General features: G+C 28.4%; 6 protein-coding genes and 1 pseudogene across 10 annotated transcripts; 4 read left to right on the top strand and 3 right to left on the bottom strand.

Moving 5' to 3' along the window:
• The first annotated feature begins 2,699 nt into the window (after positions 1-2,699).
• Positions 2,700-16,708, top strand: LOC112591036 (AP-3 complex subunit beta-2). 3 transcript variants are annotated; one of them, XM_025334677.1, is made up of 20 exons: positions 2,700-2,926; positions 3,049-3,188; positions 4,259-4,334; positions 4,403-4,573; positions 4,651-4,811; positions 4,929-5,031; positions 5,151-5,297; positions 5,357-5,518; positions 6,328-6,480; positions 6,537-6,730; positions 11,709-11,782; positions 11,897-12,117; positions 12,207-12,465; positions 13,275-13,576; positions 13,660-13,816; positions 14,373-14,491; positions 14,618-14,809; positions 15,618-15,849; positions 16,016-16,145; positions 16,342-16,708. In XM_025334677.1, exons 1-20 carry the CDS (start codon positions 2,912-2,914, stop codon positions 16,487-16,489), a joined length of 3,156 nt encoding a protein of 1,051 aa, XP_025190462.1. In that variant the 5' UTR covers positions 2,700-2,911; the 3' UTR covers positions 16,490-16,708. The 3 variants fall into 3 exon arrangements, with proteins under 3 accessions (XP_025190462.1, XP_025190460.1, XP_025190461.1); XM_025334675.1 differs by having other exon boundaries at positions 3,021-3,188; positions 16,342-16,489; XM_025334676.1 differs by lacking the exon at positions 2,700-2,926 and having other exon boundaries at positions 3,028-3,188.
• A 2,050-nt stretch (positions 16,709-18,758) lies between these two features.
• On the top strand, positions 18,759-30,494 carry LOC112591062 (annotated as a pseudogene).
• A 4,680-nt stretch (positions 30,495-35,174) lies between these two features.
• LOC112591065 (ATP-dependent RNA helicase vasa-like) lies at positions 35,175-39,925 on the bottom strand. Of its 2 annotated transcripts, XM_025334717.1 has the most exons (11): positions 39,831-39,925; positions 39,601-39,759; positions 39,410-39,488; positions 37,811-38,672; positions 37,529-37,753; positions 37,264-37,440; positions 36,612-36,810; positions 36,287-36,487; positions 36,033-36,205; positions 35,847-35,936; positions 35,175-35,693 (listed from the first exon to the last, which is right to left on the bottom strand). In XM_025334717.1, exons 4-11 carry the CDS (start codon positions 38,660-38,662, stop codon positions 35,643-35,645), a joined length of 1,968 nt encoding a protein of 655 aa, XP_025190502.1. In that variant the 5' UTR covers positions 38,663-38,672; positions 39,410-39,488; positions 39,601-39,759; positions 39,831-39,925; the 3' UTR covers positions 35,175-35,642. The 2 variants fall into 2 exon arrangements, with proteins under 2 accessions (XP_025190502.1, XP_025190504.1); XM_025334719.1 differs by lacking the exon at positions 39,831-39,925 and having other exon boundaries at positions 39,410-39,485; positions 39,601-39,824.
• A 1,644-nt stretch (positions 39,926-41,569) lies between these two features.
• Positions 41,570-43,146, top strand: LOC112591041 (protein lin-7 homolog C). The gene is made up of 5 exons (XM_025334690.1): positions 41,570-41,819; positions 41,910-41,951; positions 42,019-42,140; positions 42,211-42,447; positions 42,517-43,146. Exons 1-5 carry the CDS (start codon positions 41,783-41,785, stop codon positions 42,673-42,675), a joined length of 597 nt encoding a protein of 198 aa, XP_025190475.1. The 5' UTR covers positions 41,570-41,782; the 3' UTR covers positions 42,676-43,146.
• Positions 43,147-46,676: 3,530 nt separating this feature from the next.
• On the top strand, positions 46,677-47,629 carry LOC112591060 (protein FAM210A). Its single transcript, XM_025334712.1, has one exon. The coding sequence runs from the start codon at positions 46,920-46,922 to the stop codon at positions 47,532-47,534; it is 615 nt and encodes a 204-aa protein (XP_025190497.1). The 5' UTR covers positions 46,677-46,919; the 3' UTR covers positions 47,535-47,629.
• Positions 47,630-48,413: 784 nt separating this feature from the next.
• On the bottom strand, positions 48,414-49,980 carry LOC112591059 (GPALPP motifs-containing protein 1). The gene is made up of 3 exons (XM_025334711.1): positions 49,305-49,980; positions 48,872-49,207; positions 48,414-48,632 (listed from the first exon to the last, which is right to left on the bottom strand). Exons 1-3 carry the CDS (start codon positions 49,800-49,802, stop codon positions 48,477-48,479), a joined length of 990 nt encoding a protein of 329 aa, XP_025190496.1. The 5' UTR covers positions 49,803-49,980; the 3' UTR covers positions 48,414-48,476.
• Positions 49,981-52,092: 2,112 nt separating this feature from the next.
• LOC112591032 (E3 ubiquitin-protein ligase TRIM37-like) lies at positions 52,093-58,602 on the bottom strand. Of its 2 annotated transcripts, XM_025334668.1 has the most exons (17): positions 58,108-58,601; positions 57,236-57,498; positions 56,944-57,157; positions 56,118-56,428; positions 55,853-56,062; positions 55,547-55,729; positions 55,361-55,475; positions 55,149-55,261; positions 54,722-54,905; positions 54,557-54,638; positions 54,415-54,480; positions 54,259-54,316; positions 54,107-54,153; positions 53,188-53,309; positions 53,077-53,129; positions 52,936-53,012; positions 52,093-52,258 (listed from the first exon to the last, which is right to left on the bottom strand). In XM_025334668.1, exons 1-17 carry the CDS (start codon positions 58,138-58,140, stop codon positions 52,164-52,166), a joined length of 2,226 nt encoding a protein of 741 aa, XP_025190453.1. In that variant the 5' UTR covers positions 58,141-58,601; the 3' UTR covers positions 52,093-52,163. The 2 variants fall into 2 exon arrangements, with proteins under 2 accessions (XP_025190453.1, XP_025190454.1); XM_025334669.1 differs by lacking the exons at positions 52,093-52,258; positions 52,936-53,012; positions 53,077-53,129; positions 54,107-54,153 and having other exon boundaries at positions 53,216-53,309; positions 58,108-58,602.
• Between the last annotated feature and the right edge of the window lie 2,346 nt (positions 58,603-60,948).

Raw genomic sequence — 60,948 nt, 5'->3', positions numbered from 1 at the left:
TAAGGAAAAACAGAAATATTTTACGCAAAATCCATAAAACCATAACTATAGGTATGTATATATTTGACAAAATCCATTTTTTTTTTCTACACTTAAATCAAAAACAAATAATTCTTAATAGTAAAATTTTTCATTAGATAAATATTAAAATTATAATGATCTATACATTTTTTGCTCTTTTTGAGTTATTTATTGATATTTTCAATTCTTAATTTTTTTTTTTTTTTAGTGTTTTCTATATAAATATCGATAAAAATGAATCACTAACTAAAAATGTTTAAATACCTATTTAATGTAAGATATTTAAAAACTTTTTTATTTGTAAATTACAAACTTTAAGTACACATAATCACAAATTTATTTAATAAGCGTTTGTAATTAAAATTTTAAGAAAATCGTGAACATTTCAAAGTACCTGTTTTGTAATGAAAAATTTAAGCTTTATTATAAGGTAAATGTTTAAAGTACTATTGACTAAACGCTAAACGAATACCACCCATGTGTATCAGTGTAGGTACCTGAAAAATTATGTAAAATATTTATAAGTAATTTTGCTGTGTTGGACTTATTTCTTTAATGATAATACAAAAAAAAAAATGTCAATCGGTAAATAAGCATAAACTGTCAGGTATTAAAAATAACTTTACTTAACTAGTTTCTTACAGAGATATTGATAATTGACAGCCGGCGGGTATCGCGACTGTTTTAGATGTTTTTATTCACATACAATTTATAAGTTATAAAATTACATAGTGTTATAGTTAAACTACCAAACTTGGACAAAATTAATAAGGACTATGATAAAAAGATTAAAAGAAATTTATAACAGATTTGTAAGTGAAAAAGTAAATATTTCAGTTTTTTTGAATATATTATAATAAGTAACAATATCAGGAAACGGTATAATAATTAACTATTTATTGTTAAATTATTATATTATTTTTATTTTTTTATTTACATGTTCACCAATTGAAATATTTCGTATATTTGTAGTTTTTCTTAAACAGAGTAATAATTTCATTTTTTCAGTTTTTGCATAATGTAGGTATATAAGATTATATAAACCTACTTAATTCGGTATTGGGAAAAATGAAAATAATTATTCGAAATTAGGACAAATGCTGTGTAATCAGACAAAAAATTATTTGAATGATTTATTTACGAAAATCGAATTTTTTCACTCATAATTTTTGAATGAAAAACAATTTAAATAATTTTCTTAGTCTAACATAATTCTTGTGCTCATGTAGCGACGTCGTACATTCGCGGATTTTCTCAAACACGCAAAAACGTTCAAGAAGTATTTGGGAACGCTATTACGAGTATATTTCTTTATACGGGATGGGCTGTTTAATATAGTACGCACTTTAAATAATTTATTTTAAAATATACTTATGTAACCTTTTTTCCATTTCAGTTAAGTTTAAAATAAAATATAGATTTGTGAGCGAGGTTGGGGTGAAAAGCTTCCTAAAGTCACTATTACATAAATTATGTGTTTATATTTGTGCAGTTGAAAAAAAGCTCTTACAATAAAACTTGGAGAAATTCATGAACTATTTTCTGTCTATATCTTAAAATTTAAAAATTTAATGCAATACGTAATTCCTCATAAATTTACTGGAGAGTCACATAATTTTTTTTTTGTGTCTATTTGAAATTTAGAGTTTTATGACATTGGATATTCACCTTAATATTTATATTATATAACTATTTTACTTTTATTTCATAATCAATACTGTAATACTAAAATAAAATAGGTAGTAAATAAATTACTTTTATAGTAATATCATACGACTTTATTAAATATACGTCTTAGTGATGTAGTAATGTAGGCTGATAGACTGTCTCCGCTCAGAAACATTTTTTATGTACATTGTACAATTATATATCATTGAATTGATATAGCGGTAGGTACTCACTTGTCCAACTTTTTATAAAATTAATTCTTGTTACATTCTGTTGGAGATCCTTTTTTATTTTTATTATTTAAAGTTCAGAATTTACATATTTTTATCATTTATTTCAGATTCTTTAATTCATTAAAATATTTTTGTTTTTGATACTGAAATACTGAATCATAAAGACCATTCAATCTGAATTAATTCTTCTTTAATATTAGATAGTTATTCTATAAATTTCACAACAATTGATAAAAATTATACTTCATTATATTTCCACAACGAAAAACATTTTTTGTACCTACATAATATTAGTATATATTTTTCATGATTATTTCCATCAAACATTAATAGGTACTTTGTACTTTTGCCTTTTGGGTCAAAAAATGTTGATGCCTTCAATAAAATTCTTATGTCTTAAAAATCTGTTTTGAATTATCATAAATAATTTTAAAAATATATTGTATGGAAGACTTGAATTTTATTTATTTTTTAAGTATTGAAATTAATAACTTCATAATTTAATAATTCATCTTGAAACGTTCAAGAGGACTTAGCGACTAGCGACTAGCGAGTAGTGACTACCGAAGTACCGGAGTATCGATTTAGACAAACCACCGCCTACCAATGATCTATCAAACATTCTAACATTTCAAACCTATCCATTGTGTATAAATTAAATAATAATATATATGTAATATTATCATTATTATCTCTATTGACTATCATTGCAATTAGTCAGTTTCTTATCAAATACTACGTATTCACGTCACGGTCTCCACCGACAGCGGTGATAACAACTACTAACAAGCACAGTTTTAAAGTTCAGTGTTCACCCGACATCAAAACCTACCTGTTAAATAACATTAATTTTAGGTTTCACTATTGCTATACAGTATACGTTTGAATGTAATCCACTATAGCAGTTTAGACCATAAAGCTTATAACAGATTTATTTTAAAATAATTGAATTAACTACTTATTGATTCCAATTGGATCTCATTATCTACATGAATCCCACAACTGTAAGTAAACAATTGTCATTATTTATATAGGATCAGTGCATCATTAAAGTTTTCATTCAATATAAATCATTATAATGATCTATGTACTACCAAGCTCTTCAATGCTTTCAATTTCATCACAGAATTATAGTAACATGTCGAGTAGCACCAATGGATCATATGACAAGAACGGCTTGTCATCGTCTACAACTGGGGATGGTGATTATGCAAGTGATCCAGCTTCAGGAGGATTGTCATCATTTTTTGTGTCTGATTATAAAAAGTAAATTTCTATTAATTATGAACATTGGAAAATAAAGAATAAGTATAAAGTTATTTAAAATTTATCTTTAATCAATAATAACTCTATATTAAAAATATTTTCTTATTAATCATTACACAATTTTTTCCTATATTTAGTTATATTTAAGTTTGAATGTTGTAGGTATTTAACAATTATGTATTATTGTTTAATGTACACTAAATTATTGCAAGTAACAATAAAAGCATGCCCCAAATATCTTAACTAGATCTTAACATTATTCTAATAATTAAAATAAACTATAATACTAAATCATATCAAATTTAAAAATATACTTGTGCAGGGGTAGATTTAAGACACTGCGAAATATGTAGCCGCATAAGGCGGCAAATTTATGGAGGGTGGCTTTTTATACGCAGTAAAATTGTATTTAAGATTTATTTTATTCTTGTACCTACCTATAGAAAAATACTTAATTTTTTTCTTAAATTTTTCAATTTAAAAATAAATAATTAACATTAAAACTACTTATATAACCAAATAATTATTTAATTCTATATTTGAATCAAAACGTTTTTTATTGAACTTTAGTTAAATGAAAAAAATAATTGCATAATACATAGAAAATGTTATCATGTAAGGACATTTTGTTGTACAGAGGTGATTTTTTTTTAAATAAAAAGGTAAATTTTTTTTTGGAATAAGGGCGGCAAATTGTTAAGTCCGCCCTTGCACTTGTGACACTAGAATAGTTGAATACTTGTAGAATTTCTACTCACTACAAGTCTATGATATATAGTTTCTTAATTGTTTCATATTGATAAATTCTAAATTAAAAGATAAAACTAATTTAATCTATTCTCACAGATGAAAGATATTACTTAGTATAAAATTAAATATTAAATTTTCAAAATTTGTAAATTTTTCAAATGGTTTTTAGTGGCTTCATACCAAATTTTAAATACATTTACTAGAACTATTACAAACAAATTGAATTTTAGTTGTTATATTAATTATCTTTATATGTTTAGTAAATTAAACATGTATCAAATATATTATGTTCACATTTAAGTAATAATAATTTTTACCAGGCATGACGATTTGAAACAAATGTTAGATTCTGCAAAAGATGGACCAAAGTTGGAAGCTATGAAGCGAATTATTGGCGTAATTAACATTATTAAAATAATAAAATTATTGATGAAATTATTCATTGAAAATATTTATTATTTTAGATGATTGCCAAAGGAAGAGATGCGTCAGAACTGTTTCCAGCTGTTGTTAAAAATGTAGTCTCTAAAAATATTGAAGTGAAAAAACTAGTTTATGTATACTTAGTTCGTTATGCTGAACAACAACAAGATTTAGCTCTTTTATCTATATCTACATTCCAAAGAGCATTAAAGGTACAAATTTTAAATGAAATAATATAAGTTTAAATTTAAAACAATAAGTGAATGTATGTATATATTTATAATTTTAGGACCCAAATCAATTAATACGAGCATCTGCTTTGAGAGTATTATCGAGTATAAGAGTTGTAATGATTGTTCCAATTGTCATGTTAGCCATTAAAGATTCAGCTGCTGATATGTCACCATATGTTCGTAAGACTGCTGCACACGCTATTCCCAAATTATACAGGTAATTAATGACATTCTATAATTTTAGAAATTACAAACCCAGAAGTATTGTTATTTTACTTTTATTATCAATTAAAATAAAAAAATTATTTTAAAGATTTTTGTAACTATGTTTTAGTTTGGACCCTGATCAGAAAGAAGAACTTATTACAGTAATAGAAAAATTATTAGCCGATAAATCAACACTTGTGGTGGGATCAACAGTTATGGCATTTGAAGAGGTATTTTACTAAGATTTTGTACAATATATTATTTTTATTTTTAAATAGCAATTATTTATTTTACCAATAATTAAATTAAATTATATTAAATATAAATATCATTATAAATGATTGTCTAGGTTTGTCCCGAAAGAATTGATCTTATACACAAAATATACAGAAAACTTTGCAACTTGTTGGTCGATATCGATGAATGGGGACAAGTAATTATTGTAAACATGTTAACTAGATATGGCCGTACTCAATTTGTCAATCCTAATAAAAATGTAAGAATAATAGATATTTTTTTATTGAACTAAATAAATTATTCAGTATATATTTACAGGATACAAACGATTGTCCAAAAATTCAAAATTTAAACTTGGATAGCTCTGACTTATCAAGCTGTGAGGAGGCTGGTATAGATGATAAATCAACTGTTTTGGATCAAGACCATCGTCTTTTGCTTAGAAATGCTAAGCCTTTGTTTCAAAGCAGAAACGCTGCTGTAAATTATTATTAAATGTTTAATTTAATTGTAAATTTTAAGAAGGGTCCACATATTTTTCAATATTTAAATTAACAACACTCTTAGATTAATTTTTAAAATGATTTATCTTAGAAATCTCAATCCAATTTCAATTCAACAACATTATTTTTTATGGATATGACGCTTCATAATTATATGTAATTTTAGAAAACAAATTACTAAAATAGGTCAAATGTCTTAACAGAAAATTTGTTTTTATTTCCTAAACAATTTAATATTCTGATATAAGCCATTTTTATGATTCAATATTCAGTAGTTTATATTAATGTATCTTAAACTGTGGTTGATAAGAATTGAAAAGCTTATGTTTTTAAATTATAAAAATGCTATAAACTATATAAATCTCTAAAATTACCTGGAAATTATCATACCATATAATTCCTATTATTGAGTTTTTTTGGACAATGAATATTGTTAGTACTTCATTATAAAATTATGACCAATTTTCGATTAACCTGACACTACATCCAACTGTGACACAATAAAAATAAATATTGATTATTGGTCTTTTTTGAAACCATTTTTATCTCTTGTAAACCTCTGAGTCAAGATAGATTTACTGCAGAAAATTTGGGTTGTGATGCTGCTGAAAAATTTAAATTCATTAATATATATTACACTAATTTTTTCAATTATATAATTTATTTTAGATATTCATATTAAATAGTTAATAAGTATTTAATTTACTTAATCACTTTTTGCTAGATAGTAATGATATTTATAAAAAAAATTAAATCTGACTCTTTTTAATTTGTATTTATTATTAGGTGGTGATGAGTGTCGCACAGTTATATCATCATTTAGCTCCAAAATCAGAAGTTAATGTGATTTCTAAAGCATTAATCCGCTTATTAAGAAGTCATAGAGAAGTTCAGTCAGTTGTACTGAATTCCATTGCATCTATTTCAATAGCTAGAAAGGTATTTTTTTAATAAATTTAATAATTAATTAGTTATTTATTACTTAATATTTTCAGAGTATGTTTGAACCATACTTAAAAAGTTTTTTTGTCAGATCTAATGATCCTACACATATAAAATTATTAAAACTTGACATCATGACAAATTTGGCAAATGAAACAAGTATATCTACAATACTTAGAGAAGTTCAAACATACATTTCTAGTACAGATAAGCAGTTTGTTGCTGCTGCTATCCAAGCTATTGGAAGGTAAGTTATATTTAATTATTATTTATTTGATGCACTAAATCAGCGGTTCTCAAACTGTGGTACGCGTACCACTAGTGGTACGCGAAAGACTACATGATGATACGCGGAACTGCGGAAGGCCGCATGGTGGTAGGATTTTTAATCATTAGTGGTACGCGACTGATTGATAATATACTTAAGTGGTACGCGAAATAAAAAGTTTGAGAACCGCTGCACTAAATGTAACTTTGTAATAAACTATTATCCAACTACTTTTGTATGTAATTTGAGTACAGTGCCACAGCATATTATATAAAATTTGAATAATTTGTAGTTATTGTAATTTAATAACTATTAAGAATAACCAATACATTTTGGGTAACAATCTATATTATAATTTATAACACATTTTGATATAAGATCTGCTGAATTTCAAATTTTTATCTGCTTTGAGTATTTTAGTTATTATAAATAATTATAGTCTTTAAACCATGTCTAAATATATTTTTAATAATACTTAAAATATGTAGGCAACATTAAAATAAATTACTTCAATGTAGTTCTTAATATTGATAAAAAAATATCCCTAATTTTTAATTTTTTTTTTTTTTTAAGTATAGGGTATTTTAACATTTAATCTCAAAGTACTAATTAAGTCTAATTTGATACTAGAGAACACCTTTTGAGTAAAAGTTAAAGCATTTTTCTCCTAAAAAAACATGTACATACACAAACAAACAAAAAAGGCAAACAAGTTGATAGTGCTCTGCTGTATCTACATTAGATGTCGAGTGGGTCACTGTTATATAGGCGTGTTAAATTTGAATTCAATGATATATCATTGTACATAAAAAACAATATTAAGCGGTCTGTTTGTCTGTATCATTAAGTATATTTCATGAAATTTTTTTTGATATAGCTAATAAATGGTTGTTTGTTTTACTTTTAATATTATGGTAACTTCAAGCTTGATATATTCGTAATTTTTTCCAAAAATATGCATTTATTATAATGTATAATACATTATTATTATTTATTAGTATTTAATTGTTATAATAATATAGATTTATATTATTTTAATATTATATGTTACCGTTATTAATTTAAAAGTTAATAAAATCTTTTTTGTAAATACATATTTTAAAACAATGAAATTGATTCATATATTATAAATAAACAATAACTTAAAATAAATCAATATATTTTGAAAATGTTATTGCCTATAGTGTAATAATAATATAGTAGTAATAGTAATAATAATATAATTATTATAATATACGTAAGTTTTATGTCACCCTGAAAAATGTTTTTGATTATAACAAAATATTTAACAATGGTTAAAATACACAATTTCACTAAATTTAAATTTTTTCAAATGTCTAAAAGAATACTTTGAAAATGATTCTATACATAGTAAATGATTAAATAAACCTTAATAAAAATTTCAAGTTTCTACAATTATTCATTTTTGAACTAAAACAAAGTAAAAAAAAAACACTTTTATAAAAAAACTGAATTAACGTAAAAATCACTATTTTTTCTTGATACCTATTACCCTGATTATTTAGAAAAGTACTGTGAATTTTTAATTTGACCCCCCTAAGCATTTTTACTATTTCTAAGATGACGACAGATAGAAAAAACATCATTGTAAAATCACTACATTGCTCTGCTCAGAATCTAAGTTGAATGAATAAATAACTTTTATTATTATAAAATCATTATATTCATTTTTCTACTTAGAAAATAAAATATATTTTTACAATCAGAACTATATATGTATTTGAAAATTTGACTGTTAAGTATTAAATAATATGTCCAATGTAAGGATATCTAATATCTATCACCTGATACCTATTAATAAGAATATTTTGTGCTTCATAAATAGATCTTTTAGGTAATCATCAAAAACTGATTACAAAAATCAATTTAATTGATTATGTTTATAATTTTACATTTGAACATTACATGACAAAAAGGAAATAATAAGTTGATTGATAAAAAATATGGAGACAATGTCATTGTTTCCAGTTGATTTCATAAGGGTAAAAATAATAATAACAAAAACAGGTCAAGGAAAAATAATGATTGGCATAAAAAAAAATCAAACAATAGTAGAAACATGGAGTAGAGTGAGGGGACGCTAACCTTTAAAGGCTTTTAAGTCACTTATGAAATGGATAATAATTGATTTTTGAAACTTAGACTACATGCTATTTAGGATATAGTGATTAATATACTTATGTTTAATTATTGAATTATTATATATCTAATTAAGTTTTAAAACATTGAAAAAATTAATTTTTGCTTTACGTATGGACATAGTGGGATCATATAAAAATAATAATGAAATTTAATAAATAATTATGCAATCTATTAAAATGTATTAATTTGACAGCATACATTTTATATAAAAAAATTAACAAATTAAAAATCACTTTTATTTTATAAAAATTAATAATAAAGTCGCAGATTAAAATTTTCTTTCTATATTTTTCCTCAAATTCAGCTCGAAGACACTGTCAGTGGTCTTACTTACTGGGTCTTACTATATACATAATCCACTTCTTAATTTCACTTTGTACCGAACACGAATGCACCCAGTTACCCCTACCAGTATACTTAACCTGTAGCCAAAAGTTATATACTCGCACTTTTATTTTATACACTTATTTAAATTTTAAAATATTTAGTAGGACTTGGGCATAACAATGTTAAAAACCGTTTTATTTCATAAATTCATAATGTATGAAAAAATAAATATATTTCAAATTATCACCTAGGTATGTCAATTTATAAATAAAATCATTCGACTAATTTTTGTTTTAAGTTAATAAAGTAATCATTATTATTATTATTATTATTATTATTATTTATTTAAGTATGATTGTGTATGATAAACAGAAATATATCCAATTTTTATCAGATAATAACTATGCAGGATAGTAAATAAAGTGATATTATTCCTACGAAGTCCAATATCCCACTCTGTCCCACGTTCCCAATAACAATTTAATAACAATTTTATTAAACTGTAGAAAAAATTTATTGACATTTTCTTACGTTTTCTTACGTTTTCGACGAAGACATCATTCAATAAGTTACTTTATATCAACAACACTTTCTCGTGTTCTACCCATAATTCGTAAATAACCGTTATTCAATTATGTATAGTTGAAACTCCAATTACAATAAACCGAGACTCGTGACTGAAAATTCTACTTGGTGTTAATTATTAAAATAATTTACATTTTCGCACTGTATATATATTTGCTTAAATTATCTTTTGTTATGGAAATACCGTCAAATAACGATCTTTAAGTAGTTTTTTTCTATATACCTAATGTAAAAAACAGTTATTATTCAGACTTGGTATGTTACATAATTGAGTATGGTTAAAGTATTAAAATAATATAATAGATTTTATAATTAAAACAAATAAACTTTTATGACTTATGAGTTTATGACCTTTCTATAAAAATGGTGTTTTTGATAAGAAACACAGTATAAGGTTTGTTGTAAGTTTATATCGTAATATTTATCATATGTATGTACTTAGTTTTATTTATAATTATTTTTTTTACTGTCGATTAAATTGACTAAAATTATATGAATAATGAAAATTCTAAATAATTACAGTAGATTGAATGTAATATTTCAGTTTGTAAATTCAACCAATTTTATAACTTTCCCTATAATATAGACATTTCATAGAATTACGATAATCCCATTATTTTTATAGTGGAATTGACTATTTTGTTTTTCCGCATATAACACCCACTCGTTAACTTCCTTCAATCTACTTCAAATGAACGCGGCGTCGGTGAATGATTGGGTTTGTAAATATATAAATTTATACAAACACGTGCAGTTTTACTATTGTGATAGCCATTACGATAAGAAATCATTCACTTACGATTTTTTTTACGCTCGATTAGTCGTTCTTCCGATTCCATTCGTGATCTCGATTTCCGATCTGAGAACATCAAACTCATCAACACGCTTTAAGTTTCTCTATTCCAATATGTCACAGCATTATCTAATTTGCTTTCAATTTTACGGCCTTTCTCAAGCCTTTTATGGCATACAATTCTTTTCATAATTTCTTATCGATAGATTCACATCGGTTCGAATGACTAAATGTTGGGTCATCAGTTCTCTTTAAAAAGTAATATGATTATAATTTATGTGAATCATAATATATAACTCACTTCAAAATTAAAATAATGATAAGCACCTCTGGCGGAACACAGATAAAGTTGTTATATATTTAAGTTTGGCAATAGATAAAATTAACTTATAAAACAATGCTAAATTTAACGAAACTAAATGTAAAAGTAAATTTGTTGTTACACACTTGCAGTAAGATGAAAAATGCGTCTTTCTATAATGGATTCTATAGTAGTGTTTACTTTTCTGAAAAATTTGATAGAATAATCAATTTTGTTCACCACTTCATTAGCTACGATCCTCTATAAACTTTGATCAATTCATTAATATTTTTCATTGAAATCAATTAAACATTTTTAGAACAGATTAAATGTTTTTTTTTAAATTATATTTAATAAATAAAGTAGAACAAACAAATCATTTTGATATTTCTACACAAATTCGTAAATTTTTAAGTAAATATATTTATTAAAGTATTATAGTTGAAAAATTATAATTAGTAAATCTAATTATTAATTAATAAAGTAATGAATCTGCAAAAATGATGAAGCTATTATCAATATTTTCAGCAAAATAAAACTATCAAAATTCATTGAAAAAAATGGTTGTTAATGTATAAAAAAATATATATATCTATAAAAAATGCTCAAAATAATAAAATGTATTTTTAAAATTTTTAAACTCTTTTTTATTGAACGAAATTATTATGAAAACATTCGTATAGCAAAATAACTATACTTATTATGTACAATGTACATATTAAATAACTTAATTTACGCGTCTGTGTAAATGAATATCTGATGTGCCATATGAATATTTTTATTTTCAGATGTGCTTCGAACATCAAAGAAGTTACGGAGACGTGTCTTAGTGGACTGGTCTCCATGTTGTCGAGTCGTGACGGTAATTTTAAATAACATTATAGATTTAAAATCACCTGTACATTAATCACAAGTGTACATTGCGTGTATTTTTTTTATTGATTTTGCGTTATTATTAATTTTTTTTTCTTTTTAGAAGCGGTAGTAGCTGAAAGCGTTGTCGTCATTAAAAAATTGCTGCAAAATCAACCTGAAGCACACTGCGACATAATAAGACACATGGCTCGATTGATGGACTCTATAGCCGTACCCCAAGCGAGGGCATCAATTTTGTGGTTGCTCGGAGAGTACTCGCAATTGGTATCCACCATAGCGCCCGACGTTCTTAGAAAAGTTGCAAAAACTTACGTCACTGAGGTAAATTTTGCTCTTGCCATGACTTACTATTGTTTGCGCGCAATACAGATATTTTAATTCACTGTTTATTATTACGTGTATGTGCATAGGAAGATATAGTGAAACTACAAATAATGAATCTAGCGGTCAAATTGTTCTTGACGAATCCTGCGCAGACGACTTTATTATGCCAGTACGTGTTAAAACAAGCCAAATACGATCAAAACTACGATATTCGAGATCGTTCTAGATTTTTGAACAATATTCTGTTTCCTACCGAACAATTCAAGGACAGCGTATTGAGCAAACATGCAAATAACATATTTTTAGCTGAAAAACCCGCTCCGTTACTGCAGTCCAATTTCGTTGGTAATTAATTTTTTCAACAAACATTCATTAACTAATAACAAGTTGCAGGTTATTGTTAACAATCAACTTTATTACTTCATTTTTATGAATCGATAATTAATACAAATTAGTATTTATTAATATTACAATATTTTGGTAGGAGTAGGTTTTAGGTTTTCGTAACGGGAAAAAAAATTTCCTAAAAATAAATACCTACGATGAGAAAAAAATCCATTATAAAAATTAAGGAAATAATGCGACGGTACGTTAAATTTAATTAAATCTAAAAAAATGTATACAAATAACTATATAATTGTATATTTTATGAACAATACAGTAGTATAATTTAAATTGAATAAAAAAATAAAATAAATTATATTTAAATTTAGGAAATAATGCAATAAGCACGTTAAATTTAATAAAATATTGTACGTGGCTTCGAGATTTTGTTTTTGTATTAGTGTTAGTTTAGTTAAGATAAAGAAGTATTAAAAATGTTGTAAGTTAAATCTTTTTTACTTTTGCTTGCATGTGTCTATCAAAATTGTGGATTATTTTTAAAACATTTTTCGATAGTATTTTAGTCATTTAAGTCCAGGTCCTGATTATCATTAATCAGATATATGAATTGATTAACTTTTACACTGAGAGATTTTTTTTTTCTTAAGCGATTTTATTGACTTCGGTAGGCAGTTTATCTAGTTAGTACTACCGATGATATTAAAATACCAATTAACATTAAGGTTTGATGATATTATATTATATTATATAAATCCTAATTTTTAGTATTTTCTGTCAAACTAAAATAATAAGTGATCATTTAATCATAGATCGGGAAGAATATCAAATGGGCTCATTATCACATTACATCAACAGCCGAGCAATCGGATATCAAGATTTACCTCAGTTCCCTGATTTGCCGACAGATTCTAACGTTCGTTGCGTGGCTGTGCCGGAAGAATATGAAAAACCTGTTAAACAGAAGACCGAACGGACGACCATTAATAAAAATAAAACGTTTTATTCTGATTCCGAGAACAATTCCGAAGACAGTTCAGAAGAATCGGATGATTCTGATGACGATACCACCGACTCGTCATCGGATTCTACCTATGAAAAAATCGAACCGGAGGTAAAATGATCAGAGGGTTAAATAGAAGATAGGGATAGCGTAGAAAACGATATCGGTAATATTGTTTGAAATGTATACAATAGATGAACCAAAATCAGGGACATTTTGTCGATTCCGATGTGAATAGTTCAGACAGCGAATCCGTTGAGAGCGATAGCAGCGACGAACATGTTGTACAAAAAAATGTCCCTAAACCATCAGTTAAGAGCAATGTGGACTTGTTGTTGGAACTAGATGACTGTGAGTTTTTGAAATTAGTTTATTATGGTTGTATGTCCGATATATGTATAGCCTATATACGAGTACCTATGTATAGCAAGCATGTCAAGCACGCACGGCCCGTGACTTATTTTTATGCGGTTCCAAATCAAAACATAAAAATATTTAATTTTTTATCATAAATAATATTAATTATAATATTTTTTTTTTGTGGCCCTTAGAATTTTTTGTACAGATATTTTGGTCCAAATAATACTTTGAGTTTGATATGCCTGATGTACAGGGTCTTTCGAATATTATCGTACACTCCATAATATAAAAAGCCTCGTGTACGCACACGTATGTAATGTGTCCCGGAACGATTGTTACATGATACAATGTCCATTGTCCTTGATAAAAGACATGTAGGTACAACCCCAAAAACTATTTTTCCTATTATAAAAAATTAAATCAATTAACCAAAACTGCAATCATTCCGAGGAGATATTTACCGTGCATTCAAATTCAAAATTACCTTAAAGGCGTTTGTCGTAGTACAATACTGATAAACTTTTTCTCCTCATTCGAATAAACTTAGTTGCCCCCGTCGGACAAACTACGTTGGTACCGTCGTTTGGAAATATTCTTTCTCCGTCAAGCAGTAATCAACCATCATCATTACCCGCTACACAAATAACTCAACAAAATTTCAGAAAGGTATGTCTAAAATTATATATACCAAAGCTGCAGGCTACTAATACATACGCTAACACGATAACTATTAATTGATACATTAGTTTAAAAAAATATCTTACGGCCGTGTGTCATGTTTATAATATATAGACAGTAGCTCCAAGTTTCGTGCCATCTGTGAAAACTGAAATATTAAACAAAATTAACGGACATAATGAACTGAGTATATTGGCGCGATTCACAAGAAGTCCGCACGCAATGCCGAAAATGGTCAGTGTGGAATTGACCCTCACTAATCATGACAACAAAGAAGCCCTCTCCAACATTCACTGGACTCAAAAGGTATTCATAAATTCACAATGATGGTTTACTATTCTATACATGCACACACATAGGTATACTTTTAAACGCATAAATATTATATATTTATACATAAAGTGTTATAGAAATAACTAATAAATGTAATTCTAATCGAATTCAAAAAAATTAAATAAAACAAAAATTATCAGATAGCTTAGTTAGCTATGAATTATAATTTCATATTTTGTCAGTTCTTACTTCTTTCTTGTGATACATTCTGTATGTATAAATGTATACGATATGAAAATATATGAGTGAGAGTGTGAGACAATTTCCACAATAAACAATCGTCATCTACACCCATTTAGGCGACGAAACAAATGTTATATGATCTTTCCTTTATTGCCATACATCATATAATCTATGCTAGAACGTACGAAATTACTGTATTAATTACTATATAATATAATAATCAAATATAATTATTGATCTCGATTTCTGCATCCTATAAAACGGGCGTATTGATATTTTTCATGAAGGTTGGTTGTTTTTCTAGCAACACGGAATCCAAAGTTCAACTTTATTTTAATTTTATTTTTGCGGAAGAGACAGAAATATTACAGCTTACTACTTAACGTTTATAATATAGTTCTTACACATCGTTATACATTAAATACAATCAAAAATGACATTATTACTCAGTACTCATCATACGCTACATACACCCCATCACCATTAATAGAATTCACCACTTTTATTATCTGTAGTAAAGTTTTCATACTCCACAGTACGTATCTATTGGCATAAGGGACTTATATTTAATGAAATGTGTTTTTGCGTATCTATATAGAGTTCCGATATGAGTATTCATAATTCGGCCCCGATCATGCAATTGTTACCGGGTTCGGTCACCCTGGGTGCACTTGGAGTCGACTACAAGGATTCTATTCAACCTCTCGTTTTGGAAGTCTCCTGGTTCATCACCGGCATGGAACGCAAAAGCGACGTCGTACTGCGCGTCCCCGCCGGTGAACTTATTCAGCCTCTGTCTATGAGCGAAGACGACTTTGTTGGTGAACAAGGTAAACCAAAAAATATTAAAAAAATTAGATGAATCCTGATATTTTTTTTTCAATTTTCATTATTATAATCGTTAAAATTGTTGAATTTAAAAAATGATCTTTGACTATTAATATTCTTTTGTGCGTTTAGTTTTCACACTAAATAATAATAATGTATTGTGTTTAGTAAAACTTAAAGGAATGAACGAGCACATGGCACAAGTCACTTTGAAAAATGTCAATCTAGAAATACAAAAAGCCGTGTTTGAAAAATTTAACGTTGCACGTGTTATTACGGAAGAACAAAATATATTCAGGTATCTATACATATTTTTTAGTGTTACATGTTCATTGTAGAAATAACAATAATATTATTAAAATAATAAACTTTAACCCATAAGAAACAAACGCTTTAATATAAATACATACTTTTTTAACGTTTTGTTAATTTTAAAAATAATGTTTCATTCCAGTGGACAATTTTAATCGTCATAATTGATGTTCATATTTCAGGTTCAGTGGTCAAACATTGTCATCTAATTGTCTTGTGTTACTTACTATTACCAAACAAGAGTCTTTGGCAACGGTATCTGTTAATTGTGAGAAAATGGTCATAGGTTCAGTACTTTTAAACGAAATAAAAGGATTGTTATCTCAGTGAATATGGCAAACCTTAAATGACTATTCCAATACAATATGTTATATGTATTTTTAAATAATTATATGCGTAAGAATGATCTTTGATCATAATATTATTATTTTTTTTATATTTTTCCAAATTATTATAGTTATTATAACAATTTGTATGTAATCGTTATGAATGTGAAAATAAGTTCATAAAATAATTATTAAACAACTATAATATATTATATGTAAACAAATCTAAACACCTACCTATAAAACATTAATTATTTATTTTTTTATAGTTATAAGTGCATTCATATAATTTATATTTCATTTGATAAATTATGTAATATTTTAAAATATATACATAAAAAAATGTGTTTAATATAAAACATTTATACGATTGAAAATTTTCAAATTACTATTTTTTCAACAATATTCTAAAGATTATTCTCAGTAATATATTATCATGACAGCGTGTTGAGATACTATATAAATCATTTAATAAATAATAATAAAAATAATTTTGGTTTCAAATATTCAAAAAAAAAAAAAACCCTATAAATCAAGAAATTTATTACGCACATAATGTTTAATAACAATATAAGTCGAGTATGATATATATTTTGCAATAATTCCTGCATCTTATAAGTTAAATTAAAATAATAATGATTTTGGTAGATTTTATAAATAACATAATATGATTAATGTATAATTATTTTCTCCAGAAATTTTAATTGTCTTTCAGACTCTAGTTTGATAAATGTCAATTATTATGTATATTTAAAAGTTCAATACTTTAAATACATTATTAATTAACGCGACAATAATTATCGAATTACCGAGCGCGTTCATTTATGAATTTACCAAAAATCGCGCTTGGAATATATTTTTATTCGTTGTAATATTAAAATGTGTGTTTAAAAAAATAAGTCATTTTTTTTCTTTTTAAAGTTCAATTTACCACGAAACACCTAAAATAAAACAAAATTACACTTAATACGGCCACAATACCGCGTGCACCGATTTACGAAAGGTCAAACAGACGATAGTTTCTAAGTGAATCGCGGAGTACACGCTCTTAACGGATTACATAATATAAACATTCGATAATCGTGCTACAGAGCCAAACATGCGTCATACATAATATTATGATAATATATATTATATAGGTATACAGGGGCGTGCCTAGAAATTTTTTTCGGGGGGGGTTCAATATTTTTACTAACACGTACCTATTTTAAGAGTATAAGTGTATTTATTTTACTAGATAATAGATATTAATTTCCTATGTTGTCAGTATCAGTTTTCTTAGGTAATTTATTTGTTCTTAATTGGAACAAATCCGTTATTTTTCCTGACCTTTTCATCTTCTACAAATTATAATGGAATTTGTATTAATAAATAATAATCATAATAAATTTATATAAAATATATTAATTTATTAGACAAAAATTAGTACAAAATATTAAACTTACGTGGCAATATCGTATTATAAATCTTTTGATGTAATTCACTGTATAGTTATCTTGGTTGAAATAAACCGTGTTTAATTTTTTTACGTGGCTACACGCGACACATTTCATATCGAAAAATCTTAGATAAAATACAATAATCGATATGTTATCGTACACGCCCTCCAGTCAATCACGCGTATTTATAGGTATACGAATTTTCTATACCTATATCGCTCACATGACCCAAAATAATGAGCTTGTTTCACGATAGCGATTTAAAGACACCACGTCCATGTGAACCAAACCTAATCAAGTTTCACATATAATATATATATATATATATATAATATATATATTACATATATTATATACATTATAATATATTATATATTATAATATTATGTAAAACTTTTATTAACAATTATTTTTATTTTTCGGGGGGGGTTTGAACACCCAAAACCCCCCCCCTGGGCACGCCCCTGTAGGTATACACTCGGAGGTACAGAACAATACGAACGCATCCGCTAAACTCGATATTGTTTCCTTGCGATCCGTATCGTTAATATTTTAGGAATTGTTTTGTGCACAATATATACCTGCAAGTTGTATATGTACTTGCTGCAGACGTCTACACTGCCGCGGAGAACTTCCTCTGCGGTCTTATACGTATATGCGTACACAAGTGTGTATAATAAATAATAATTAATAGCAGTCTGCAATAATAATAACTGCAATTACAGTTCATCGCGAACACAGAACGCGTGTGCATAATGCATATTGTATACGGAGTGGTCGGGCGCAGGGCGATTCGTGTGTTTGGGAAGAAAAAAGAAAAAGAAAAGAAGTTCGTATCGTCTAGCTGGACTCTCCGCGGCCGTACGCGAAAACGCAGTGTAGCGTTTGAAAAACGTAAAGGTACCTATGAGTCTCTTTTATAAGTGCGCCCGAAAATTCCGAAAATCAGAATTCGGACGAATCGTCGTTATTGCAAAGGGAAAACGGGGATGAGCGTGCTCGGCGAATCACTCTGTACGCACACGCATAATAAAGAGAACTACGGTTGTAGTATCGGTCTCATCGCCAGCCACTAGACAACCGGTGGTGGTATTTACAGTATTCATAATAATAGAGGCTAAGAAGGCATTAGCCTCCGTCCGCGAAAAGATCTTGCGTTACGCGCAGTGTTCGCTGCACCGCAGTCGTCGAACGTACCTACGCAACAATCCGTTCGTGCTGAACCACTACACTGTATTATTTAAGTGAGTATATAACTGCAATACGTATTACCTGTATTACACTCTCGCGCGTCTTGACGTTATTTTGGCATTTTTCAGTATATTATTCGTGTACCGTAAGCCCGAGTAATCGTGTTTTATACTGCACGATACAACCCCGCGCGTTCGCGAGTCGGACACGTGTAAGTTACCTATAGGGGTGTTGTTCGTCGCGCGACGTTTAGGAAAAAATGCGTAGAAAAACTATTGTATTCAGGTCTTTTGCTTATTACTGATAAATCATTTTTATTTATTTATTTATTTTTACCCAACTGTCCGTCGATATCCATAGTTCTACATGCATTCGAGTGCAGTTCGATTTTTTTACGTGGCACGCACGCTTAACCGGTTAAAACATTGTTAATAACAATTGTTAATCTGGCTCACTATAGTGCTGTTCAGATTTCCCACGAAACCACATAATGTTTAATACTATGTAAGTATTAATTACAGCTAGGTATGTTTTTTAACCGTGCCGCTGCAACGCATTACATACGCAAGTTTTTCTCTAGTGTGTGAATTCCTCTATATAGCTGCTGCAGTATTTTCTTCTTTAAGCTAGTCGGTCTTTGAAATTTTTTTTAATTATTGCACAACTCGTATTGCCACGGACGAAATATGTGTACGACTTGGTTCGATGGTCTGTTATTTTTGCAATGTATATTGAGTAGAATATAATATACGGCTGCAGCATGTACACAATATTACAATAATGTATACCTAGTGTTTACACAGTCGAATCAGGTCTTACATAAACTTGAAAAATTCTAAAAACAATAATACATATAATTATTAATTACGATATTATTATATACGGAGAAATTTAAATTTGGCATATAATTACCGTTTTCGTTATAAACTTAGTCTATTGCAACAGAAAGTATAGTAAAAACTGAAAACGACATTACCTATACGGTCGGGGTCAAATAATTTAAATGAAATATCAATTAATAAATAGGTACCTATTACGTAAAATATATGATTAATTAAATTTATTTTATATTTTAGATCGTTCATAATTTATACTAACTTATTATATAGATACTCATATAATAAAAAATAAAAAAATATTTTTATATAAAGGGCTTGACTTTAATATTAATTTTTTCTTCCTTTTATTTAAAAGAGTTAATTTTAATTTTAACAAAATGTACATATAATTAATAGACATATAAGTACATTTAGCTTACACAACGAGAAAATAATGAAATAAATATGTTTGGTTAACACATGTTATTGCGTATAACAATATACATTCATGTACATACATAAACATGTACCATTTTCTCCCCGGGTAGCTATTACATTGCTTTTACATAATATTCTTAATTCTTATTATAGTTCTATACAAGTAAATAGTCCCATCCAGTGTTTGCATGAGATTGCGTACACGATTAGATTCAGATTAAATTTCGTGCAATATGTACAGTCTAATTATTTATTCGGAGTGACATTATCAGGTACGGATCATCTGAGGAAGGAATAAATTTATGTATACATAATACATAGGTACCTACTTTATGATTAAATAGTTTTCTTTGTCTTTCATTGTGTATTATACATCATACATGGAATAATAACGTTCACAAAACGAGTTATGCGTATATTTTGTACATATATATTATATATAGAAGTTTAAACTCAGACTGTTAGATCATTAACACTTTACGGGTCATGACGATTTTAATAAACCTCCAATTTAACAGATATAACATACGAACATAAATTATAAAATAATTAATATGTACGATTTGAGAATAATATGAAATAATATTTTAAGGTAGGTACCTTAAAACGTCTAATTACTATCGTCTATTTACCTGTATTATAGGCAAATTAAACACATTCGAACAATTTATACCATGTACAAACTAATAAAATATATCGTTTGTTTTCGAATCTCGGGTTAGATAAATACTGTTATGATTATGTATTAGGAACAATAAATGAATTAACTCGGTATTTACAGTCGACTTAAAAGATCATACACGTGCAGGACATACGGTTGACGGCTTTTAAAACGTAATTGATAATGTTTTGTAAAATATGTTGACTTTTTAATCATTTCTATTATTACACGAACAAAGTTTGTTCAACGTTATAATTCGACAGTGAATTAAATTATTACTGTTTGTTGAAAAAAAATTTTAGAAAATTTTTCGATTGTTGGTTTTATTTTTTTCGTCCCCGAGTAAAATCGTTTCATACCGATTAAATTCACCGGAGAAAAAAAATCTACGTTTTTTCGACAATCCGCCGCACAAAATCGCTAATTAGAACAGCAAAAACCAATTTTCCACGAAGCAAACCGCGATTTTCCAGTCTGCGTTATAAAGGGCGCAGAGGATGAGGGTTCACCAAACCGTGATTCCTCCGAATAAAGAAATGACGACTGCCGGGTTCGATTGCCCGGGCGAGTCGCGTACCATGACGCTCGTCATCATAGCAGCAGACCTCGCGATGTGCGCAGCATAAACTTGTACCTACCTATGGCATAAACTGTAAAATACAACCAGCTATGATAGTTATTAATATTATTATTGTATTACAATAATTCATCCGTGTACTCGCCACCGATAACGATAATGACCTAGTTTTAGATTTAATATTATAATTTATATATATACCAAATCAGAAATATCAAATATTATATGCGCGATTCGAGTTTTCGGTCTATATAGTTGTGAAATTTCACAGCATAACAATAAAATATTATACGATGATACTGTTATACACATCATTATCGTATAATATTTATATAATAATATGCTACCTTATCTGTAAACTAGGTACATGATATACATAGGTACAAATTTTGGCGGGAAATTTTTTGGGGAAATAATAATTCCTTATAATATAAATAATAAAAAAAAAAAAAAAAAATATGAGACATAAGTCATAACCCCCATGGCCCATGACACCCAAATATAGTATCGATGTACAAATAAAAATTATTAATTACATCCTTCACATTCAATATCTGTTACTCATACATATTATATCTATAAGATAATGAAGTAAGTAGCTAATAATAAACGCACGTATAGTTATCTGTTTAAAAATTACATGATCGGTTTATATCATTAAGTAGTTATAAGCTTTAACATTTTAATAATGCTGCGGGAAATATTTCAAAAAAAATCTTTAAAATATTTAATTAGTTAATTCGCGTTTCAATAAAAATCGTTTAAAAATATTTTGAGGACGACGATATTTACGGTTGGTTCGTGTTTTTCTGGTATAGGTACCAAATTGTCTTCGGATAAAATAACTATTTACCTATTCCTAACTCTAATATCGTCTGTATTGGGTGTACATCATCTATATCTGCACAAATACCGTATATAGGTAACTGTCGCAAAAAATAAATTACGATTTTTTTTCAATATTTTTTCCGGGCCTGCTTTCAAAAAATTTGAACACAAAAATATATCTAATTTAGGTGCACTTACTTTACGAAGAATTTTACATAAGATGTGCAGAAATCGCCATATGGTTTTTGAGATCTAATCCCCGCGGATCTACCTATACACAGTTTGTCATTCACTACGCGAAAACGTGCAGGAGAACGTAAATCGTAACAACATATTATAACGACGCCGTAAATATCTACTGCAATAGTTTGTGGCGATCTCGCGAGTAGCCAAAGTCGGTAGGCAGACAGGTAGGCAGGTACGTGTTTACGCGAAGGAAAATAATTAACGTCGGTGCGTTCATTTTACAATTTTGTCTATGTAGATATACAGATCCGACGGCGAACAGGTGCACGGCAGGTAAAACTTGGTAAATTTGTTGTACAAATTGCACTCGAGCTGCAGCGGACGGCGATACGGCCCATCCATCAGCCGCTATTATTGGCGTCCAAATACACATAGAGCATCACATTATAATATTATTCAATTGCACACACATTCGACTCGCACGAGCGTCGGCCGCCGAATGGTCGCCGTGGTCGCCCGCGGTATCCGCGGTTGCAGGATGAAGGAGGTGCTGTTGGTGGCCCTGTTGTCCGTCGTCTGGACTCTGCGACCGATCGGCACGGCGGACGTCAAAACGCCCGCGCCCGCGCCCGAGGCGAGGGCCAACGACGACGTCAACGACGGCCGGTCGTCGCCGGCGGCGTCCGCCCATAAGGCGTCCGGCGGCGGCGGCGGCGACGCCAGCAACGGCACGTCGCCGTGCGACCGGTACCTTCGATCGGCCGAGGTGGAGGTGCGGAACCCGCGGAACCACAAGTTCGTCACGTCCAACGGCTGGGCGGAACGGCAGCGGCCCCGGCCCGAGATCAGCGTGTACTCGCGCGTCGAAGAGCTCCCGCCGCCGCCGCCGCCGCAGCCCCCCCGCGTACGACGCGTCTTCCACGGCAGCAGGACGGCTACCAACATAGCGCCAGCAGCATCGGCCGTCAGAAACATCCAAACGGATCATATACCACGCCACGTTGCCGGACGTCCGGTCGCCGGCCGTTTGCCACGCGGCCGCATGTCCGGCAACCCGTTCACTCGGTCGGCCGTTTCCGCCGACTTCGGCAGCTTCTGGACTTTCAGCAGGTGCGTACACCCACGACATCGAATGCTGAACTGGCCGCGGTCACGTCGTGAGAGATGCTCTTCACAAGTGTTGTGCGAGTGATGCATGCAGCACGCGATATCATGAGATTTATCTATTTCGACGAGTGTTTTGAAATACTTGTGTTTTTCGGTACCCGCGCACTCGCGGTCCAAACGAACGCCATTATACAAAAATACTCTCATAATTCTCTGTGCAATGACATTTGTTTTTATTCCACTATAAATCGACTGAACCTATTCTTTTTTCTTTGATTTTTTTTTTTTTTCTGACATGTGTCAAAAATACCGCGTGGTACTGTGATCGGCCCAGATGTAAAAAAACCAAAACGGCCTTTTTCCAAAGACATAAAAAAAATAAATAAATAATCGCTCTTGAATAAGAGGCCCATTTTATTGGATATTTTACGCCGATATTAAGACTCTCTGAACGTCAAGACCCCGCCGATGATACAAACGCCACTGATTTTACATCACCGTTCCATTTGATGTGACCGTGAATCGCTCATCTTATATTTGTTATTTGAATTTTCGGTTGGGTTTGAGACGTGAGTTTCACAAAAACAAATAAGATATAGGTATTATCCTTAACATATACCTATCGTGCAATGGTCCAGAAATGCACTATTAATCGTTTTAATAAATTTATTATTTCATATCATACGTTCAAAATTAATTATTAATCTTATTTCTTCTAAATCAACAGTTGTGTAAATGTAATATTCTATAGGTCCACGATAGACCCATTCTTTGAATGCATACTATATTAAACCGGTATAGGTATCTAAAAATAAAAATAAAACCTTTGGTAAATTTCTAATATTTTATACTATCTGGGTTAAGCGCACACGTTCATTTCTCAATTTTATTTTTCTACGTGATTGAATTTAATCAGATATATTTACGTCAGATGCTTTGAGAAAGTATTTGAATTGCTTTGTTCAAGTATTTTTCCAAAACTATTGAATATGCGTTATTACGTACCACTAATTTCTCCCCAAAATCAAAATAATTAAATAGAGCGATAAGTTGTATATATTACCTCACTATCTAAATAGTGAAAATTAAGATTTTTGACATTTATTTTTTCGAAAAACATGCGTATGACGTGACTGAACACTATACTAACATTTTAAATTCCTATAAATTCCCGCGTCTTTGGTTCTTCCCTCTTGATTTGATGAAACGTGCATTATACGATAAAGGTAATAATAAGATGACATCCCCTTCCGTTTAAAATTCTTGGGCACGTCGTTTATTTCGAGTAGGTACTCAAAAAGTATTTCAATACTTTTACTGAAGAACTTGACAAAACTTCCCACCTACACACGTATCGGAAAGTCAAATCCTCGCGGGTAAAAAATATCTACCTAATTCATTATTACAAACGTCTAAACATAGACAGGTACACATATATTATGTTTGATAAATATCGACTCACTCTCTCTGTTCGCTGTAACTACAAAATATAAACGACATCCGTTTCGTTCACAGGAAAGCGGTGCCGGACAGTTTGCAGCGCAACCGATTGACGTCCTACGAGAACGCCTACAACCGCGGTAGCAGTGGCGGCGGCGGCAGTGGCGTCACGTCGGTCACGACCAAGTCGACGGCTTTGTACGACAGTAAATACGACGAACCGGCCGAATTTCGCGAATCATTTTTCCGGCCCAACGAGCTAACGTCCAAGTACGCCTCGTGGGCCGAACCGTTCTACAAGAGCTGGTCGTCGTCGTCTTGGGACAAGGACCGGTCGTCGTTCGGCAACAACAGAGGTTCGTCGTCGTTCTCGTGGGACAGGGAGCCGTTAAACAGAGGCGGCGGCTCGTGGGAAAGGGACAGGGAGCCGCTAAACAGAGGTGGCGGTTCGTGGGAAAGGGACAGAGAACCGCTCGGCGGTGACGGCGGCAGTCCGTGGGACAACAGAGGTTCGTCGTGGGATAACAGGGGCGCATCGTGGGACAAGGACCTGGTCGAAGTGCCGTTGCAAAAGCCCTATAGAGACGGCGGCGAAGGCGGCGGCGGCGGCAGTAACAACTTGTTCAACAACAACAAGTATAATCCGGAAGTGGCGGTCGTCCATTCCGGTGTGATCGACGTGAGGGGCGATCGGCAGCAAAACGGATCACCACATCCCGCGCCGCCACCGAGGTTCACCATCATCGACGTCGACCCGAAACCGTACTACGATAAACAGCCGCCGACGATGCGGTACGACGAGCGCAGCAAGCCGATGGTGCAGCAGAACAACATGCGGTACGAACCGCCGCAGAGACCGATGCGGTACGAAACGTACGTGCCGATGCAGCAGCCGCACACGCGGTTCGAACAGCAACAACAGCCGATGATGTCGCCGTCGCCGCCGTCCATGCGGTACGAACAGCAGTACCGATCTCCGCAGCAGCAGCAGCCACCGCCGGCCACTCGGTACGGGCAACAACAACAGTCGCAGCAGAACAATCAGCCGTCCAACGGGTATGTATCGCAATGATTTTATAATGGAGTCGAAAAACTTGAAAATCTAATGCGAGGCTGCTCGTAAATAGCCATCACAATAGCTATCTATTTACAATAATTATTATTAGACGTCACATTAACAGAATTTTTTTTTTTTTTTTTTGTGAATATTTTTTAAGTTCATATTTATAGCACGAAATTCAAAATTTAAACGAAGAATACAAATTTAAAATATTTTTTAGTAATTGATGAAACGATATTCGCGAAGAATTATTGCTTTTACGTATACATTATTATATTTTATGCGCGCAGTGACGTTTAGATTATCGATTCATGCTATATTGCCCATTCGGTGATGTGCCCAGAAATGCTTGTTGGGTGGGAAGGTTATTTTATAATAGTAATCACACGATTCGGCGAATTACTAGGGCAGAACAAAAAACGCAAATAGCGAATCTTTATAGAGTTTTTATAGAGTTTATAGGAGTTAATTACAGCTTAACTCCTGTAAACTCTATACATTATACAATTTTATGACTACGGAGACTGAGATATAAATTTTAGGTAACTAAAATATAACTATAACTATTTAATATGTAGATATACCTAGGTGCGTTTTATATTTTAATCGTTGTCATGTTTATAAGCCATAAGCGTTAAGGTACGTTATCCTCGCAACATCAGACTGCGGTCACAGTCTAGACGCCGACCATATCTTATATATGTTCCGGACTATTGTATTTTTCATTTCCGCATTTCACGAGACATGGATTTTAGTGCACATTTTAAAACTGTGTTTGCGTGTTCACGGCCACGGCGTACTTTGTGTTCGTAAAATCCATTTTCTAATAAGTTAATTTTTAAATCGATTTGAGCGTTATAAAAACATATTGCATGCAAGGGGAGTCTTCAGGTCGATTTCATAAGGGAATGAGGGGGGGGGCGAAATTTTTTTATTCTTACGTATAACTTCGGTAAACCAAAACTTAAACCTATAAAGTTTTTGATGTAATTTCAACGTAAATTAGCTTTAAAGATTGCAAATATAATACAGTAAAATAGTACCTACAATTTAAAAGTAAAAAAGAATAAAAATAATAAAAAAAAAGAATATATTTATTTAAAAATTAGTAATACTTAGTTGATATGTTATATAACAAAGTCCAAAACTCTTTTAATAGAAACAGCAAAATGATTAATAATGTTGTGTGTATTAATATAGTTTCTTTCGGTGTTTATTTAAAAGAGCTAATCCTGTCAGCCACCTGTTCACTCATTCTGCTTTTTAATCTAATAAACAATCACCAAAGCAATAATAAGCATAGGTAATGAGTGGTAAATAATTTATTAATTTAAATACTTTAATATTTAAGTTTTTAAATGAAATAAATGCTTATTAATGAATAATTGATTTTCTGTAATCAATATTAAAGCATAGTACCAAATGAAAGAGAAGTAAAACAGCCATATAGTTACCTGCTGATTTTTTTTTTTTGTTAAAAATCAAATTATTCCTTTTTTTAGAGTGTAAGGTATTTGCAAATTTGTTTGAAATAAGCTATAATGTTCAGTGGAATGTCGTTCTACCTTTTAATGTAATTATTTAATTGATTTTCGACAAATTTACAACAAAAGACCTTAAAAAACCGTTTTTTTTTTTATAAAAACCACATTTGACGCGAAATCTAAGTGAAGGAATAAGTTTTGAATTTCAAAACTTCTTATTCGCCATTAAATGGGATGCCAGAAAATTATGTGAATAAAAAAAGTAAAAATATACAATTTTTTTTTCTTACGGCCCACAGACAGTAAAGCTGTTAGAAATTTTTAGTGTAAGTAAAAATAAAAGTGTACCTATATTAGTAGGTATTACAAATAGTACAATTTACAGCATGCATAATTTTATTCTTTTATATAGGTACGTAAGTATTTAAAATATTAAATACTTTAAAAAAATTAAAATCGTGTTTTAAAAGATTATATATTATGCAGTTTATTAAAGATCTTAAATAAAAGTTTAAAACTTTAAAATGTATTCTAAATTATTTTAATGTAAATGTTATAACTGACAAGTGAAAATGCTACCTGCGAAGAGTTGAGAATCTGCGTTCTGCAGTTGCTACGCTATCTGGAAGATAGAATAATATAAAAATAATTTTTCTAATACAAGGAAAAATAATAACAGGATATTCTTCAATGGCGTTAAATACATTGTTTGGAACTTCTAAACCTAAAATAAAAAAAAATATTAAAAATTTATGGATATTTTGTAAGACAAAAATAAAACATCACGCGACTTATGGAGGGGGCGACCGCCCTCCACCCCTCTCAAAAACGCACCTGTTGCATGCTGTTTGCGTCATATATTAATATATTACACTGAAAGAAATTATCATACGAATTTCAAAACTAAGATTGTAAATTTGAGCATGACGTACGTTATATTCCTGTATCCGTAAAATTTTTTATTTTTTTCTATAGGATAAGGCTGTAAAGTGTAAAAACGTAATTCTTGCCTCTCCATGTAATTTTAATTTTGCGTTGAATAGAGATATTAACTAGTACATACCTAATAATAACTTAAATACATATAAATGGGATAGCTGCGTAGATCACCTATAAAAAAAATAAATAAATAAAATACAATAGAGGAAGATATAACCCTTAACCTTCCTCTTCCTGTGCACGTCACTAGCTATCTCCTTTTATACTACGAATCTATTATTTAATTCCATTCCACGATACAGCGGTAATGACTCAAAAATTAATAACAATAATAAATTATATAAATTTATATATAGATATCCATTTTTATAATAATACAGTAAATACAACTTTTTTCAAAATTAAAATGCATTAATCTGCTTATAAATACTTATAATAAAAATAATTATTTTAATAGCAATATAAAAAAAAACCATACCATGAAATATTTTTATGATAATATTGGCCGGTTAGGTTATAGAATCATGATAATTTTCGTTTGAATAACACAACTGTACTCTTTTTAATGATAATATATTTCATTTGAACTTTTTTCATGATATTTACTATTCGTTTTTAATAATAAAATGATGATATTTTCAGTTATTATGAGAGTATAAAGAACAACATCAACACTCATCAGTTCATGACAAGTTGGACGGAAGTATCGACTCAGGACGAAGTATCGCCCACGCACACCGTGAACCTAGATATTTCTTCGGTCAGTAATTCTACTGGCATTAAAAACAGTACCAGGATCATTCCAAGTACAAATACGACAAAAATACCAAAATGAAAGTTATTAATTAATAAATATATATATATAAGATATATTTTAAGTAATATATATTTGTAATATTGGATTTTATATAAATAACAATTCTCGAGCATAATAACTATATTACATGGAACAATGTGTTAAATCAAAATGTGCTTCTACACTATCGTTATATTACATGAGCAGTGGCGTATTTAGGAATTTTTCACGAGAAAGATCCAAATAAATTTCCCAGGATACAAATATAGACGAAGAAATTAAACGTTTAACAAAACAATTTTTAATAATAATTTAAGGTACCGTATGACTTATAAAGTAGGTACCTACGGACTAAAAGATAAATCCGAACGTTGAATTCTGATTCTGATTGCACAATCGTTTTCAGCATAGGTACTGATTGAAACACAATAACTAGAAAAAATTATAAAAATAAAAAAAAAAACAGAGGAAGCACTTCGAAGTAAAAAATATAATTTTAATAAACTATAGTAATTCATTTGATAACGGTATTACCAATATGAATAAACAGGTATGTGTTCTAAAAATATCGTAATTGTGTATTTGTATAGGTATTTATTTATTTTAAATTTCAGTTCAATAAATGTTGACAATGTTAAAAAAAATTAACTTATTTTTATGGACAAACCTGGGTTCCTAGTTATTTTTCGAAAAACGTTTTTTTTTCGGAAATTTCCCCCTCCCTAAATACGCCGCTTTACGGAGTAACTTAACCTAACCACTTGGCACCTATAGTGACTAGTACAGTTTTAGTACCCATAAGTAGCAGATTATATGATTCTTGTTTGATTATCTATTTATTTTCTTTGGATCTTTATCCATAGTAATAGTATAATTCCTTCATGTATAATATTGCATTTATATCCTTGTAGGTTTAATCACCGTCTGCAATGTAGTACAATATTATTATAATATCTTCATAATAAAGGTATATGATGTATATATTTAAGCTGCCGGCCATATGGCTACATAGACTAAGTATAAACTATATAATATACTTACCGTCATCTATTGCATTAGATCAGACATGTCAAACACGCGGCCTTCAGCTCAATTTTTATGTGGCCCGCGGCTACCAATATTAATGAACCAAAAAAAAAAAAAATTATATTAAAATATTAATTCCGTGTCACAACTATTTTTGATTTTTACAGAATGTTTTATTAGCTGGTATATATTATTATACTATCTTATCTTCTGAGTTCTGATAAGCTATAACCTTTTTTAATTTAGTTGTATCTGCTGTGTTCGGTAAACGTAAAAAATTAAATTGAAAAATTTGTATAAAATATTTATTTATTTTTTGTTAAATTTTTATGTGCGACCCACATAAGTAATCTATTCAATATATTTGGCCCACTTGATATTTTAAGTTTGACATGCCTGCATTAGATTGATAAAAAGTACCTATTAAACGATTAAGTAATTCCCCAAATTCAAATAAATAACCCACGCAATAATCAATAAAAAAATTTCAATAATAGCCAATGGATTATAATTTTTAACTTATAAGTAATTCCCAACTAATAGGTAGATCGTGTAAATGTAACACAAGATATATACCTATATAGTAGGTAATAAAAAACAAAATTTATATGAACCAATTTTACAGCAGGTACTTGAAATTTGAACCTACCTATTTATGATAAATAATAATAATATATATAAATTATACTACTTTTAAATGTACAGATGAATAATTAGTAATTAATATTAATTTTACCTATCTATATAAATATGCATGAATAATACTTTATACGAATTATACATGTATTTATATACCTACGTGTGTATTTTTTTTTTATTTTAACAAGGTATCTCTGTTTTATAGCATCTAAGGTTATTTAAGTTATTTTTAAGAATTAAAAATATAGAATTTACGATGAACCGCAAAACATCCATCTGTTCATGGCTTTAATGTTTCATTAACGAAGTGGCAGCAAATGATCATGAAATAATGATCACATAATATTCATCACGATGTTTTACCATAATTATACATAGTTCCACCTCATGGAACTTAAAAATTAGTACAGGTATATTTATGTACCTATATATCCTGTGTTATTGTTCTCATTTGAATCCTTAATTCACATTATAACTGTTTCTTCGACATAATTATAATAAATAATATATAATGTATAAGGTACTGTGTATTGCATCGAACTACCGAAGTAAAACAAAGAAAATAATATTAACGGTTATCTGCACTCTCAATGTTGTTTAATTTTTTATTTTTTATGACTTCCGATATGGCGATGTTTATAAGATGCTCAACAAGTATGAGTGCAAATATACGATAAAACAAAAACACATTGCTGATTTTGATAATATAAGTAGGTGTCCACGGATCATAACGATTCATGAATGATGAATTTTAACAGCATACCTGAAACTCAGAACTATTAGACTATCAATTACTATTTACTACCAAAGTATAACATATTAATTTAATAAATACGTACTTACCTAATGTAAAATACACTACACTAAGCAGTGGTGGATTTAAGAGTGGCCTGAGGCACCTCGGCCTTCCCCCCCCCCCTTAACCAAAGTCTCGTTTTATTAATGTAATAGTATATATAAATAAGTAATTGAATGTGTGACAAAATTATATTTCTATCCGCCATCCGGTAATCAGGTCTATTATTCTTACCATGTAACCATTTTTTTTTTCGCTGTCTATGCTCCCCTTCCCAAGGAAAATTTCTGGATCTGCCACTGACACTAATTTAGGTTAGTAATAGTAACTTGAAATGATTTTGATATTATTTTTCTTATTCCGAATTGAAATAAATCATTACAGATATCTGTAAAAAATAATTTTTTTGTTTTTTAAAGAACTAAAATATTTTTTATAGGTTCCTACCTAGAAAAATTTAAATTAAAAAATGAGAAACCAAAAGTGTAAAAACCAAACCTGTTGCTTAAACTATAAAGTTGTCTAAATTTTAAGTGATTTGAAATAACAGATTTTTTTGAAAAAGTAATGTAAGTAGAAAAAAATACAACTTATTTAAAAATTATCAACAAAAAACATTACTTTAGCATTTTTACCTAGATATAATAAAATTAAATAGTTATAGATAAAGATAACTTCAACAGTTTAATAATTTTACTTATAAATAAATTTAAAAATTTAATTACAAATTAGGTAATTCAAGTAAATACCTATTGTATAATAAAAAAACTAAAATAATTAAAAAATAAAATATGAAAGTCCCCATAGCATCATTGGAAGTTACCTCTAAATCGAAAAAAATAGTATTAACACATTCAATTAAATAAATAACTATCCTGAACTATAGACAAAAATATAAAAATAAACAAAATTTATAATTTGGCGCTTTTCCTAGTAATCCAAAACTAACAATTTTGATATTAGATTGTTAACTGACTTATTTTTTTTTTTTTTATGGTGTTATAAGAAAGATCACTAATTGATTGTTGAAAATATTTAGTAAGTATCATGACTTTTGCAAAGATTTTTTAATTAAGAAATGGTTTACTCAAGAGTTCTTAAATCATGAAAGTATGATAAATTTATTAAATTAAAAATTTTGATTACAAGTCATTTAATGTAATATGTTATTTATGTACACATTTTTGTAATAAACATAATAATTATTATTCTAGCTCATGATTATAACCAAATTGATTTCAAAATATACCGATAATATATTATATGGATCAAATTAAAATATTTAAGTTTAAAAAGTTATAACTTATAAGCTATCAAAAACTATAAAAAACTTACTAACACCATTTTATTATATCATTGTTTGGTCTAAAAAACTAAAAAATGTATTCAGTCATGTCAGTATTTAGGGTCCATATTTTTTATGGGTTCATAAAAATTTCTCAAACTCTTAAATAATATTATATTTTTCTTCATAATTAGTCTTGATAAGTAAAAATGTAACTAAATTATTATAAGTGTGATTAGATTTCCAGAAAAATGGCACTACAACAAAATAAAATGTTTAAAAAATAAATTAAATACATGTATTTAGGCCTACAGCCGTTGAATTTCATAAAAGGAACCACTGAATAAGTAAAAGTACTAGTAGTACTTAACCAAATACTATTACACATAGCGCTTGTCATTTATGAATACAGTTTTAATTATTAATTAACCAATTTTAAAAATCTCAATTGTAAACTATTTATTAACTCTTAACAATTTATAGAATTAACTGCTTACCAAACACGGAATTAAAAATATCCACACAAACATTAGTATCTACATTATTATTTCAATTAGGTTAAAATATATAGTACTTAATTATTAAAATAATATAAATAAAACCATTATTAATTAGTAATTACCCAACATTAGTAAATATAAATCCATAATTATGAATCTAAAAAAACTTAATTAGACAGTATGTATTGTTTCTCAATCTTTTATTTGTTTCTAATAAATATAAGTCTAAATGTTATGATTTATACTTTATTTATTTTGTACTTAAATTAAAATAAAGGTGTAACAATTAGTATTAGCAATACAGTTTTATAACATATATAAATAATTTGTAGATTGGAGCCTTTCAGCATTCAATAATAAAATATTAAAATAAATATTACAGTATTAGTTTTATACTTTTCAATAAAAAAATAAATCACAGTTATTTATAATATCATTAAAAAAAAAAAATAAACAAAATAAATTGATAAAAAATTTAAATACTTAGTTTAGTTTAAGTATTTAAAAAAAAAAAATGTTAACAAATATAAAATTTCAAGTTAAATAAATATTTTGATCTGTTAAATCATTTAGTGAAAACAATTCTTATAAATTTCTGAGTAACAAATAATCATTTTTGTAAAATTTAGTTAAATATAGTTAATACATTTGTATTTGTAAATAATTGAGATTTAAATATCTCTAATAAATACTTAAAAACACAAAGACTTTATTTGGTCCCATACATTTTTAAGTTTGTAACAAAAATAAGTTATTAGCTTTTAAAGCGACAAAAGAACACTTATTTTCAATAAAATATTTAATACTTAATCTATTTTTAAACTATCAGTTTAAAATTATAACCAATTAATATATGTAAAATGCTTTACTCATTTATCTATAAAATAGAACTATTGTAAAATAGTTTTTATAAAAATATTAAAAATTAACAGTTTTTTTTTTTTTCATGTGTATCAGTCAATATCTACAATACTCAAAAATTACTGTTTTTATCATTATTAAAGAAATTATAATAACAATTTTGATATGTTAACTATTCTAAAAATTATTCATCCCTTCTAAATGCGTTTAAAAAGTACTAACTAAAATGTTAATTTATAATATTTTGTTAGTAAATAAAATTATTTTAGTTAAACTTTATAACCAGAATTCGAAATTAAAACCTAAAATTATTAAAAATAAGCAGTTAACAATTTCATTATAAATATTAATTGTATAACATTTAAATAAACTATAAAAAAACAAACTTAAAAATTTTATTTTATTTTCTCCTAAACTCAAAAAATAAATAAATAGGGTTTTCCTAAAAATTAAATATTATTGTATGATATTAAACATGTCTATCAATGGAAAAAAACAACATACCTGATATCAAATACATAATTTTTTAAAACTACACTAACCTATAGCTATTATTTTCCAAATTTAAATTTAATAATTTAATTAAAACACAAACTGTAATATCAAAAATTAAGTAATTATATGTTATATTGTGTTGGAATATTTTTATTGACCATGACTAGTCATGACCAACAAAACAGATTAAAAATAAATTAAGACAAATTAAATATTACTGCTAAATTTACATAATAGGGTTCAAAGACTTCAAAGATAAAATTCTATCATAACACACATTAACCAAAAAAAAAAAAGGTTTTTATCAGTGTTCACTAGAGTTGTTTCTAAGTAGAAATAAATAAAACATAAAAAACTATTTAAATAAATTAAATGTTTTAAATTATAGTTACATAACATAAGTTTACCTAACACTTTGTGACTTTACTAGATTCAAAGTCAAACCAAATAAAATGTAAATGTCTAAAGTCCCAAACCATTTTTATAAAAAATTTAGATTCTTGAATTTTAATAATATTAACTGATTCATATTAAAATAATTACTCTGTATTAATACTCTTGTATATCTAAATCCTTTACGACTCAAGTAATCTACCATTGTTCTTCTTCAGTAGCAACTAAGTTGGATGTGACATCAACATTCTAGAAAAATAAAATAAAAATTAACACATTTAAGCACTATTCTATTTATTTTAGTATAGCCTATTAGAGAACAAAAAAAAAAAGTTTTAATATTTTTAGTTTACTAAAAATAATAATAAAACTATTAGCATTAAAAATTAATATTCAAGTTACCGTTCTTATATCGTTAAAATTATCAATAGCTGGAGAAGCTAGAATACGTTCTGAAGCATCATTTAAAAATGACGGAACTTCTTGATCTGCCTAAAATATATTATTTTAAATACATTATATTTTAAGTTTTTTAAAGTGTTTAATATTAAATTTAGTTTTTAAGAATTGGTATTAATAGAAACTTACTTGTTTGAGAATTCTAATTAATTCAGGTGCTAATGGACCATCAAATTCTGGGTCAAAAAACGAAATAGCTTTACCAGCATTTCCTAATCTACCAGTACGTCCAATTCGATGAACATATTCATCAATAGTTTTTGGTAGATCAAAGTTAACTACATAATTTACACCTTTTATATCTATACAAAAAAAAAATATATATATATATGTAAATATAAATAAAACTCTATAATATTAAGATAACAATTTAAAATAGATACCTAATCCACGAGCTGCAACAGCAGTGGCTACTAGAATTTTCATTTTATTTGTCTTAAAATCTCTTAATGCCTGTTCTCGTTCTGGTTGTTCACGTGCACCATGAATACTTGTAGTAGGATAATCTAATTCACTTAAATATGCAGCAGTATAATCAGCCACTTTTTTTCTTTCGACAAACACTATTGTACCTTGACAGTCTTCTAAAATAATAATAATAAATGTATTTATAATGGTTATAATGTTCACTAGTTTTAATATTTAAATAAACTAAAGAAATATAAATATTTGTAATAATACTTTAATATTTAACATTAATAAGCATACCCATTTCTTTAATTATATCAAGTAATGCATTTTTTTTTTTAAATTTTGTGACTTCTTTTACTGTTTGCACAACATCTTTACATGCTCCTCCTATTTCTCCAACAGCTACAAATATATAATCCGGTTTCAAGTAAGAAGTAGCCATATGTTGTATTTCACTTGCGAACGTAGCAGAAAACATAACTGTCTGTCTTGATTCCTAGAAAAATTATATTCATAAATACTTCTGTTATAGTCACACTGTTCATAGTTAATTATATATTTTATTCACTATTAGAACCCAGTATAAAAAAAGGACAGGGGAGCCATTTTTCCTTAGGCAAAAGTTTTTAAAAAACGCTTACTCCTTTATTGTGTCATATTTCATATGATTAAAAGTGATTAGAATAAACCAAAAATATTTATTTTGCACCAGAATAATATATTTTCTACAATGGTGTATGACAATCAATGATATACATTTATATTAAACTTTCAGTAATAAAGTTATAAAAACTATTATAGTCTTGAAGAAAAATATTAATGTACGTTTATGGTATAAAAATTATAATTTATATTTTAGTCAAGAAAAATCCTACTGCGAGCTCATAATATCAGACTTTATACACAATTTTCATTACTTAATATGTTGTAAATAACAAAGATAACTTACTATGGAAGTCATAGTTGAATGTGTTAATATTCTTTCTATATCAGGTTTAAATCCCATATCTAACATTCTATCTGCTTCATCCAAAACAAAAACTTTAACTGAAGAGAAAGTCACAATACCTTTTTCAACAAAATCATTCAAGCGTCCTGGAGTACTAGTTAATACATGAACTCCTCTCTGTATAAAAAAAAATGTTTTAATTAAAATATACATTCAAATGAGTGCATTTATTTTTTAATTATTAAATTATTTAAAATAACATTACCTGCAGGATCTTAGATTTTTGATATGAAACAGATGTACCTCCATACAGTAACCCATTTTTAATATCAGTTCCTTTACTAAATTTCCATACACATTCAGAAATTTGTGCAACTAATTCTCTTGTAGGTGCAATAATAACTACATGTGGTTCACAATGATTATCGTCATAAATCAATTGTGTTGGTTGCTTTAATAAATTATGCAAAATAGGCAAAACATATGCTGCCTAAAGAAATAAAAACATTATACATTTGTGAAGTATTTAAATATTAAATTAACTTACAGTTTTTCCAGAACCAGTCTGGGCACTGGCCATCAAATCTCTACCATCAATGATAATTGGTATTGCATAATTTTGTACTGGAGTTGGAGTAGAAAAATTACAATTAAATAAGTTGCCTAACAAAATACTGCACAACCCAGAACTAGGAAACGATACTATACTTTGAGGAGGGTTAGTTCCACTCACTTTTACTTCAATAGTTTTATATTTATCAAAATTAAGTCCTGCCTCAATTCCAGAAATAGATTCTTCATTTTCAATATCAGGAGGAATGTATGCTGTTTTTGGTGTAGTTGGTTTATCATTTTCATTTTTTTTATGACTTTCTTCACTATTTCCATACCAGCCATCTGATGATTGATCACGCTTTCCACCTCTACCTCGATTATGCCCTCGTCCTCGACCTCGATGACCAAGGGCAGCGTTATCACCATAATTATTAATACCAGAGTCATAGTCACCCTTAAATGATTCATTTTCTTCATCAAATCTTTTAAGGATACCTCGACCACGACCACGACCACGGCCACGGCCACGTCCATAATTATTTGAAGTGGAATTATTACCCCATGATTTTTCATAAGAATTATTACCATTGTTTGATTTATTTAACCGTCCAGATCCTTTCCGATATCTTGAATCATTTTTTTTACCTAACTGGTCTTTTGATGTTTCTTTATCAGCATTTTCAAATACAGAATTATCATTTAATGTGATATCATTTAGTGTTTCTACTACATTCTGCTCATGGTCATCATTATAGGAAATATTATTTACATCATTTTTCCATTCATCAACAGCAGGCTGGCTGATTTCATTGGTATCTGATGTACTGACAATATTTTCATCCATTGTGATATATCTGTAGGCATATAAAACATATTTTTTTTTTAAATATATAATCCTAAAACAAAACATTAATAATATAATGTTAAAATATTTTAATATATTTAAATAAAACGTCGAAAACATTATTGAACTTTGGTACATATATGTGGATTTGGTATTAATTTGTTTTATATTTATAACAAGAAAAATTAATAAAAATAATAGATAATACTGATAATAGTATAAATTCTGAAATAAAATAATCTATATATTTTTTTTTTTTTTACAAACAGGTTTATTTTTAACCTGAATATTAAAGTAATAAAATATATTCTAATTTTCTAAAAAAAAAATAGATTTTATTAAATACATATTTAAAATATTAACCACCAATAAATAAAAAAATAATGTTTATAGAAATTATTAGTTTAACTGTTAGCTGAATATGGAGTATTGATGTGATAGTATTAAGATATTTAAATTACTTAGTAAAACAAATTTTGTACCTAATTAAGAGAAATTAATTTTTTAATTTTACTAATACAATATAAATAACCAAAATATAATTATATTTTCAATACCAGTCTCTGGAGTAATTTATTAATAAAAACTTAAATCTCTCTATATATTCAAGATCCAACATAAGATTTTAAAAACAAAAACTTTTATTATATATTATTTCTGTGTAGACATGGCATAAAACAACAAATAAATCTATGTTAAACCAGAATATAATTCTAATTTTATTGTATAATTAACTAAAATAATTACCTTTAATGTTATAACGGGCGGAATTGCAGAAACAATGCTGATTCACAGTGTACTTTATAACAATTTAATAAGTTCTCTTCTAAATTTAAAAACAAAGTAAAAAATAAACTCCATAAGAATACCCAATATTATTGTGATTTAGTAAGATTTGTAAGACACCACCCGGCATCCAGACGACAGATAGTACTCACCAAGTTATATAAGAACAATAAATTATTAAAGTACGAAACGGCGGAATCACACTGTCCCGAACCCGTCAAATAAGTCCATTGCCGATGTCGTAATCAGCATTCCTCATTAACTTCTACCATGGCACAAATGCACAATGCTACAAGTCATAATCTCGCAAGCTAAAAAAATAAAAAACAAAATATCTACTAACAATAACAAATATCTACACCTAGTCCAATCACAGACGTACCGTCGTAACCACAGGAATGCAGTATGCACCGCCGATTAGCGCATGCGTGGCTATTCTCGTACTCTTATCAATTTGGTAAAGGGTCAGACTCAAGATGTAATATTTTTTATTTTTATTTTTTATTACGAGGGACACGAGTGCACGACTTAATAGTTTATACTTTATAATCTATCTCAGTCCGCGCCCCATGACTTTTGAACGCCATTGACCATTGCTGAGCAATGATCATAATAATCATTAATCTATGACCTTCTGCTATAATTATTAAAAACGCAGAATAGATAAAAATTTAATTGAATAAAATGTAGGCTAATAAAAAAATTGTGAACAATTTGTTCATAAACACAGTTTACAGAAAAAAAGTTTTTGGTACGTATTTGAGAATATTTCAGAGGTCAGACTATAAATATTTAGTTTCCTTAACACATTATTATCTCGAAATGTTTTATAAATTGTCAGAAAAAAATAGTTGTATATTTTTATTTTTATTACATATTATTTCACTATACCTAGTAATTAGTACACGTGTTTATGTTACTAATCATAAATATCACATTACAATCATTGCCGACTAGACGATTTTTAGTTTTAGACAATTTTATTGTACATCATTATGATTTACTCGGTTAATGAAAGACTATAAAAATATATAAAAAATTTCTATCGTTGTTATAATTTAAATTTTGAGACCTACCTTTACAACATTTTTTAAATATTGTTATTTTTTTATTATAAATTGACACATTAATGTGTATATATACAACTTGATTCTATTTACACAGCTTTTAATTTACAATTAGAATGTACGTTAATGTATTAAAAAAATAAATTAGGGCCACTGTCCAAGTATTAAGGCATTAATTGTAACAGACTCGACAGGAAATTCAAATTTGTGCACCCCTATGAGTAGAGCCCCAGCTTGACCGGTTCGCCCCGCGTGCACATCTATGGTTGGATCTTATTTTGAAGAATTCAAATAGGTATGTTTTTACACTATTTATATTTCCATTAGAAATTAAATTATTTGGTTATTTGTTTCTCCTGAACAATTTCATAAAGTGAAGATTCCGGGTTCTTGCACCAAACCCTTCAAAGTTCAAATACGAGTTGAGAAGTGGATGGGTTCGACGAATGTGTGCTCCTGTATAATTCAAAAAGTTTGTGACACCATTACTTGTGTACTTACTACTTATATACTTAACTAATTAACACGAATACATTATGAATATAGCAAATATAATAACAACTGCAAGTACAATTGTACAACATCGATTAAAAGTATGTAAAATACTGGCAATATTGCTATGTAAATTATGTAATATGTTAAAAACTAAATTTTTAATTGATTCATCGATTAGAGAATTTTTAGACTTTCCAAATAATAAGTTAAATTGTACGCTAACTTCTGAAACTTTATAATAAAATGAAATACCTACGGGACGTAAAAATATGTGATTTTTAAATCGTATATAAACATTTCAAATTTATTTTAAGAATCAAGTAAAGGTACAATGTGACCATTCAGACATATCCAGTATCCAGTATCCACTGAAAGCTGTATGGGCGTGTGGCGTGTGCGTGTGCACTTTCAGATGGATTTCATGGCGCCATCTCGTAGGAAGTTAAACTACGATGACTTGCGCCCACGGTTTAAGATCTTAAACCGTGCTTACGCCTGATATACCTTACAATGCAACCATGCATACTAGATAAGTTTCTTATCACTATTTAGAGTACAGTACACATAAAAGTTACAAATAAGCTTGGGTAGTGGGCACCCAATATCACTATCACAGTCGATCATACCAGTATTAGGTATACTTATATTTACATTTATTTCAGAAACAGTCCATGTACATTGTTTAAAATACAAAATAGTAAATATTAAGTAAATTGTACGTAACACTCTTACATTTCGTGGTGTCTCCTTTGAATCGTCGAGACACCAAAAGATGGCCGTGGCTGGAGAACCTTTGAACTTAGCTAAAGGCGAGTTTTATTTATCATTTTTAATTTTATAACATGCGATTGCATTTGTACTGTATTGTGACTTATTTTGATATTTTGTAATTTTCACAGATGTCAAACGAGCCATTGAACTGTTGGAAAAGCTCCAAAAAAATAATAAGTCTACAATTTAATTTGTTATACTAAATCAAAATTAAATTATTTGTACATTTTTGTCTAGCTGGAGAAGTACCGGTAACCAAATTAGCTGCATTGCAAAAAGTATTGCAAAGTGACTTTTTATCATCTGTGCGGGAAGTGTATGAACATGTTTATGAAACTGTTGATATACAAGGATCTCAGGTGCTTAAAAATTTATGCATGATTTTTTTTCATACTGACCTATATTTTAATAATTTTTATTTTTTAAAAGGATGTCCGTGCATCAGCTACAGCTAAAGCAACCGTTGCTGCGTTTGCTGCTAGTGAAGGTCATGCTCATCCAAGAGTGGTGGAATTGCCCAAAACAGAAGAAGGACTTGGATTTAATGTGATGGGTGGACGAGAACAAAATTCTCCCATCTATATATCACGCATAATACCTAGTGGTGTAGCTGACAGACATGGTGGTTTAAAGCGAGGAGATCAACTTCTGTCAGTTAACGGAGTGGTTCGTTGTTTTTCTTAATTTTATTTGTTATATTGTATTTATACTAAACCTTAGAAAATATTTTTAAAGTGCGTAGAAGGTGAAAATCATGAAAAAGCTGTTGAGTTACTAAAACAAGCCCAAGGATCTGTCAAGTTAGTTGTCAGATACACACCAAAAGTCTTGGAAGAAATGGAAATGAGATTTGATAAGCAACGTGCTGCCCGTAGGAAGCAAATAAACCAATAATTACATACTGTTGCCTGTTACATGAACATTAGTCTACTTAACTATGAATAGTATTTGATCAACTTAAATGGTATACTTATTTAGTTGAAGGGTTGTTAAAATATTTTCGTAATTGTTGTCACTAAGTCTTCTCCTTGTTCATATTTTGATGTCTTCTAAGAAAAGAAAAAATTATTTTGTGTTCCCAAAATTATTTACATTTATTAATATTAGTAACAACAAATTGACTTACTTAAATAGTGTGTTTAGGTTAATCAATAGAAATAACCTTATACTGATCAGTAATTGTAGATTTATACTCACTTTTAAAATAATTTATTTTGGGTTTGATACCTCATATAATAAAATAGATACAATTCTTTAATTTGGTTTATTTCTTTTATCCAAATAAGAACTTTTAATGTAGCTTACTTAAATATTGGATTCATTTCATTAATAACTTGTAATTTTAAATCACATTTTTACAATTTATTTGTATAATATACATCATGTTAAAATATTCAAAGTTTTTATTTAGTTAAATGTTAATTGTTTAGTATTTTATATAAAAATTCAATATTATGTTTATTAAACTAATTCTGTTGTCCCCTGCAATAAAAACAACTTTCTTTTAAATAACCGTTAAAAGTATTATAGAATATGGATTATACACATAAAAATGTTCATTGTGTTCTTGGTGTTTCCAAATTTACTTATGTATTATCAATGATAGTAGGATGAATTCAGTGATACACCTTCCAACAAAGTTTATATGACATTCAAATTTTATTTATGTTTTATTATACTTTGTTATTACTTATTTTATATCATAGATATTGTTTGTACTAAGCAAATACATTTTGAGTTTTTTGAGTGTTTATAATATTATAGTTATACATTAATACATAGTTTTATTATTTAATTAGCATTTTTAAGAATTTTTTTTTATAGCTATAAGCCTATTACTAACTCGTCAAGGTTATTAAAAATTATTTATTATTTTATAGTTTAAGATTACCCCAGTGTTTTCAGTATTATAATTTGTAATAATATAAAGTATTGTACACACTTTATTTTGTAAAGTTATTAGGTACATTGAAAATCTGCAATTATCATGTATTACTTTATTATACTAAATATCATTATAGTTTGTTATTATTCATTATCTGCTTAAAAATTGTATTTAAATAAATATGCTATATTTAATTATAAGTTTTAGTCTCAATATTGAGTTTATTTATTAATTCATCCAATAGTTATTAAAATCATGTATCATCACATCACTTGTCAGTGAAAATTAAAATATCAAATATAAATGTAGCTTTCAATTTTTTATTATAACTTAGTAAGTAGGTACTTTAATAATTATATTCAGATGCGAATGCAGGTGTTTAACTCCCGCTCCTCCCATGAAGTTTTTTCCTGCGTTTGCGCCTAATTATATTACAATATCAGCATGTCAGTGTGCTGTAAATAACATTTCAAGTGTACTTTATTGTTGAATAATAGGCAAGTATGACGGATATGTTAAATTTGAATTCAATAATAAATTAATGCATACGAAAAATGATTGAAGATTGAAGATTGTGGAATCTGGATTAGATTAACACCGAGAGTTGCATGAAAAATGTATTAATTTAATTAATTGTAGGCTACTAAATCAAATTTTCATTAATCAAAATACCTTACAAGCATTGGTTTTATAATACACATTACACATAGTTTATTATTATTACTAAATCAATGCTTACAAGATTATATGTAGGTATACAGTGATGTATCCAGGGGGTGATTAGGGGTTGTGACCCGCATTGCACGATACAGGTAATATAATAACACCGTTTGTTATATCAATATGTTACATTTCCCAATTTCAGACTTAATGCATTTTCGAATTATTTCGATAGCATTTTTCATAATATTCTCCGTGTTGAAATGTCAATGCAGCAGTCAAGTGAATCTGTAATTCTGTATTCTGTGATTATACCGATCGCGTAACGACTGTTGTAGTGTTATGAATTATATTAATATTTTATTATTCATTTAATACCTTTAGTAAAATGACCATAGAATTAAAAGATTTAAAGACAAACATTTTGAGTAGACGAACTTGTCAAAACATTAAAACAAAAAATGAATATACATTTATCGTTTTAAAAAAAAAGAAGATAAATATTTACATACAACATAGGTACTTAAACTTCTATAGTACTAATTGGGTTATAAATTTGAATCAAATCGTGTAGTTTAAATTGTTAATATGCTTTATGTATTGGTACACAAATCTAAGTAAACAGAGGCTATAATTAATATGTCGAGCATACAGTATCTTTCTGAACAGTATTTCTCGTCAGAAACACGAAAATTTACGCGACGGTGAACTTGTTGAATACAAATGCGCGTAATGCTCTACAGTCTACACTTGCACGACATCTCGTGAAGGATTAATGGCATTAAATATTAATGAAAATTAATAATAATGCACCTTATGCACCTGTCTCGAGAACCGTGGACGATGTTTCCAGGATCACATCACGGCATAGACTTTATCTTATACCTAATGGCTAATGTAAGCTCTATGCCAGAAGTGGTGAACCTTTTTGGGTTAAGTGTCAAATTTTTCAAATTAAGGTTTTGAAATTCTTTCACGTGCCCGAAGTAAATTATATTTTCTAAGGATAAATTAAAGTTACAAAATAAATATAGTAATAATAAAGTAATGTAATACATTTTATTATAAAGAAATATTATAATTTTTAAATATAATTTGTTTCTTTGAATTTCTAATAACTAACATTTAATAAATAGCATCATTTTTCACGTGCCATTGAAATTTGACCAACGTGCCACCTCTGGCACGCGTGCCGTAGGTTCGCCACCCCTGCTTTATGCAACATGCATGAATATTGAATGCATCACGGAGACAATGGGCCATGGGCGTGATTAGTGATTACCGTGCGACGGGTGATACGGCGCACAACGCCATCTCTGGAGCGTTGTCTGCGTTTCGCTTTTGCGATTAAGAGGACGTCGTACCCGCATATGTTGTCTCCGTCTTACAAATGAGTAACATGGCAAATAGAACTCTTAGAAGATCACGTTTAGCTCCTTCAGCTTGAAAATTAGAATGAATTGACCTCTTTTGAAATTTAAAAGTGAGATTATTATCTAGGGCATCTCATAGGCTTTTTATTATATTTTAATTTTAAAGCAAGTTATGAGTATTTTAAAATTGTAAATTGCTTGCACGTCTTAAAACACACATAACTCGCTTTAAAATTAAAATATAATAAAAAGCCTATGAGATGCCCTAGATAATAATCTCACTTTTAAATTTCAAAAGAGGCCAATTCATTCTAATTTTCAAGCTGAAGGAGCTAAACGTGATCTTCTGAGAGTACTATTTGCCATGTTACGCATTTGTAAGACGGAGACAACATATGCGGGTACGACGTCCTCTTAAGCTCTTCAATTATTTACTGTCACGAATTCAGAATGTGTAGTTTATTGTCTAAATCCATAGCAAAAACCAAATACTGCAAACATGAACTAAGATCTATAGGCCTGGATTGGGCCACTGTGCTACTGTTCTACAGCAGAGTGGACCGCATGCCTCAATTCTGTAATAAAATATTTGAGTTTAATTCGTGACTGCAAGTGCAACGTGCAACGCTCCAGTGCCCCATCTAAATACGTAAAATGCACAATAATGTAAACGTAAATTTCTATGGACTACGACGATTGACGTGATCACGGGGTTCAAAATATTTTAGTGAATTTAATTTAATTTTTTTTATGCATAATGTATTGTGTATTGTGCACCATATTAGGGGCTATATAGCAGTGCTGATACTGTATTCAGTGTATTCTACGACGCGTACCGGTTCACTATCAATCAACCATAATATAAATTAATAGTTTATCACATAGACATATAATTCTATTATATGTCTATGGTTTATCATCTATAGGAATACCACGTGATATTGTGTTGTCACTAATCGACTAGATAACCGCGTGCGGCGATGATAACGGCTTAACGACGTCGATTACAATTCGTATTTGTTAGATCATAGTAAATAATAATATGCAATCACTACAATCATATAAGTACGTACATAAATAAATACATTACACTATGTACCAGTGCCAGTCTCTTATTAGTCACTTCAAATCGTGTTACCGGAGCGTTCGGCAATGGAGTTAATGGTCGGTGTTAACTCAAATCGTTTAAAGTCTTCCGGCGTTCGTAGTTAGCCAAAAATATGCTGTCTAGATGTAACTTTTACGCAATCGCGATGACCAACGCGAGATTGAACGTGTTGGGCCAGCGCCGGTTGTTCGTACCTTGTACGGGTTGTTTGTCCAAGCGTTCAACCGCCACGTCCGGACAGAGGAAACAACAACCGCGTAGCAGCCTCGGTTGTTTGACCACCGCACACCACGATCTTGGATCGTATATGTTATACACTTTCGGTAGACGACAAACCATGTCAACGACGACTAATCCACCGCCGTCACCCGACGAAAAACCGCAAAATATCTTCCAGAGGTTCAAGAACATGGCCAAAAAATACTGGTACATTGTACTGCCTGTTCATTTAGTCACTTCGACCATATGGTTTGGTTCGTTTTACTTCGTTGCCAGTATATTCGATGTGCCCTCCCTGTTGGAACACTTGGGTATTCCCGATAGTATGATTGACAAAGTAAGGAACGGCAACTCATGGACCAGTTACTTGGTTATTGCCTATGGTCTATATAAAATATTTACACCTCTCAGATATATGGTAACATTAGGGGGAACTGGTATAACCTTACGTTATTTGAAAAGGTTAGGATATGTCATTGATGGAAAGTCATGTACAAAAAAGCCATAAAAAATTAATAAAGTTGCACATTACTTTATAGTTTATTTATAAGATTGTTTGAATATGTTAATGAATAGATGATAAAAGTCTGTTGTGATTTTATAATTTTGTGTAATATTTTTAATCAATATAATAATTAAATATTGTAAAAATGTTCACAATATATTTTATTAGTTTTCAATAAAAATGGTTTCTTTTTTTTTTTATCAAATCATTATAACACATTATTTAATCCTTGAAACACATTAAATTGAAATGCTTGACAAACTATTTAAAAAACAGTAAGATACAAGACTAAAAAGTTATTTGTGTGTACTTGTTACTGACAAAATAACATTTTTTTTTTTTTAAGAAATATTGCCTATGAATATCCTTGCCTATCCCCTAATAAGCCTCTGAACCTATGTCCTAGATGTTAGATTAATCTCTAATCAGCTATAAAACTATTTTGTTAATTTAAAGATCACTCAATTTATCTGGTGACAAGCATAAATTATTTTAACAATATAAGATTTTATAGCTATTATATTTAAAATGAAAAATAGGTATAATAAAAATTTAAGAAATATTCATGATGTTGAATATGATTTTATATTGAAAGCCTTTAAATTGAATTATTATTGACTCTAATTTAAACTGCAATAGCGTGAGACGTGAAAATACTATTTAATAGTGACTTACTTATAAATTCTAATAAGAATGGTAAAATGTAATAAATAATGTAAGTAATATAATAGACCTAATACAAATAAAATAAAATATGTATCTACTAGTCACATAATTAATTATATTTTTATTAGTCTCACTCAAATTACGTGTGAATATATTATCTTTTATTTAAGTTCAGTCAAGGAAATCACATGTATACTCATTAAAAATTCCTAGATGTTAATGATAGGTTATTAATTATTACCAACAAGTCATAATTTAATAATTTGATTTAATTTTAATTCAAAGAAACCTAGATTCGCCTTGAGAAAATCTATTATTCAGTTGACTGGCTTTTTTCAATATTGATTGTTTCTGAGCATTATCAAATTTGTTACATTGCAGATCAATTTCCCTACTAAAAGGTCTTCTTTCTACAGGTTCTTCTTTAAGTTTTTCCTAAAAAAAAAAAAAATTAACAAATCATTACTTATTAAAATCTTAATCATGATTTGATTTAAGTTTCTTGACAATTTGAATTAAATTTTTTAAATTACAGAACATTCTGGTCACATTTTTAGCTAATTAACTGAAGAGTTAGTTTGAATAATTGGCCAGCAAGTATAAAGTCATTGTGATAATTGAAACTAGAATTATTAAAATATAATTTATTGGTTAGGTAAGTATATTAAATTTACCTTTTTTTGTTTTTTTAATTTTTCTTGGTGCATTTCTAATAATGAATAAGGTTTTCGTTTTACTGAAGTTTCTGCCAATTTTTCCATTTGCTCATCACGTTTTTGAATTGCGATTAGTTTCAATGCCTCCATATCAGTTTCACCAGTAGTTTTTGGTTCTTGGACTTTACGTTCTTTGTCCAACGGTGTATCAGTCCATTCTGATCGGTTGCTCATGTCGGGAGCTTCTCGTTTTCTGAATTGTCTTGCCCCTAAACCTAAATTGGCAGCTTTTTCTGGTGGTAATTCCAACATCCATTTTTCTCGAACTGTTTCTTGTTTGACATCATCATACACCTATTAAAATTAATGGCATTAGTTTATTTTAAATGGTCAAAACAGGGTGTGCTTACAATTATTATTATGTTTATGTAAGTAAATAAACTGTACAAACTTCTCCAGCAAATTTTCGCTTCATATACTCTGCTCGCAATTCTAATTGTTTTTGTATGAACAGTTGTTCAGAATCGGAAGCTATCAGCTCGGCCGGCAATGGACCAAAACTCGAAATGTCGTCATCGATCTGCTGAGCAACTACACTTTCTTCTATTTTGAAATCTGAAGGCAACGACGGTCCGGGAGCGCGTTTCTGCGGTACTAGGTGAGGTGGTAGACTGGGTCCATACGAGTGGTTGGGTTCACTGGTTGCCGAACCGGGTGCAACGGTCTCGTCGTTTTTGCCACCGACGGTGCTCGACAGATTGGGTGGCAAAACTGGTCCAATGGATTTGACTGCTGCAGTGTCTCTCGTCTCGTTCGGGGTTGACGTAGTCTTCGGACATATGTTGCTCTTGAGCGGAACAATCGGAACATGATATTCGTGATTATCTTTCGATTTGTGTTTGTTCTTTGAATGTTTGTGTTTCTTGTGCTTTTTGTGTTCTTTTCCCATAGTCGCAGTTGTCGGTGCATGCGAACGATTACTGTAACGTTTACTTAGTACTAGATTCTTGTGATCCGACAATCGAAGTCAGAACGTAAAATTAAGAAATTACTCTAATATTATTAAACGAAATCAGCAAATTTAAAATTTTCGAAAAACCAAATGTAAACAATGAATGTCGATAACGACGATAACCTACTAATGTCTGATAAATGATAACAAAAATGTTAATAAACGATGTAAACAATCTTTATGGTTTCCCGCGTCATTGAACATTTAATCATCAAAAATTCGCGCATTTAATTAACTGAATACAAATTTATATTGATTTATTGTATTATTGCAGTCCATGCGCATGAGCGCCCGCAGGAAAATTATCAGGGAGGGGCAAATTAAATCAAACACCAAAAAGTACATTAAAAAAAGTTAATTCCTTGCAAACTACAAAATTTTTTAGAACTATATGATATCAAACGCTAGAAAGTATTTAAAAAAATATATATTTCTTGCAAACTACAAAATGTGTCAGAATTATATGGTATTTAGTCGATACCAAATAACTTTCAACTACACACAATTCCGATGACTCTGTATTGACTGTATTATTTATTTCAATAGTTAAAGTAAGAGTCAGTAAAGACTTCATTAAGAGAATCAAAAAGCTTGGATTATAAAAAAGAAATTCTAATGTCCATAATCACAATAAAAGTATAACAATAAAATTAAATATCAAATATATTATAAATACAATACGTACGTAGTTTAGCGTAGTCCGTGTTCTACCGTTGACGGTGCGTTGACGAATAATTTAAATTCACAATATTATTACAATAGTTTCCAACATAATAAAATAAATAACAATATTGTACATTCGGTTTATTTTTAGACGTCGTGTGCGTAAGTGTATCGGTCATCTTATCTACGTGTTATTTTGTTTTTGTATTAATTAATGTATTGTTATTACGACGAACAAACGTTTAATTAAATAATTTTATCTTTCATTTTTACCAATCATTTTATATTGGCTACCCCCACATACTTAAGTAAAAGTATCTTAAGTATCAATGAAATGTTTATTTAAATCAAAATAAAAGCTATAATATTCAACATTACATTTGAATTCCCGGGGGGTGGCAAATGCCCCGTCTTGCCCCTCCCTCCGGGTGCCCATGTCCATGCGTTATAAATGTAACTTTCATTTACATAACTTAAATATTTACAATAATTAATTACACACATTTGTGCCTAGTTGAAAATAAAACTGTCATATTTTATTCTTATTATTCTGATGTCCTGTTCAAATACGGAATCGCTACAAATTACTATTAGTTTTAAATGTCTGAAATGGTAACTTAAACCTTATACTTTTCTAAAATATTAAATTAATAGTTTTTTTAATAAATTTGAAAATTTTTTTGGTATTTGAAATCCTTAATCATGTATAAATTCCATAGCAGTTGAAAATGCTTAATGTTAATTCGACATTCTATAATTCACTGCTTGTATTCTAAAAGTCCCTTGTACTCCACATTATAATGATCCTATATCTAACATCTGTAGTTTCAAAGTTTTCTAACCTTACAAGTATATAATTTCTTTCTAAACTTTTATTCAACTCGACTGATTGTTCCCCACTTTCACAAATACATTTTTAAGACCCATCTCACTCCACTAGATACACTTCTCTCTTTTTATTATCAGTTAAGTACTCTTGAATGAAGACCTTAAATAATATTAGATTCAATTGAGTCTTCAATTATTATTTATAATACATTGATAATATTGTTAATGAAATTAAAAATATGTTTTTGAGTCTTGGACTGTATTGTTATAAAAATTAAGTAATAAATAAGTTTAAACGACAGAATATTATTCTGCGATATTTATAGATTATTCTAAATATTAGGCATATGCATATTTATTATTTACCTAGTTTTAAATAAAATAGAGTTCTTTGGTGGTGATTACTGGTTCATACTAAAAAGCAATTATGTGCCAAAGAATAACAAATTATTAATACTTATGCCATGACAATATTATACTGTACGTATATAGTCACATGAAAACTTTTTCTACAAATATTATCTTAGCTTGAGTATAAAATAAGAAAAATTAATATGATTTTATTTGAAAAATGATGTGTTTATACTTCTTAATACAGTTAACATTTTGATTAACCTCAATTTTTGATTAATCATATTGAAATTGGAGGTATCTAATTAATATATAATAATAATTTTTATATCAACAAATAATTTTAAACAATATATATATATGTAAATTACAAGATAATTAAAATTAATTATGTTTTTCAAAAATTCAATTAACAAAAATATAAATATCTATTTAAACTATTAGAAATGTTAACACTTATTCATCTCTGGTCAAATGATCAGGACACAATGATTCGTTATTGGGACTTTGTACTTCTTCACCGGAAGAGCTCTGATTAATTTCCCAGTTATCTATAATAATAAAAATTACAATTTTAGTATGCAAAAACTGAGAATAAAATTTGATTTGATTTAAGTAACTTTAATATTTGATTGGGATATTACTAAAAATATCTTATCATATTTACATTAAAATGATTTAGGAATAATAACATCAGTGGCGTAAACTGGGTGATGCAAATGCAGCACTTGCACCACCACGGCACCACATCTTAAATGTGGTAGTTCAAAGGTATGTTTTTGCACCACCAGAAAATCATTGAAATATATAATATATAAACAGGAACATTGTTTCAACTTAAAATAAATAAAAAGAAATTGTTGATTGTTTTTTTTATTAATATTATAATAATAAAGGTTTTACTGCTAAAATAATTCAAAATGTATTTATTATTTAAAGAAATATATAGTTTATTGGGAAGGATTTTGCTTAGGAACTTAGATTATTGATGTGTTGGAAATTATAGGTTGAGAATATGCCTCCGCACCACCAGAAATTGAACCCAATTTACGCCACTGAATAACATGAAAGTAAAAAGGCTATAAATATGTAAATAGGTACATATAAGATTAAAAGATATTTGAAATGTAATTGGTATGTCAGCAGTGATGATTATTAAAACACTTTGTTGAACATAGCTTGTAGAAATTTAAGCAATGTAATTATTGAATATAGAAAAATCAATTACCTATATATGCGTTGTCCACAAAAACTGAATTGATTAAATCTTCAAGATCATCCGATATATCTGACATATCCAAAAACCTTATGATCAAATAAAAATATTAATGTTTGACATAATTATGGTTTGATTGTAAATATAGTTTACCTATTTGATAAATTTGTATTTAATGTTTCTTGAGTTACAGCCTGTTCATTTGTCTGTAGACATAATAATAGTATTCAAATAAAAATCAATAATTATTTTTAAATTATTTACGTTTTGTATGGGGTTATGTAGTCCACGAACTGTCGTAGTTTGGTGAGACAAATCATCAAGTCTACTTTCCGACATTCTTAGATTTATTGGATCTGACGAACTTGCCAACTCACTAGAAGATTCTGAAAGTTAAAATACTAAATTATTGTCGTGAAGAATACATTTTAATGTTAATGAATGTTTGAAAAAGAGGGTTAATTTAGTAACTATAGTGCTAGATTTTATTTAGTCTGACATTGATAATAAGATCTATTAAATACATTTACATCTTACATTTTTTAATAGTATCAAAGATACAGTAAATACACAATAGTATATATTGTATCTTAACATTTTCTTTGATATACTAGTATCTTTTTAATTATTTAAAAATGCATATTGTAACTTATGCTTGTTGTGTAGGTAACAAACTAATTCTACACAAGTTAAACTTCTTTGATATAACTAAATCTATTTTGAAACGTTACCTACATGAATTCTTATTGCATGTCAAATATTGATAATACATTTAATATCTATTCAAAAATATTGAAGTAAATTACATCTTGTATTAAGATAGGTACTTTCTTTAAAATAGATGTTTTTCCTGTTTATAATAGTATTAAAAACAGTTTGAACATCTGATTAAATGATCTTTGAAAAAAATTATCAAAACACCAGACTAAATAAACACGATACTGCAGCTATGCCATTAAGCTAAATGTTAAACATAAAAATTGGATTAAAAAGTTATAAATATTCAACAAATATTAATTTTAATTTAATTAGTGTCAATTACATTTTAAAATATCTTATTTTTTTAAGTTAATGGTAAGTGATTATTCAAATTAATAATTAATAGTTCTTAAGTGAAACAATGTTTTTAAACCATGGGGACCTTCAGTATTAAAATATTAATAATAACTTTAAATTAGCCTACCTGGTTGAGAATTACGCATAGCATTTTCCAATTTTTTCAAGCGAAATCTAATGGTTAAAATAATAAATAATTTAAGCATTAATTAGAAAAATTATGTATTATTGAATACTGGGTTAGTAAACGATCAATTATTTATAAAACTTTAAAATTACTTTGCTTCAGTTATTTCATATTGAATTTTATTAACCATTTGTGAATTTTCAGAAGTTCCTGATAAAAAATGAAAATTATAGCATCAAAAATGTACATTGATACAAAAAAAAAAAACTGTTGAAGGTGTAAAATGTTGTAAATCAATTAGTACCCACTTAATTTGTTAGGTGAAGTCAATTGATTTTCTCCCATGTTTCTTAAACAATTTTCCAAACGAAAATCTGAAATATAATACTTGTTGCAATATTGTAATAGATAAACAAAAGTTAAATTGAGGAGAAATTAAAATTAACAAACCTGATGGACTTGAATGTTCAATATGGTCTAGAACAATGCTGTTGACATTATTCATATGAATAGGACTAGGTCTATCTGGGTTCTAAAAACAAAACAAAAACAATTAAAATAATAAGATTAATAGGTTTTACAAGTTAGATAATATATAAACAACAAATAATTTACATCTGATTCTTCAAAAAGGCGACTAAGTCTTTCAAACATGGATTGTGCAGTTTCACCTTGAAAACGATTTTGGAATTCATTATCATATAAAGTTTGTATTGATAATGGAGGATGAACCATATTAGAAGCAGTTTCGCACGATGCTCCTTGAACTTCTTGATCTTTGATTGGACTCTTAAGATGTCTACATCAATTATTTAATTGTTAGTCAATAGTTATTGCATGCGCTTAAATTATTTAATTTATAATTTTATCTAGGAATAGGAAAATAAAATATATTTTAATAGTTTAATTTAGAGTAACCTAATAACTGAAAGAGGTGCTCTATTTTCCTTTTCATTAGATTTTCAATAAATATTTTTATTTTCTTAATAAAACTCATCATATAAAATGTCTATGTAGGTTCCTGGTATTCTTAGTTTCTTACCCAGTTGTTTCTGCACACTCAAATTCATCTAACAATGATTGTATTTTAATTTTAAGCTTCTTCTTTGGACTTGGAATTTCTCTACTAATAGGTTTAACTTTAGCAGGGATTTTCTATAAGAACATTAAATGTTTATAAATAACTAAATATTTCAATCAATTAATAATTTATTTAAATGCTATAACATTTGTTATAAAAGCAGTCAAAAATACCTGTTTTAATTCTTCAAATTGCTGTAAGAGTACAGATCTCTCAAGTTCTAATTTAGATAAATACCACTGTTGTTCTCTACATTTTTGATAGTAAGTAGGTGGTCGAACACTAAATCTGTTTAAAAAATAAAGATAATAATGGTCATAGTAACAAAAATTTAAAATTAAATCATTAAAATAACTGACTTTAAAATTAATGTATCTTGTTGTAAAAATCCTTCATTAATTAATAAATCAAGTCTAAAAAATCTATTATATCCCCAACATTCTCCAATTTCAAAATCTGATGTGAATTCTCTGAGTACATTTTTAGATTTATCGTTGATTTGTTCATTTAATTGATTAACCATTTCAATGCGATAATCATATCTAAAACAAATTAATATTTATAACAAAAATAGTTTACTTCTGATGAAAAATGGCATAACAGATAGAACAAATAGTTAATGTTCTAAGAGATTTTACAGTAACAAATAAAAATAAATAACTAACCTAGATACTCCAGCTGGTCCAGATGTTAACTCTAAAAACACGGATAAATATCTATCTCTCACAATACCATTGCCATTAGGGTATACTTTAAGTCTCCAACTGACACCATTGCAACCAATTGGAAGTGAATATATGGGTTCAGACTGAACCATTTTGTCAGAAAATGATTTAATTATTAAATTACCTCCTTCAAACTTTGGTATAACTTCACTAATAATTAAAAATAAATAAACATATTTATTTTATTTAAAATAAAATTATTTACCTATGAAAATCTGGATACACAGACATAAGGACTGGAGATTGCTTATTTTGCATTGCAGAAATAGTTCTTTTAAATCTTGGAGCATTATTAATTAATTGTGACATAGGCATACGAGATATTTCTAAATCACAATCATGCAAAAATTCCTCTATTTGCTCAGATTCATTAACTAGATGATTTTTTTGAGTTAATAAAGTAGTAAGTTTGTTATTGAGATCTTTTTCTAAATCAATCATCATACACTCCACAGCTGTGCGTATTTCTCGAACTTTTTGCTCTTTGGCTTGTTGTACTAGTTTAATATTTTTATCCTAAAAAATAAATAGAATAATTTGATTAATGAATGGTTTTGTTTCATAACCACATTATTATATCGATAGTTATATTATGATTGTAGTAGCTAATGTATTAGATTTATATTTCTATTTCTGATAATAGGTAAGCCATCAAATATTACTGAGCTACAGATTTTCCGGACAAAATAGAAACATTTCATGGAGTGAATATCCAAGGTTTAAATCAGTAGGAAAATTGAATTAATTTAATTTATTTACTATGAATTGGCTTTATAATTTTTGTGTAGATAAATGTATACAAAAAATTCCAACAATTATGATTCAACATTGTAATAGAAATAGAAATTATATAACATACATTTAAAAATAATACTTGAAATATTTTTTTAAGGTTAATTAATTAGAATATAGATATAAATAAAGACCTTAATTAAAAAAAAAAATCAGATATAGTTATCATAAACACCTAATAAACATTAAAAAAATTATTGTTTTTTAACAGTATTTAATATTTAAATTAAAATACATACAAGTTCCTTAATGTCTTTCTTAATCATTTCTTCTTTTGTTTTAAGGTTGTCACAACTCTCACCCAGTTGAGCTATTGTTTCATTATAAATGTCTTCAACAGGTCGGAATGAATGACCATTATGAGCTGAATTGTCAAATAGAGCACATCGATGACAAATAGTTAAATTGCATGGAATGCAGAATACAGACAATTGTTCGTTGTGAGTTTCACATCTAATATAAAATTAAATTAAATTAAAAATTTTAAATAATTTTTTATTAGTAATAGTAACTTTTTTGTTAGTTAGGTACCTTTGTTCTTGGCTCTGCCTTATACTTCCTACATTGACAGTACTATTCAAACAGTCAAGTTGTTCAGATAAATCTTCAACCCATCTACAGTTGACAATTTCATGTAAATGTAATGTAGCTCTACAATGTGGACATTGAGATCGTTGTTCGGTAAGCCATCGGCGCATACAAGAGTAACAACATAATTTTGAACAATGTGGACACAAATGTGCATCTTGTATTTTCTCCATGCAAATAAAACATTTGAATGTTTCTAGTAGAGTCTTGAAATTAAAAATTATTTTTTTGGTTAGATAATGAATTAATTTAAGCATTAATTTTATTATACATCAATTATGACGTGTGTAAAGGAATCCACAATCAATACTTTTTTCTTCAAATAGATTTAATTATTTAAATAAATATCTAAAGTCTATGTATACTGAACAATAGTGAATTCAATTAACAGTTTTACAGCCCTGTTAATTAAATTATTTTACAGTAAATTAATAAATGGGTAATTTTTATTTTCACTTTTGGTGCTTTTCCCAATTTCAAATAAATATTAGTATAAGTGGTTTTAAAATAAACATACTAATAAATAATTTTACTCGAATAGGCATAAAAGAAATAAATGGAAAAATAACACATTTTTTAATATTAACTTAGAAATTGAATAAGTATATACTACATACGGAGTAGTGTTTAGTAATTACCTATTTAAGCTTAAATTAAAAATACCATCTAGTAGGTCATAACCCGCTGTGAGATCTGTATGTGCACTGGACTATTGACCCACAAACGAAATAAATAAAAACATTAAGTTCTAAGTAAAAATTAAATTCTTTTTGGGTAAATATAGTTAAGTGAAATAATATGATAGATTAATATACCTGTAAATATTCCGGATTGGGTGCCACGGCCATTACGATTTTTAAGATTTTATTCAGTAGGTAGGTGTATTCAGAGTAAATATTCTATCGATAATTTAGTTCTACCTGTAACGTTTCTTAGCTACCACCGAGTATCGGAGACGGAACAATTTATTAATAATAATATCATAATAATAAATTATTATATTGATTAATTAAATAAACGATGATATCATTATAATAGTGTTTTATATTATTATAATATTGTGGCGTTTGGCCCGGACGCTGTCAACGTACGAATCGTAATTTTATTTTTAAATTATAGAATACCGGTTAAACGCATAGGAATGACCGACACGTAACTATCGCCCATCGGAACATTCTGAACGGGGGAATGCCATCTGAAACCTGAATATTGTGCATTTATATACATTATTATTATATACCTATCTACGTATCCACGATAGATACGAGTAAATACGACCCGTTATACGACGGTCGACGAGACAATAATCAATCGTCGTCATATGACTGATAAAAAAAATAATCCCCGGTATCAAAATTCACAGGCCTAGTCGCAGCGTCGAGGGTTCTCAAAATGCGTGCAACGCGTATTTCAAGTAGACCAACATTAATATTGCGCCAAACGATCGGCTATACTGTCTATTCTAAGACCACAGAAGTAGGTACATGTAGAGACCTACATAAACACTGTGTTATTACAATTACTTATTAGTTATTAGTTATTACCTAGGTATATAATATTATGAACGATATGAACTACTTATGAGGTTTGTTGTCTGACGTTTATGAATAAGAGACTTTTGTCTTTTGCGGCGGTTAGAGTTTAAATAAAATAGAATTGTATAAGTTGCAAAAGATAATTTTTTAAAGTATTTCAAAGGAACAACAATCGATACAGGTACAGACATTGTTTTTGAAAGCATTTGAATATATGTGACATCATAAAGGTAACCTACTTATGAATAATATTTGTAAATAAATTCAAGTATACCTATATATTATTATAATACTATGATAGGTATCTTATAAGTAATTTATGCAGATAATAATGTTAAAAAACAGCATTGTGAGTAACATCTTTTAATAGATTACAAGCCACAAGGATTAAAGTATTAATACTCGATTTTTATTTTTCATATTCTTTAAGCTAAAAATAAAGTTGTTTTTTAAATTAATATACGGGTATTAGTGATGATCAAAACAAGACCAAGACCAAGATTTTCAAAATATTGGTCTTGGTCTTGCAGACTCAGTATTGGTCTTGGTCTTGGGTATACACGTTAGTATTGGTCTTGATCTTGCGCAAGACTCTTGCTATTTTTACAAAATGTATAAAAAAAAATTAAATACCTGTGTGTGGGTTTTTTAGCAACGACCTTTAAGATGAAACTTAGGTCTAATATATAATAAAATATATTAATAATTCAAATATTAACATAAAACAAGTCAAAAATAGTAATTTTTATTACTAATTATTATTTATTAGTCATTAGTCATTACCTATAATGATTATAAAAAATTAATTGTTAATTGTTATATTTTTTTTAATGTTCGCTTTAACTGCAAATAATAACAATAAAAACAAATGTATGGTTTGCTCCAAATATTAAATTGCTTAATAATTATATTTGTCATAACTTATAACTTATAATGATGATATTTATTATTTAGAATTAAAATTGTATTCTTCTTTTATTCACTAGTACAGTATACTAAATGTTTATGTTTCTTTTAATATATATTTGTAATTAATATTTCATTTTTTTTTCGGAATAACGTGCATGAAACTATTTATAGGTATGCTATAAGATAAACAAAAAAGATTATGTTTAAAATTAAAAGAACGTGCTACGTGCAATCCATATAATAAAAATATATAACAATATATAGAAAATTTAATAAGTTATTTGTTTTTATTTGATGCTGTAAAATTTATGAAATTTATGAATTGCTACATAGCACGTTATTCCCGCCAACCCTTATTCAATTATAAAAGTGACACTCACGCAAACACTTTATAATTATAAGGGGTTAATAAAGTTCAAAGAAAATTAAATAAAAATGTTATGTTACTGCCTTCTTTTGAGCCATTAGAAACTGAGCCGATTTCTAGGAAGTTTCGAAGTCAAGGGGTTTGTAATTTATAAAATTAATTTATAAGCAGATTATGGTAGTTTTCTAGTTTTAAAAAAAACCATTTAAAAATATAGTACTTATTTCTCAGTATTGATTTAATGCTTAAGTTTTTGTGAAGGGTCCAGTTAGATATATCGTTAATCGTTTAGTGATTTTGCGAGGTGTGATGTTTTTGAATACTTGAATTTTATTTAAACCCCGTACCATTGTTCTTATATTCAATAAGATTATAAGATCTATATATTGTTAGAAAATAATTAGTAGGAACATAAAATTTCGGAAAACATTATTTTTAAATAATTTTAATCATATGAAACTGTATTAATTTAAAAATATATTTTTTTCGAAAATATATGTCTGTTTGAGAATTAAACCATTGACGAGTATTATTTTATTTGAAACGTATCTATTTATCGGAATATATTGATAAAAGTATATACATAGGATTCTATATTAATATAATGATAAAAGTTTACAACTTAATACCAATTAAATGGTATGATTTATTTAGTGACAGTTTTATATCTAATTATGTGGGGCTTCTTTGTATTTAATCATATGCATTGATCGATACCTATAACTAGCCCACATTCGATAATTGCTGTTATTTTTGTTTATTGCTCAATTTAATTTTCTCCATATATATATATATATATATCTATCTACTATTATAAAAATTGCTTTTGTGTTACCTACACTTAG

This window comes from Melanaphis sacchari, unplaced genomic scaffold, assembly GCF_002803265.2.
Source record: "Melanaphis sacchari strain LSU unplaced genomic scaffold, SCAv2.0 Contig128_pilon_pilon, whole genome shotgun sequence".
Lineage (NCBI taxonomy): Eukaryota > Metazoa > Arthropoda > Insecta > Hemiptera > Aphididae > Melanaphis > Melanaphis sacchari.
The sequence above is the reverse complement of the archived record's forward strand: the minus strand, read 5'-3'. Positions and strand labels throughout refer to the sequence as shown.

Bases quoted from the DNA above. Each gene is read 5' to 3' on its own strand.
- LOC112591065 (XM_025334717.1), bottom strand. From the start codon at position 38,662: ATGGATGAAAATATTGTCAGTACATCAGATACCAATGAAATCAGCCAG. The intron at 35,937-36,032 runs GTAAGTTTCTAT...AATATATTTTAG, and splicing joins TAATTAGAATTCTCAAACAA to GCAGATCAAGAAGTTCCGTC. The intron at 35,694-35,846 runs GTAACTTGAATA...TTATTTTTCTAG, and splicing joins ATTTTAACGATATAAGAACG to AATGTTGATGTCACATCCAA.
- LOC112591060 (XM_025334712.1), top strand. From the start codon at position 46,920: ATGCTGTCTAGATGTAACTTTTACGCAATCGCGATGACCAACGCGAGA.
- LOC112591036 (XM_025334676.1), top strand. From the start codon at position 3,028: ATGCTTTCAATTTCATCACAGAATTATAGTAACATGTCGAGTAGCACC. The intron at 5,298-5,356 runs GTAAGAATAATA...ATATATTTACAG, and splicing joins TTGTCAATCCTAATAAAAAT to GATACAAACGATTGTCCAAA. The intron at 6,481-6,536 runs GTATTTTTTTAA...TAATATTTTCAG, and splicing joins CTATTTCAATAGCTAGAAAG to AGTATGTTTGAACCATACTT.
- LOC112591059 (XM_025334711.1), bottom strand. From the start codon at position 49,802: ATGGGAAAAGAACACAAAAAGCACAAGAAACACAAACATTCAAAGAAC. The intron at 49,208-49,304 runs GTTTGTACAGTT...TAATTTTAATAG, and splicing joins AGCGAAAATTTGCTGGAGAA to GTGTATGATGATGTCAAACA. The intron at 48,633-48,871 runs GTAAATTTAATA...TTTTTTTTTTAG, and splicing joins AATTAAAAAAACAAAAAAAG to GAAAAACTTAAAGAAGAACC.
- LOC112591041 (XM_025334690.1), top strand. From the start codon at position 41,783: ATGGCCGTGGCTGGAGAACCTTTGAACTTAGCTAAAG. The intron at 41,952-42,018 runs ATAATAAGTCTA...ATTTTTGTCTAG, and splicing joins GTTGGAAAAGCTCCAAAAAA to CTGGAGAAGTACCGGTAACC. The intron at 42,141-42,210 runs GTGCTTAAAAAT...ATTTTTTAAAAG, and splicing joins TTGATATACAAGGATCTCAG to GATGTCCGTGCATCAGCTAC.
- LOC112591032 (XM_025334668.1), bottom strand. From the start codon at position 58,140: ATGGCCGTGGCACCCAATCCGGAATATTTACAG. The intron at 57,499-58,107 runs GTATATTAATCT...TTTAATTTCAAG, and splicing joins CCAATCCGGAATATTTACAG to ACTCTACTAGAAACATTCAA. The intron at 54,906-55,148 runs GTAAGAAACTAA...TAATTGATGTAG, and splicing joins GAGTGTGCAGAAACAACTGG to ACATCTTAAGAGTCCAATCA.